The 72,089-nt window shown below is 43.7% G+C and overlaps 1 protein-coding gene and 1 pseudogene across 3 annotated transcripts; both read left to right on the forward strand.

Moving 5' to 3' along the window:
• Positions 1–2,194: 2,194 nt before the first annotated feature.
• Positions 2,195–52,825, forward strand: LOC125541703 (annotated as a pseudogene).
• An 8,864-nt stretch (positions 52,826–61,689) lies between these two features.
• LOC125538086 (protein DETOXIFICATION 16-like) lies at positions 61,690–65,640 on the forward strand. Of its 3 annotated transcripts, none has more exons than XM_048701386.1 (9): positions 61,690–61,890; positions 62,730–62,989; positions 63,100–63,644; positions 63,746–63,832; positions 63,910–63,966; positions 64,309–64,547; positions 64,726–64,844; positions 64,947–65,033; positions 65,155–65,640. In XM_048701386.1, the coding sequence occupies exons 2-9, from the start codon at positions 62,753–62,755 to the stop codon at positions 65,212–65,214; spliced, it is 1,431 nt and encodes a 476-aa protein (XP_048557343.1). In that variant the 5' UTR covers positions 61,690–61,890; positions 62,730–62,752; the 3' UTR covers positions 65,215–65,640. The 3 variants fall into 3 exon arrangements, with proteins under 3 accessions (XP_048557343.1, XP_048557344.1, XP_048557345.1); XM_048701387.1 differs by having other exon boundaries at positions 61,697–61,890; positions 62,726–62,989; XM_048701388.1 differs by lacking the exon at positions 61,690–61,890 and having other exon boundaries at positions 62,785–62,921.
• Positions 65,641–72,089: the final 6,449 nt, after the last annotated feature.

Raw genomic sequence — 72,089 nt, forward strand, 5'->3', positions numbered from 1 at the left:
CAGGCATGCCTATGACAGGTCTATGTTTATCTTTAGTGCCAGGTTTAGCAATTCTAGCAGTCTCATCACAGAAGTAAATAACCTGCCCATCAATATTATCAGCCAAGAGATCTTTAACCATAGCAACATTAGGTTCAACTTTAACTTGCTTAGGGGTTTTAAGTGTCTTAATATTGCTTTTGTTGACCACAGTTGAAGCTTTAGCATGAGTCTTTATTCTAACAGGGAAAGGTGGTTTCTCAACATAAGCAATAGGAACAATAGGATCATTATAAGTGATAGTATTTTCTTCAACTTTAATAGGTGCAACTACTTTTACTTCAATGGGAGGATTATATTTAAACCACTTCTCCTTAGGGAGATCAACATGAGTAGCAAAGGATTCACAAAAAGAAGCTACTATCTCAGAGTCAAGTCCATATTTAGTGCTAAATTTATGAAAAACATCGGTATCCATAAAAGATTTAACACAATCAAACTTAGGTGTTATACCTGAATCCTTACCTTCGTCGAGATCCCAATCCTTAGAGTTGCGTTTAATTCTCTCCAATAAATTCCATTTGTATTCAATAGTCTTTATCATAAAGGAACTAGTACAAGAATTATCGAGCATGGGGCTATTGTTGTCAGAAAGTCGAGCATAAAAATTTTGAATAATCATTTCGCTTGAGAGCTAATGATTGGGGAATGAATATAACATTGACTTAAGCCTCCCCCAAGCTTGAGAAATGCTTTCTCCTTCACGAGGCCAAAAATTATATATATAATTACGATCACGATGAACAAGATGCATAGGATAAAACTTCTGATGGAATTCCAATTTCAACCGCTTGTAGTCCCATGATCCCATATCATCACATAGCCTATACCACGTCAATGCATCTCCCTTCAAAGATAAAGGGAAGAACTTCTTCTTGATAACATCATCGGCATAGCTGCAAGCTTAAATAATCCACAAACTTCATCCACATAGATTAAGTGTAAGTCGGGATGCAATGTTCCATCTCCTGCAAAAGGATTAGCTAGCAGTTTCTCTATCATACCTGAAGGAATTTCAAAGTAAACATTTTCATTTTCAGTAGGTTGAGGAGCAACTATTTGCTCTACCGGTCGGGGTGAAGATACCCCGAACAAGCCCCTAAAAGGATTACTTTCCATAGTAACAAGTGACAGTAAATTTCAGCACACTATATAAATTTTTCCTTGCCAAATTACACCTACCAAAGGCACTTCACTCCCCGGCAAAGGCGCCAGAAAAGAGTCTTGATGACCCACAAGTGTAGGGGATCTATCATAGATTTTCCATAAGTAAGAGTGTCGAACCCAACGAGGAGCAGAAGGAAATGATAAGCAGTTTTCAGTAAGGTATTCTCTGCAGGCACTGAAATTATCGGTAACGGATAGTTTTGTGATAAGGTAATTTGTAACGGGTAGCAAGTAATAAAAGTAAATAAGGTGCAGAAAGATGGCCCAATCCTTTTTTTAGCAAAGGACAAGCCTAGACAAACTCTTATATGATGTAAAGCGCTCCCGAGGACACATGGGAATTATCGTCAAGCTAGTTTTCATCACGATCATATGATTCGTGTTCGGTACTTTGATAATCTGATATGTGGGTGGAACGGTGCTTGGGTGATGTCCTTACTTGGACAAGCACCCCACTTATGATTAACCCCTATTGCAAGCATCCGTAACTACAACAGAAGTATTAAGGTAAACCTAACCATAGCATGAAACATATGGATCCAAATCAGCCCCTTATGAAGCAACGCATAAACTAGGGTTTAAGCTTCTGTCACTCTAGCAACCCATCATCTACTTATTACTTCCCAATGCCTCCCTCTAGGCCCAAACAATGGTGAAGTGTCATGTAGTCGACGTTCACATGACACCACTAGAGGGATGACAACATACATCTCATCAAAATATCAAACGAATACCAAATTCACATGACTACTAATAGCAAGACTTCTCCCATGTCCTCAGGAACAAACGTAACTACTCACAAAGCATATTCATGTTCATAATCAGAGGGATATTAATATGCATAATGGATCTGAACATATGATCTTCCACCAAGTAAACCAACTAGCATCAACTAGGAGTAATCAACACTACTAGCAACCCACAGGTACTAATCTGAGGTTTGGATACAAAGATTGGATAGAAGAGATGAACTAGGGTTTGAGATGAGATGGTGCTAGTGAAGATGTTGATGGAGATTGACCCCATCCCGATGAGAGGCTCGTTGGTGATGACGATGGTGATGATTTCCCCCTACCAGAGGGAAATTTCCCCGGCAGAACAGCCCCGCCACAGCCCTAGATTGGTTCCGCCAAGGTTCCGCCTCGTGGCGGGGAAGTCTCGTCCCGAAAGCTTGCTTATGATTTTTTCCTCGACAAAAGATTCCATATAGAAAAAGATGGGCATCGGAGGGCCACCAGGGGGCCCACGAGGCAGGGGGCGCGCCCCCCACCCTCGTGGCCAGGGTGTGGCCCCCCTCTGGAACTTCTTGCGCTTAGTATTTTTTTTATATTCTGGAAATAGCTTCCGTGAAGTTTCAGGACTTTTGGGGCTGTGCAGAATAGGTCTCTAATATTTGCTCCTTTTCCAGCCCAGAATCCCAGCTGCCGGCATTCTCCCTCTTTATGTAAACCTTGTAAAATAAGAGAGAATAGGCATAAGTATTGTGACATAATGTGTAATAACAGCCCATAATGCAATAAATATCGATATAAAAGCATGATGCAAAATGGACGTATCATTTACCTACTGTTATTTATAGTGCTTTTATGCATAATAATGCTTTTTGGTGTAATTTTAATGCCTTTTCTCTCATAATATGCAAGGTACACACAAAGAGGGAGAATCCCAGGAGCTAGAAATATGGACCTGAAAAAGCTACGTCAAGCTACCTATTCCACACAACTCCAAATGAGCTAAAACTTCACGAGGATTTCTTATGAAATAAATAAGAAATACTGGAGCAAATAACCACCGGAGGGGGGCACCTGGTGAGCACAAGACACCAGGGCGTGCCTGGCCCCCAGGCGCGCCCTGGTAGGCTGTGCTCAGCCTGGCCCACCTCTGGTGCCCATCTTCTAGTATATAAGTCATTTTGACCTAGAAAAAACCAGGAGAGGTCTTTCGGGATAGAGCGCCGCCGTCTCGAGGTAGAACTTGGGCATGAGCAATTTTGCCCTCCAGTGGAGCGATTCCGCTGGAGGAACTTCCCTCCCGGAGGGGGAAATCATTGGCATCATCATCACCAACAACTCTCCCATCTTGGGGAGGGCAGTCTCCATCAACATCTTCAATAGCAACATCTCCTCTCAAACCCTAGTTCATCTCTTGTGTTCAATCTGTGTGCCGGAACTATAGATTGGTGCTTGTGCGTGACTAGTAGTGTTGATTACATCTTGTAGTTGATTACTATATGGTTTATTTGGTGGAAGATTATATGTTAAGATCCAATATGATATTTAATACCCCTCTGATCTTGAGCATGTTTATCACTTGTGAGTAGTTACTTTTGTTCTTGAGGTCACGGGAGAAATCTTGTTGCAAGTAATCATGTGAACTTGATATGTGTTCGATATTTTGATAATGTGTATGTTGTGATTCCCTTAGTGGTGTCATGTGAATGTCAACTACATGAAACTTCACTATATTTGGGCCTAAGGGAATGCATTGTGGAGTACTAATTAGATGATGGGTTGCGATAGTGACAGAAGCTTAAACCCTAGTTTATGCGTTATTCCGTAAGGGACCGATTGGATCCAAAATTTAATGCTATGGTTAGAATTTATTATTAATACTTTTCTCGTAGTTGCGGATGCTTGAGAGGGGGTTAATCATAAGTAGTAGGTTTGTTCAAGTAAGAAGAGCACCTAAGCACCGATCCACCCACATATCAAATTATCAAAGTAGCGAACACGAATCTAATCAACATGATGAAAGTGACTAGATGAAATTCCCGTGTACCCTCAAGAACGCTTTGCTTATTATAAGAGACCGTTTTGGCCTGTCATTTGCCTCAAAAGGATTGGGCTACCTTGCTGAACTTTTGCTACCATTATCGTTACTTGCTCATTACAAATTATCTTGCTATCAGACTACTCTGTTACTTACAATTTCAGCGGTTGCAGACATTACCTTGCTAAAAACCACTTGTCATGTCCTTCTACTCCTCGTTGGGTTCGACACTCTTACTTATCAAAAAGGCTACAATTGATCCCATATACTTGTGGATCATCACTAACTTAAGAGTGTTTATTTCTTTAGTTAGTCGCTCAATCTCCTTCTTAACATCGTCATTCGTTTCATTTTGATTAGCATGATTAATAGCAGTTTCATCTTAGCTTTCATCACTAGAGTTGTCAACAAGTAAATCATCATCACCTAGAAAATCATCTTCATCACTATTGAAATCAACATACTCGGGGTGTGAATCCCTGGGGCCTTTAGCCATGAAGCATCTTCCAATCCCTTCATTTGGTGAATCAAATATGTCTAGGAGTTGAATGACACAAGTGCCAGAGCAGTAACACCTTCATCTTGAGTATATTCGGAGTCAGAGTGATAGCTTCTCTCAGAGTAGTTGTCAGAGTCAGAACCGGATACCCATTCACCAATATGATCTTGATGTCTTCGTCTTGTGTAGCTCTTTGATGACTTGTACTTCCTTTCTGAATCCTTGCTTCTGCGAGAGGGTCTTCGTTCATAACGATCATCTCTGCTCCTTCTCTCTCTCTTGGTGGTGATTCCTCTCTTTTACTTCTCCTTTTAGGTGAGTCTTCTCTTCTTTTGTAGGGAGCCATACACTCACTAGAGTAGTGTTCGGGTCATCCACAATCATAGCAATTGCGATCACGACTAGAAGATCTTTTGTCATTGTAGGACCTTGACTTGGAACTTCTCTCTTTGCTTCTACATTTGTAGAACTTGTTGAAGTTCTTCACCATTAAGCTCAATTCTTCATTGAAGACTTGTTTCTCACTTGATGTTGTAGGAGCATCACAAGAAGCTTTGTAAGCACCACTAGACTTGTTGTGAAGCTCTTCTTTATCCTTAAGTGACATATCATGAGCAACAATTCTACCAATGACTTCTGTAGGCTTGAGATATTTCATCTTTGTAATTGGGCATCATTTGGATCAAAGTGCACACAGTATCATATTTTCCATCCAAGGCTCTTAGGATCTTCTTGATGATGAATCTATCGATCATCTCTTCACTTCCTAAGCCGGCAATCTCATTTGTGATGAGAGCAAGCCTAGAGTACATTTCAGCGACTCCTTCACCATCCTTCATTTTGAACTTGTCAAGTTGACTTTGAAGCACATCCAATTTGGATTCCTTGACGGACTCGGTACCTTCGTGCATATCAACCAAAGTATCCCAAATTTCCTTTGCATTCTCAAGGCCGCTAATTTTGTTGAATTCTTTGGGGCATAATCCGTTGAAGAGGATATCGCAAGCTTGAGCATTGTATTGCAACATCTTCAATTCTTCCACGGTTGCTTCATGATTCGGTTCTCTTCCATCTCCAAAGAATTCACCTTGCAAGCCAATACACACAATAGCCCAAATGGCGGGGTTATGTCCAAGAATATGCATTTTTATCTTATGCTTCCAGCTAGCAAAATTAGTACCATCAAAGTAAGGACCTCTACAGTGGTAATTCCCCTCGCTAGACGCCATACACTCCTAGGTTATGAAACTAAGGCTATGATCACCAAAGCTATGGAAATCAAGGCAAATGGAGACCAAAGCTCTGATACCACTTGTAGGATCGAAAGTAGGTCTAGAGGGGGTGATTAGACTACTTGACCAAATAAAAATCTAGCCTTTTCCAATTTTAAATCTTGGCAGATTTTAGCAACTTAGCACAAGTCAAGCAATCAACCTACACATGCAATTCTAAGAATATAGCAGTAGAAAGTAAGACATTGCATATGAAGGTAAAGGGAAGGGTTTGGAGAAGGCAAACGCAATGTAGACACAAAGATTTTTGGCATGGTCCTGATAGGTGGTGCTATCATAGTCCACGTTGATGGAGACTTCAACCCACGAAGGGTAATGGTTTCGCGAGTCCATGGAAGGCTCCACCCATGAAGGGTCCATGAAGTAGCAACCTTGTCTATCCCACCATGGCCATCGCCCACGAAGGACTTGCCTCACTTGGATAGATCTTCACGAAGTAGGCGATCTCCTTGCCCTTACAAACTCCTTGGTTCAACTCCACAATCTTGTTTGAGGCTCCCAAGTGACACCTAACCAATCTAGGAGACGCCACTCTCCAAAAGGTAATAGATGGTGTGATGATGATGACCTCCTTGCTCTTGTGCTTCAAATGATAGTCTCCCCAACACTCAACTCTCTCACACAAATTTGGCTATAGTGGAAAGATGATTTGAGTGGAAAGAAACTTGGGGAAGGCTAGAGATCAAGATTCTTGTGGTTGGATTGGAATGTCTTGGTCTCAACACATGAGTAGGTGGTTCTCTCTCAGAAAATGAGTAGTGGAAGTGTAGGCACATTCTGATGGCTCTCTCTTGAATAGAGAAGCGAGTGGAGGGGTATATATAGCCTTCACACAAAATCTAGCTGTTACACACATTTGACCCAACTCGGTCAGACCGAATAGGTGAACTTGGTGAGACAGATTCAGTTCAAAATGTGAATCTTAGGATTATCGGAATGATCGACATGATCAACTCGGTGGGACCGATGCGCTAGGGTTAGGGCAAAACCTTATCTCGGTGTGACCGATTGCACGAACTCGGTGGGACCGATTTCAACAATGAGCAAACAGAGAGTTGGTCAGGCAAACTCGGTGGGACCGATCGCTCATTTTGGTAAGACCGAAACGTTACGAAGCGAAACAAAGAGTTTGCATTGCGAACTCGGTGGGACCGATCACTCATTTCGGTAAGACTGAAATGTTACGAAGGGAAACAGAGAGTTTGTAATCCCATCTCAGTGAGACCGAAATCCCTATCGTTGAGACCGAACTAATTAGGGTTTCTGTCTATGGCTATGTCAAAGGAACTCGGTGGCGTCGGATAGATCAAATCAGTGGGGCCGAGTTTGACTTTAGGTTTAGGACATATTTGGATTTGAGAAAGTGGTTGAGGGCTTTGGAGCATATCACTAAGAATTTTGAGCAAGTAGACCATTAAGCAACACCTCATCCCCTTATAATAGTATTGGCTTTTCCTATGGACTCAATGTGATCTTGAATCACTAAAATAGAAATGAAGAGTCTTGAGCTTTTGCCAATATCTGTCCTTAGCATTTTGAGGGGTCGACATATCTAGTCCATGCCATGCCATCAATGAACTTTCCGAAATATTAAACTTGGATGGATACTAGTGCAATGAGCTATATGTTGTTATGAATTACCAAAACCACCTGGGGATTTGTTGCACATTCAAGGAGTAATCAACACTACTAGCAACCCACAGGTACCAATCTAAGGTTTGGAGGCAAAGATTGAATACAAGAGATGAACTAGGGTTTGAGAGGAGATGGTGCTGGTGAAGATGGCTTCGATTTCCCCCTTTGGGAGGGAAGTTCCCCGGCAGAACAGCCCCGCCGAAGCCTTAGATTGCTTCTGCCCAGGTTCCGCCTCGAGATGGTGGCGCTTCATCCCAAAAGCTCTCTCTATATTTTTCTAGGTCAAAATGCTTCATATAGCAGAAGATGGGCACCGGAGACCTGCCAGGGGGCCCACAAGCCTTGGGGCCGCGCCCCCAGGCTTGTGGCCACCTGGTGGGTCCCCTCTGGTAGTTTCTTCGCCCAATAATTTTTATATATTCTGAAATAATTCTCCGTAATTTTTCAAAACTTTTGGAGTTGTGCAGAATAGTTCTCTCAGATTTGCTCCTTCCCATTCCAGAATTCCAGCTGCCGACATTCTCCCTCTTCTTGTAAATATTTTAAATTAAGAGAGAAAAGGGATAAGTATTGTACCATAATGTGTAAGACGGAATCGATAATCATGCCACATGTTTAGAGATAGAGGTGTAGATAAAATAAAATACAGACATGATGGCATCATGATCATCTTTAGAATAGCAACATATATTGCCATATAATTTCTTATGTTAAAGTAACAATTCATTCACAAGGTAAAGTATGAATCAAAAACTTTATTGAAAACCAACAAACTATGGTCTTGGTCATTGGGACAATTGAAATTTATCATGACATCAAAAAGAGTCAATGTAAGAGCTTTTATTTAGCAAGTTCACATACTCAACCATCATTTAATCTTTCGTAATTGTGAACACTCATGTGATACTTATGAGATCAAAGTTTCAATCAAACACATAGGAAGATAGGGGCTTATAGTTTTGCCTCCCAACCATTTACCTCAAGGGTAACGTCAACAATAATAGTTTATGAACACCTAAATCCGAGTGGATATATATATATCTGGATCTTCCCCAACATATAGTGCTTGCCAAAATGAAAAAGTATAAAAAGGAGGGGTGAAGATCACCATGACTCTAGTATAAAGGGTAGAAGGTAAAAGTAAAAGATAGGCCCTTCGCAGAGGGGAGCAGAGGTTGTCATGCGCTTTCATGGTTGGATGCACAAAATCTTAATGCAAAAGAACGTCACTTTATATTGCCGCTTCTGATAAAGAACTTTATTATGAAGTCTGTCGCTTTTATTTCTTCCATATCACAAGTTCGTATAAAGCTTATTTTCCTCGCACTAAAAGATCATACATATTTAGAGAGCAATTGTTATTGCTTGCACCGATGACAACTTACTTGAAGGATCTTACTCAATCCATAGGTAGGTATGGTTGGCTCTCATGGCAAAACTAGGTTGAGGGATTTTGGATGCACAAGTAGTATCTCTACTTGGTGCAGAAAATTTGGCTAGCATAGGATGAGAAGAAAACTTAACATGTTGGAGGATCCATGACAATATAACTTCTATTCGGATATAAGGAAACATAACCCATTATGTTGTCTTCCTTGTCCAACATCAACCTTTTAACATATAATATTTTAATGAGTGCTCACAATCACAAAAGATGTCCAAGATAGTATATTTGTATGTGAGACCTCTCTTTCTTTATTACTTCCTATTAATTGCATCAATGACCAAAACTATGTTTGTCAACTCCCAACAAATTTTATACGACATACTTCTTATATGTGAAGTCATCACTCTCCATAAGATTATTATATAATCTTTTTACTTATTTTATTATTTTTCTTTTGTTTTCTAAGATCAAAGCAAGAAAACAAAGCCCTCAACTCAAAATTACTCTTTATTATATAACTCTCGGACTCGATTACATAGAGGGAACACAAAGTAAAACTCAAAACTAGATCATACTAAAGAAAAACTTTATTCTACTAAACCAAGATATAACAAAAAGGATCAAACTAAGAAAAATAATTAAGGTAAAGATGTGGTGGTGATACGATACTGGGGCACCTCCCCCAATCTTGGCACAAGCCAAGGGGAGTGCCCATACCCATGTACTCATGTCTCCTTCTTCAGAGGTGGCGATGATAACGTTTCTGTCAGCCTCATTAAACTACCCTTCAGGTCCTACAATTATTGGAGTACACATTGGAGCATATTTGCATTCTTCCAAATTTCCTCTAAAAGATGCTTATTTTCAGGCCACCAAGAGCTTTTCCCTGCATCACTTTCACTTGGACGGGATATATCCCAATTGGAGGGTATATGTGCATGAGGAGTATTCTCCACTCCATAGTTATGAACCAAATTATGAAAGTTTTTCTGATGTAAACTGTGTAAGGGCCTCCTAGGGGGAAGCCCTTCTCGTATCTCTTGGCCTCCATGGTTGCTTGTAGTCCCTATTGCTTGATGCGGATTTGGAACAATAGAGATGCCAGCTAGAGTGCCTCTTTCCGAAGCCGGAGACTGAACCTCAAGTGAATCCCCTTCATCCTCCTCCATCATGACTCCCTAGGCATCCTCCCTCCTAAGTTCCATATGCATCAACCAAGCATCATCTTCCACATTGTTGGAGGAGGAGGAAGACATGATGCCAGACCTTGAAAACTCTAGCAGAAAACAGCTCGAAACAAGAACAGAGGATATTGTCGTGGTACGGTGGTCAAAACCTTCGGGAGGTTATATAATGATTTTTTACCGTGCAAAACAAGTAATCTAGGAGAAAACAGAGTCCTGAGGGCACACGAGGTGGCCACAAGCCCAGGAGGTGCACCAAGGGGGGGTAGGGCGCACCCCCACGGCTTGTCGCCTCCTCGTGCGTTAGTCGGACTACTTCTTATTTTCCTAATTTTTTAAATAATCCAAAACGGAGTAAATTGCCATTGGAAAACTTTTGCAGTCGGTTTACTTACCGTATCACATACCTATTCCTTTTCGGGGGTCTAGAACGTTCTGGGAAGTTTCCCTTATGTACTCCTCCGGTGTTATGGTACGAATAATATTGGTTTCAACATTTATGGGAGTAATTGAGATATAATTTTTGATTCTTTGCCCATTTACCACCTTCGGGTCGGTACCCTCGGCATTGTTGATCTTGATGGCAGCGAAACAATAAACTTCCTCGATAATGTAAGGCCCTTCCCATTTTGAGAGAAGCTTTCCTGCAAAAAATCTTAAACGAGAGTTGTATAGCAAGATATGGTCACCTAGATTGAATTCACGCTTTTGTATCCTTCTGTCATGCCATCTTTTAACTTTTTCTTTAAACAACTTGGCATTTTCATAGGCTTGGGTTCTCCATTCATCAAGTGAGCTAATGTCAAATAGCCTCTTCTCACCGGCAAGTTTGAAATCATAGTTGAGCTCTTTAATTCCTCAATAAGTTCTATGTTCTAATTCAAGAGATAAGTGACATGTGATATGTCTCCAACGTATCTATAATTTTTGATAGCTCCATGCTATATTATCTACTGTTTCGGACTATATTGGGCTTTATTTTCCACTTTTATATTATTTTTGGGACTAACCTATAAACCGGAGGCCCAGCCCAGAATTGCTGTTTTTTGCCTATTTCAGTGTTTTGAAGAAACGAAATATCAAACGGAGTCCAAACGGAATAAAATCTTCGGGAACGTGATTTTCTCACCGAACGTGATCCGGGATACTTGGACCCTGCTCCAAGGAACAAAAGAGGCGGTCACGAGGGTGGGGGGCGCCCCCCTTAGGGCGCGCCCCCCTGCCTCGTGGGCCCCTCGTTGCTCCTCTGGCGTACTTCTTCCTCCTATATATACAACGTACCCCCAAACGATCAGAATAGGAGCCAAAACCTAATTCCACCACCGCAACTTTCTGTATCCACGAGATCCCATCTTGGGGCCTATTCCGGAGCTCCGCCGAAAGAGGGCTGTCATCACGGAGGGCTTCTACATCATCCTAGCCCCTCCGATGAAGTGTGAGTAGTTTACCTCAGACCTTCGGGTCCATAGTTAGTATCTAGATGGCTTCTTCTCTCTCTTTGAATCTCAATACAAAGTTCTCCCCCTCTCTTGTGGAGATCTATTCGATGTAATCTTCTTTTTGCGGTGTGTTTGTTGAGACCGATGAATTGTGGGTTTATGATCAAGTCTATCTATGAATAATATTTGAATCTTCTCTGAATCCTTTTATGTATGATTGGTTATCTTTGCAAGTCTCTTCGAATTATTAGTTTCATTTGGCCAACGAGATTGGTAGTTCTTTCCATGGGAGAAGTGCTTAGCTTTGGGTTCGATCTTGCGGTGTCCTTACCCAGTGACAGAAGGGGCAGCAAGGCACGTATTGTATCGTTGCCATCGAGGATAACAAGATGGGGTTTATTTCATATTGCATGAATTTATCTATCTACATCATGTCATCTTGCTTAAGGCGTTACTCTGTTTTTAAGTTAATACTCTAGATGCATGCTGGATAGCGGTCGATGAGTGGAGTAATAGTAGTAGATGCAGAATCGTTTCGATCTACTTGTCACGGACGTGATGCCTATATACATGATCATGCCTAGATATTCTCATAACTATGCTCAATTCTGCCAATTGCTCAACAGTAATTTGTTCACCCACCGTAGAATACTTATGCTCTTGAGAGAAGCCACTAGTGAAACCTATGGCCCCGGGTCTATTCTCATCATATCAATCTCCATCACTTTAATCTTGCTTTGCTTTTTACTTTGCTTTTACTTTTTACTTTGCATCTTTATACCAAAAATATTATATCTATCAGATCTCACTCTCGTAAGTGACCGTGAAGGGATTGACAACCCCTAATCGCGTTGGTTGCGAGTAGCTATCGCTTTGTGCAGGTACGAGGGACTTGAGCGTGGGCTCCTACTAGATTGATACCTTGGTTCTCAAAAACTGAGGGAAATACTTACGCTACTCTGCTGCATCATCCCTTCCTCTTCGGGGAAAACCAACACAAGCTCAAGACGTAGCAAGAAGGATTTCTGACGTCGTTGCCGGGGAGTCTACGCAAAAATTCAACATACCAAGTACCCATCACAATCCCTATCTCTCTCATTACATTATTCGCCATTTGCTACTCATTTTCCTCTCCCCCCAATTCACCCTTGCCGTTTTATTCGCCCTCTCTCTCTCTCTATCCTCCCTCTCTATTTGCCTCTTTTTGCTCGCTTGCCTTCTTATTTGCTTGTGTGCTAGTTTGCTTGTTTGTCGCGATGGCTCAACCGAGATTTGGTGATCTTAACCTTAAAAGGTTAGAGGAGATCGAAACCAACGTCAGGAAGTTTATGGTTTTGCAATTTGAGCATAATAATTTCTTTAGAAACGAGCTTAAGGAACAAAAAAGTTTTATGAGTTATATGAATAAAGATCTAGATGATATGTCTAAAGAATTTGATGGTATAAGATCCCAAATTGCTCGTCTAGAAAAAATGACTGCTGAAATTTCGGATATGCAAGCCACCTTAGTTAATAAGATGGCTGCTAAACCAGATTCCTATGAAAATCAAGATGAAGATCTAAAAGTTATTGATGTGTCCCCTATTAAATCTTTGTTTTCAATATGAATCTTGATGAAACTGAATATGATCTTCCTTTACCTAGAAGGCGTTCTAAAAATTCGAAGTATTTAGATCTTAATGATGAAATTGATGAAAGTGGGATTGAAAGAAATAAAAATCTAGATGTTGCTAAACCCACTATATTGGATTTCAAGGAATTTAATTATGAAAGTTGCTCTTTAATTGATTGTATTTCCTTGTTGCAATCCATGCTAAATTCTCCACATGCTTATAGTCAAAATAAAGCCTTCACCGAACATATTGTTGATGCCTTGATGCAATCTTATGAAGAAAAACTTGAGTTGAAGTTTCTATCCCTAGAAAACTCTATGATGAGTGGTAACCAGATATTAAAATTAAAATTAAATATCATGAGTTTTATGCTTTACGTGATTTGGTTGCTAGTGTCTCTACTATTCCCAAGACTTTGTGTGATTTGCTAGATTTCCGTAATTTTGATGATTGCTCTCTAAACTTGAATCTTGCGGGTTCCACTATTAAGAAACCTATGGGAATGATTAATGATGTTCTTATTGTTGCAAATAGGAATTATGTGCCCGTAGATTTCATTGTTCTTGATATAGATTGCAATCCTTCTTGCCCTATTATTCTTGGTAGACCTTTCCTTAGAACGGTTGGTGCGATTATTGATATGAAGGAAGGGAATATTAGATTTCAATTTCCATTAAAAAAGGGCATGGAACACTTTCCTAGAAAGAAAATAAAATTACCATATGAAACTATCATGAGAGCCACTTATGGATTGCCTACCAAAGATGGAAATACCTAGATCTATCCTCGCTTTTATGCCTAGCTAGGAGCGTTAAACGATAGCGCTTGTTGGGAGGCAACCCAATTTTATTTTTATTCCTTGCTTTTTGATCCTGATTAGTAATAAATAAATTATTTAGCCTCTGTTTTGGTTGTATTTTTTGTGTTTAATTAGTGTTTGTGCCAAGTAGAACCGTTGGGAAGACTTGGGGAAAGTCTTGTTGAACTTGCTGTAAAAAACAGAAACTTTAGCGCTCACGAGAACTGCTGTCATTTTTATTTGAAGAGTTATATTTAGTTAATTCTTTTTGAAGATGATTAATAGATAAATTCCTCAAGTCCAGAAATTTATTTTAGAATTTTTGGGGTTCCAGATCTTGCGCTAGCTACAGATTACTACAGACTGTTCTGTTTTTGATAGATTCTGTTTTTCGTGTGTTGTTTGCTTATCTTGATGAATCTATGGCTAGTAAAATAGTTTATAATCCATAGAGAAGTTGTAATACAGTATTTTTAACACCAATATAAATAAAGAATGAGTTCATTACAGTACCTTGAAGTGGTCTTTTGTTTTCTTTCGCTAACGGAGCTCACGAGTTTTCTATTTTGAGTTTTGTGTTGTGAAGTTTTCAAGTTTTGGGTGAATTCTTTTGATGGATCATGGAACAAGGAGTGGCAAGAGCCTAAGCTTGTGGATGCCCATGGCACCCCCAAGATAATCCAAGGACACCAAAAAGTCAAAGCTTGGGGATGGCCCTGAAGGCATCCCCTCTTTCGTCCACTTCCATCGGTAATTTACTTGGAGCTATATTTTTATTCACCAACATGATATGTGTTTTGCTTGGAGCGTCTTGTATTATTTGTGTCTTTGTGTCTTAGTATGCCACAATCATCCTTGCTGTACACACCTTTTGAGAGGGCCATACATGAATTAAAATTTTATAGAATACTCTATGTGCTTCACTTATATCTTTTGAGCTAAGTAGTTTTGCTCTATGTGCTTCACTTATATCTTTTGAGCTAGATAATTTTGCTCTATGTGCTTCACTTATATCTTTTGAGTGTTATAATTTTGCTCTATGTGCTTCACTTAGATCTTTTAGAGCACGGTGGTGGATTTGTTTTAAAGAAACTATTGATCTCTCATGCTTCACTTAAATTATTTTGAGAGTCTCTTAATAGCATGGTAATTTGCTTAATAATAATATGCTTGGTATTCAAGATTTGTGAAACTTTCTTTTGAGTGTGTTGAATACTAAGAAAATATTGAAGCATGATAATTGTTTTGAGATATGGAGGTGATAATATCAAAGTCATGCTAGTTGAGTAGTTGTGAATTTAAAGAATACTTGTGTTAAAGTTTGTGATTCCCGTAGCATGCACGTATGGTGAACCGTTATGTAACGAAGTCGGAGCATGATTTATTTATTGATTGTCTTCCTTATGAGTGGCGGTCGGGGACGAGCGATGGTCTTTTCCTACCAATCTACACCCCTAGGAGCATGCGCGTAATACTTTGCTTTGATAACTTCTAGATTTTTTGCAATAAGTATATGAGTTCTTTATGACTAATGTTGAGTCCATGGATTATACGCACTCTCACCCTTCCACCTTTGCTAGCCTCTCTAATACTGCGCACCTTTCGCCGGTATCATACACCTACCATATACCTTCCTCAAAACAGCCACCATACCTACCTATTATGGCATTTCCATAGCCATTCTGAGATATATAGCCATGCAACTTTCCATCATCTAGTTCATCATGACACATTCACCATTGTCATATTGCTTAGCATGATCATGTAGTTGACATAGTATTTGTGGCAAAGCCACCATTCATAATTTCTTCATACTTGTCACTCTTGATTCATTGCATATCCCGGTACACCGCCGGAGGCATCCATATAGAGTCATACTTTGTTTTAGAATCGAGTTGTAATCATTGAGTTGTAAATAAATAAAAGTGTGATGATCATCATTCAATAGAGCATTGTCCCAATAAAAAAAGAGAAAGGCCAAAGAAAAAAAAGAAGGCCCAAAAAAGGGGCAATGCTACTATCTTTTTTTCCACACTTGTGCTTCAAAGTAGCACCATGATATAGCGAGTCTCATATATTGTGCTTCAAAGTAGCATCATGTTCTTCATATAGAGAGTCTCATATGTTGTCACTTTCATATACTAGTGGGAATTTTTCATTATAGAACTTGGCTTGTATATTCCAATAATGGGCTTCCTCAAAATTGCCCTAGGTCTTCGTGAGCAAGCAAGTTGGATGCACACCCACTAGTTTCTTTTGTTGTGCTTTCATACATTTATAGCTCTAGTGCATCCGTTGCATGGCAATCCCTACTCACTCACATTGATATCTATTGATGGGCATCTCCATAGCCCGTTGATACGCCTAGTTGATGTGAGACTATCTTCCCCTCCTTTTTGTCTTCTCCACAACCACCATTCTATTCCACCTATAGTGTTATATCCATGGCTCACGCTCATGTATTGCGTGAAGATTGAGAAAGTTTTGAAAAAGTTAGAGTATGAAACAATTGCTTGGCTTGTCATCGGGGTTGTGCATGATTTAAATACTTTGTGTGGTGAAGATGGAGCATAGCCAGACTATATGATTTTGTAGGGATAACTTCCTTTGGCCATGTTATTTTGAGAAGACATAATTGCTTTGTTAGTATGCTTGAAGTATTATTATTTTTTATGTCAACATAAACTTTTGTCTTGAATCTTTATAATCTGAATATTCATACCACAATTAAGAAGATCTTCATTGAAATTATGCCAAGTAGCACTCCGCATCAAAAATTCTCTTTTTATCATTTACCTACTCGAGGACGAGCAGGAATTAAGCTTGGGGATGCCTGATACGTCTCCAATGTATCTATAATTTTTGATTGCTCCATGCTATATTATCTACTGTTTTGGACTATATGGGCTTTATTTTCCACTTTTATATTATTTTTGGGACTAATCTATTAACCGGAGGCCCAACCCAGAATTGCTGTTTTTTGCCTATTTTAGTGTTTTGAAGAAACGAAATATCAAACGGAATAAAATCTTCGGGAACGTGATTTTCTCACCGAACATGATCCAGGAGACTTGGACCCTGCTCCAAGGAACAAAAGAGGCGGTCACGAGGGTGGGGGCGCCCCCCTAGGGCGCGCCCCCTGCCTCGTGGGCCCCTCGTTGCTCCTCCAGCGTACTTCTTCCTCCTATATATACAACGTACCCCCAAACGATCAGAACAGGAGCCAAAAACCTAATTCCACCGCCGCAACTTTCTGTATCCACGAGATCCCATCTTGGGGCCTGTTCCGGAGCTCCGCCAGAAGAGGGTCGTCATCACGGAGGGCTTCTACATCATCCTAGCCCCTCCGATGAAGTGTGAGTAGTTTACCTCAGACCTTCGGGTCCATAGTTAGTAGCTAGATGGCTTCTTCTCTCTCTTTGAATCTCAATACAAAGTTCTCCCCCTCTCTTGTGGATATCTATTCGATGTAATCTTCTTTTTGCGGTGTGTTTGTTGAGACCGATGAATTGTGGGTTTATGATCAAGTCTATCTATGAATAATATTTGAATCTTCTCTGAATTCTTTTATGTATGATTGTTTATCTTTGCAAGTCTCTTCGAATTATCCGTTTGGTTTGGCCAACTAGATTGGTAGTACTTGCCATGGTTCGATCTTGCGGTGTCCTTTCCCAGTGGACAGAAGGGGCCAGCAAGGCACGTATTGTATCAGTTTGCCATCGAGGATAACAAGGATGGGGTTTATTTCATATTGCATGAATTTATCTCTCTACATTCATGGTCATCTTGCTTTTAAGGGCGTTACTCTGTTTTTAAACTTAATACTCTAGATGCATGCTTGGATAGCTGGTCGATGAGTGGAGTAAATATGTAGTAGATGCAAGAAATCGTTTCGGTCTACTTGTCACGGACATGAATGCCTATATACATGATCATGCCTAGATATTCTCATAACTATGCTCAATTCTGTCAATTGCTCAACCGTAGAATAAGTATGCTCTTGAGAGAAGCCACTAGTGAAACCTATGGCCCCCAGGTCTATTCTCATCATATCAATCTCCATCACTTTAATCTTGCTTTGCTTTTTACTTTGCTTTTACTTTTTACTTTGCATCTTTATACCAAAAATACCAAAAATATTATATGTATCAGATCTCACTCTCGTAAGTGACCGTGAAGGGATTGACAACCCCTAATCGCGTTGGTTGCGAGTAGCTATCGCTTTGTGCAGGTACGAGGGACTTGAGCGTGGGCTCCTACTAGATTGATACCTTGGTTCTCAAAAACTGAGGGAAATACTTACGCTACTCTGCTGCATCATCCCTTCCTCTTCGGGGAAAACCAATGCAAGCTCAAGACGTAGCAACATGCTTTTCCATAAACCATTTTATATGGAGACATTCCCATAGGATTCTTATAAGAAGTTCTGTAAGCCCATAATGCATCATCAAGTTTCTTAGACCAATTCTTCCTGGATCTATTAATAATCTTTTGCAAGATCAATTTTATTTCTCTATTACTCAATTCTACTTGACCACTAGACTGAGGGTGATAAGGAGATGCAATTCTATGGTTAACATCATACTTAGCAAGCAATTTACGAAAGGCACCGTGAATAAAGTGTGAACCACCATCAGTCATTAAATATCTAGGGACTCCAAACCTTGGAAAAGTAACTTCTTTAAGCATTTTAATGGAGGTGTTATGATCAGCACTACTGGTTGAAATAGCTTCTACCCACTTAGTAACATAATCAACAGCAACCAAAATATGTGTATACCCATTGGAGGAAGGAAAAGGTCCCATATAATCAAATCCCCAAACATCGAATGGTCCAATAACAAGTGAATAATTCATAGGTATTTCATGTCGTCTACTAATATTGCCAATCCTTTGACATGCATCACAAGACAAGACAAACTTATGGGCATCTTTGAAGAGAGTAGGCCAATAAAAACCAGATTGTAATACCTTGTGTGCAGTTCTGTCTCCAGCATGGTGTCCTCCGTAAGCCTCGGAGTGACACTTGCATAGGATTTGTTCATGTTCATGCTCAGGTACACAACGTATAATAACACCATCTACTCCTTATTTATAAAGGTGTGGATCATCCCAAAAATAATGTCTTAAATCATAGAATTTTTTTTCTTTTGTTGGTATGTGAAACTAGGTGGTATAAATTTAGCAACAATATAATTAGCATAGTCTTCATACCATGGAGTACTAAGAGAAGCATTTACGACAACTAATTGTTTATCAGGAAAGCTATCATCAATAGGTAGTGGGTCATCAAGAATATTTTCTAACCTAGACAAGTTGTCTGCTACAGGGTTTTCAGCCCCTTTCCTATCAGTCATATGTAAATCAAATTCTTGTAGCAAGAGAACCCACCTAATAAGTCTAGGTTTAGCATCTTTCTTTTCCATAAGATATTTAATAGAAACATGATAGATGTGAACAGTTACCTTAGAATCAACAATATAAGATCTGAACTTGTCACAAGCAAATACAACTGCTAAAAATTCTTTTTCAGTAGTAGCATAATTTCTTTGAGCACTGTCTAAGTTTTACTAGCATAATGGATAACATTTAATTTCTTATCAACTCTTTGCCCTAGAACAGCACCAACATCATAATCACTAGCATCACACATAATTTCAAAGGGTAGGTTCCAATCAGGTGGTTGAACAATAGGTGCAGAAATTAAGGCTTTCTTAAGTATTTCAAAGGCTTCTAAACAAACATCATAAAAAACGAATGGAACATCTTTTTGTAAAAGATTAGTGAGAGGTCTAGAAAGTTTAGAGAAGTCTTTAATGAATCTCCTATAAAAACCAGCATGACCAAGGAAACTTATTATACCTTTGATATTTTAGGACATGGCATCTTTTCAATTGCATCAACTTTAGCTTTATCAACTTCATTACCTCTTTCACAGATTTTATGCCCCAAGACAATACCTTCATTAACCATAAAGTGGCACTTCTCCCAATTCAAGACAAGATTAGTTTCTTCACATCTCTGCAAAACTCGACCAATGTTGCTTATGCAATCATCAAAAGAAGTCCTATAAATGGAGAAATCATCCATGAAAGCCTCAACAATCTTTTCACAAAAGTCAGAGAATATAGCCATCATATGATGTCTACTATGCAACCTTCTTCTTGTAGAGTCATGTTGGGCCTCCAAGCGCAGAGTTTTGTAGGACAGTAGCAAATTTCCCTCAAGTGGATGACATAAGGATTATCAATCCGTGGGAGGCATAGGATGAAGATGGTCTCTCTCAAACAACCCTGCAACCAAGTAACAAAGAGTCTCTTGTGTCCCCAACACACCCAATATAGTGGTAAATTGTATAGGTGCACTAGTTCGGTGAATAGATGGTGATACAAGTGTATAAAGAAATATATTTTTATAATCTGAATAAATAAAAACAATGAGGTAACAAGTGATAAAAGTGATCAAAAATGGTATTGCAATGCTTGGAAACAAGGCCTAGGGTTCATACTTTCACTAGTGCAAGTTCTCTCAATAATGATAACATAATTGGATCATATAACAACCCCTCTACGTGCAACGAAGAATCACTCCAAAGTTCCTATCACGGAGAACATAAGATGAAATTTCTTGTAGGGTACGAAACCGCCTCAAAGTTATTCTTTCCGATAAATCTATTGGGCTATTCCTATAAGTGTCACAAACAGCCCTAGAGTTCGTACTAAAATAACACCACATGACACACATCAATCAACCCTAATGTCACCTATATACTCCAATGTCACCACAAGTATCTGTGGGTCAATTATATGATATGCATCACATAATCTCAAATTCATAATATCCAATCCAACACAAAGAACTTCAAGGGTATCCCAAGATTTCTATAGGAGAAAGGAATATGAAAATGCATACCAACACCTATGCATAGATTACCCCAATGTCACCACTGGAATCCGCAAGTTGATAATCAAAACATACATCAAGTGGATCAATGGAACATCCCATTGTCACCACAGATATCCCATCGCAAGACATATATCAAGTGCTCTCACATCCAAAGATTCAATCCAACATAACAAAACCTCAAAAGAAAAGATTCAATTCATCACAAGGTAGAAAGGAAAGAACACCAAAAGATCCAACTATAATAACAAACCTTACGGTACATTAAGATTGTGCCAAATCAAGAACACGAGAGAGAGAGAGAGAGAGATCAAACACATAGCAACTGGTACATACCCTCAGCCCCGAGGGTGAACTACTCCCTCCTCGTCATGGAGACTATCGGGATGATGAAGATGGCCTCCGGTGATGATTCCCCCCTCCGGCAGGGTGCCGGAACAGGCTTAGATTGGTTTTTCGAGGACTCAGAGGCTTGCGGCGGCGGAACTCCCGATCTAGGTTTCTTTCTGGGGGTTTCATGATTTATAGGAATTTTTGGTGTCAGAAACAAGTCAGGGGGTCCATGAGGCAGCGGCAAGCCAGGGGGCGCGCCCTCCACCCTTGCCGCTTCCTCGTGAAGCTTCTGGTCCAACTCTTGTGCTTCGAGGGCTTCTTCTGGTCCATAAAAAATCATAGTAAATTTTCAGCTCCTTTGGACTCCGTTTGATATTCCTTTTCTGTGAAACTCAAAAACAAGGAAAAAACAGAAACTGGCACTGGGCTCTAGGTTAATAGGTTAGTCCCAAAAATAATAAAATAGCATATGAATATATATAAAATATCCAAAACAGATAATATAATAGCATGGAACAATCAAAAATTATAGATACGTTGGAGACGTATCATCATACATCTTTGAAAAGTAGCAGGTGCATTGCATATACCAAAAGGCATACGTCTATAAGCAAAGGTACCAAAAGGGCATGCATAAGTAGTTTTTTCTTGATCCTCTTGTGACACAAGTATTTGAGAAAAACCAGAATAACCATTTAGAAAGCAAAAGTGTGCATGTTTTGAAAGTCTTTCTAGCATTAGATCAATGAAAGGTAGAGGACAATGATCTTTTCTAGTTGCTTTTTTTAATTTTCTGAAATCAATTACCATTCTATAACTTGTAATAATTATTTGTGGAATCAATTCATTTTTATCATTAGGAATAATAGTAATACCTCCCTTCTTAGGGACACAGTGAACAGGACTTACCCATCTACTATCAGCAATAGGATAAATTATACCTGCTTCTAGAAGCTTTAATATTTCATTCCTTACCACTTCTTTCATCTTAGGATTTAACCGTCCTTGGTGATCAACAACTGGTTTAGCATCAGGTTCCATATTAATTTTGTGCTGACATAGAGTGGAACTAAAGCCCTTAAGATCATCCAGAGTATATCCAATAGCGGCACGGTGCTTCTTCAGAGTTTTCATTAATTTCTTTTCTTCATGCTCTAAAAGGTTAGCACTTATAATAACATGATATACTTGTTTTCATCTAAATAAGCATATTTCAAGGTATCAGGCAATTGTTTAAGATCGAACACAAGAACACTCTTTGGTGGTAGAGGATCTCCCAGAGTCTCAACGGGAAAATTGTGTTTCATAACAGGCATTTGTTGAAATAATATTTCATCTATTTCGTTCCTTTCATTCATAAACATATCATTTTCATGGTCTAGCAAATATTGTTTTAAAGGATCAATATGAGGCACGACAATAGAAGCAAGACCAATAATTTCATCTTTACTAGGCAATTCTTTATCATGGGGTTGTCTACGAAATTTGGAGAAATTAAACTCATGAGACACATCCCCGAAACTTACACTAATAGTTTCTTTCTCACAATCTATCTTAGCATTAACAGTGTTCAAGAAAGGTCTACCAAATATAATGGAACAAAAATTATATTGTGGGGGGCCAAGAACTAGGAAAGCGGTGGGATATTTTATTTCCCACACAAGACTTCAACGTCTCTAACAATCCCAATTGGTGAGACAGTAACTCCATTAGCAAGCTTAATAGTAACATCAATATCTTCTATTTCAGCAGGCGTGATATCATTCATAATTTCTTGATATAAAGTAAAGGGAATTGCACTCACACACACTAGCACCCAAATCACATAAATCATGATAACAATGATCTCCTATCTTAACAGAGACAATAGGCATGCCAACAATAGGTCTATGTTTATCTTTTTCATCAGGTTTAGCAATTCTAGCAGCTTCATCACAGAAATAAATAACATCCCCATTAATATTATCGACCAGGAGATCTTTAACCATAGAGATACTAGGTTCCACTTTAATTTTTTCGGGTGGTGTAGGTGTTCTAGTATAACTCTTACGGACTACAGCTGAAGCTTTAGCATGTTCTTTTATCCTAACAAGAAAAGGTGATTTCTCAATATAAGTAGTAGGAATTATAGGATCAACATTATAAGTAATGGTTTCTTCTTCATCTTTAATAGGTTCTACTATTTTTACTTCATTGGGAGGATGATATTTAAACCACTTCTCCTTAGGGAGATCAACATCAGTAGCAAATGATTCATAGAAAGAAGCTACTATCTCAGAGTCAAGTCCATATTTAGTGCTAAATTGACGAAAAGTATCGGTGTCCATGAAAGATTTAACACAATCAAACTTAAGGTTTATACCTGACTCCTTACCTTCGTCGAGCTCCCAATCTTCAGAGTTGCGTTTAATTCTTTCCAAGAGATCCCATTCTAATTCAATAGTCTTCTTCATAAAAGAGCCACTACAAGAAGTATCGAGCATGGATTGATCATTATGAAAAAGTTGAGCATAAAAATTCTGAATAATAATTTCTTTTGAGAGCTCATGATTGGGCATGAATATAACATTGACTTAAGCCTCCCCCAAGCTTGAGAAATGCTTTCTCCTTCACGAGGCCAAAAATTATATATATAATTACGATCACGATGAACAAGATGCATAGGATAAAACTTCTGATGGAATTCCAATTTCAACCGCTTGTAGTCCCATGATCCCATATCATCACATAGCCTATACCATGTCAATGCATTTCCCTTCAAACATAAGGGGAAGACCTTCTTCTTGACTTCATCCTCGGGCAACCCTGCAAGCTTAAATAATCCACAAACTTCATCCACATAGATTAGATGCATATCAGGATGTAGTGTTCCATCTCCTGCATAAGGATTAGCTAGCAGTTTCTCTATCATACCCAAAGGAATTTCATAATAAATATTTTCAGTAGGTGCAATAGGTTGAGGAGCAACTTCTTGTTCTTTCGGTTGAGGTGAAGATTGTGACGCCCCCGATTCAATCGTACACTAATCATACACGCAAACGTGTACGATCAAGATCAGGGACTCACGGGAAGATATCACAACACAACTGTACAAATAAAAAAAAGTCATACAAGCATCATATTACAAGCCAGGGGCCTCGGGGGCTCGAATACAAGAGCTCGATCATAGACGAGTCAGCGGAAGCAACAATATCTGAGTACAGACATAAGTTAAACAAGTTTGCCTTAAGAAGGCTAGCACAAACTGGGATACAGATCGAAAGAGGCGCAGGCCTCCTGCCTGGGATCCTCCTAACTACTCCTGGTCGTCGTCAGCGGGCATCACGTAGTAGTAGGCACCTCCGGTGTAGGGGTCGTCGTCGACGGTGGCGTCTGGCTCCTGGGCTCCAACATCTGGTTGCGACAACCAGGTAGAAGGGATAGAGGGAAAAGAAGGAGAAAGCAACCGTGAGTACTCATCCAAAGTACTCGCAAGCAAGAAGCTACACTACATATGCATGGGTATCAAATGGAGTAAGGGTATCATATGTGGACTGGACTGCAGAATGCTGGAATAAGAGGGGGATAGCTAGTCCTATCGAAGACTACGCTTCTGGCAGCCTCCGTCTTGCAGCATGTAGAAGAGAGTAGACTGAAGTCCTCCAAGTAGCATCGCATAGCATAATCCTAACCGATGATCCTCCCTCGTCGCCCTGTGAGAGAGCGACCACCGGTTGTATCTGGCACTTGGAAGGGTGTGTTTTATTAAGTATCCGGTTCTAGTTGTCATAAGGTCAAGGTACAACTCCAAGTCGTCCTGTTACCGAAGATCACGGCTATTCGAATAGATTAACTTCCCTGCAGGGGTGCACCACATACCCAACACGCTCGATCCCCCATTTGGCCGGACACACTTTCCTGGGTCATGCCCGGCCTCGGAAGATCAACACGTCGCAGCCCACCTAGGCACAACAGAGAGGTCAGCACGCCGGTCTAAACCTAAGCGCCAGGGGTCTGGGCCCATCGCCCTTAGCACACCTGCACGTTGCGTGGGCGGCCAGAAGCAGACCTAGCCTAGTGGCGTTCCAGTCCAATCCAGCGCGCGCCGCTCCGTCGCTGACGTCAACGAAGGCTTCGGCTGATACCACGACGCCGGATGCCCATAACTCCCGCGTAGATGGTTAGTGCGTATAGGCCAGTATGCCAGACTCAGATCAAATACCAAGATCTCGTTAAGCGTGTTAAGTATCCCGCGAACGCCGACCAGGGCCAGGCCCACCTCTCTCCTAGGTGGTCTCAACCTGCCCTGTCGCTCCGCCTCAAAGTAACAGTCGGGGGCCGTCGGGAACCCAGGCCCACTCTACCGGGATGGAGCCACCTGCCCTTCAGCCCCCATCTCCGAACAGTATCACACAGGTAATGTAAAGTGTAAAGTATATTAGTATATGCCCGTGATCACCTCCCGAAGTGATCACGGCCCAGTAGTATAGCATGGCAGACGGACAAGAGTGTAGGGCCACTGATGGAACACTAGCATCCTATACTAAGCAGTAGGATAGCAGGTAAAGGTAACAACAGTAGTAGCAAGGACAGGCTATGCATCAGATAGGATTAACTGAAGCAGTAACATGCTACACTACTCTAATGCAAGCAGTATAGAGAAGAGTAGGCGATATCTGGTGATCAAGGGGGGGCTTGCCTGGTTGCTCTGGCAAGAGAGAGGGGTCGTCAACACCGTAGTCGTACTGGGTAGCAGCGGCGTCGGTCTCGGTGTCTAGATCGAGAGAAGAGGGGGGAAAAACAAAAAATATATAAGCAAGCATAAGCATAGTGATGCATGACATGACAAGTAACGACGTTAGAGGTGCCCTAACGCGGTAGTAGGTGATACCGGTGAAGGGGGATGACATCCGGGAAAGTATCCCCGGTGTTTCGCGTTTTCGCACAGATGAAACAGAGGGGGAAAGTGGCGTGTTCGCTATGCTAGGGATGTGTGGCGGATAAACGGGCTGCGTATTCAAATTCGTCTCGTCGTTCTGAGCAACTTTCATGTACAAAGCTTTTCCATCCGAGCTACGGTTTATTTTATATAAATTTTAAAAGATTTAAATCATTTTTAGGATTTATTTATTTAATTTAATCAACATTATCCAGAATAGTGTCTGCTGACGTCATCATGACGTCAGCATGACGTCAGCAGTTGACCAGGTCAATCTGACGCATGGGTCCCACCTATCAGTGTAATATTTGATTAACCAATTTTAATTAACCTAAACATGATTAATTAGGGGGGTGGGCCCCACTGTCATTGACTATTTAATTAACTAACAGCTGTTAGTTTAATTAGTTATTTGGTTAATCTAATTGTGATTAATTAGTTTAATTAATTGTTTGGTTTAATTAACCCAAGTTTAGTTAAGTTAATTAATTCTTTAATTAATTAATTATTAATTCTATTTATTTAATTATTATTTTTCTTTGTTTTTAACATTTATATTTTTTTGTAAACGTTTTGGGGCCGCGGGGCCCGGCTGTCATAGGCCCATGGCCATTGCGGGCACGAGCGCTGGGGCGCTGCGGGGCGCCCGAACTGGTCGTAGCCAGTCGGGGCCACGGCGAGCGGAGGCGAGGCACGGGCCATGGGGCGTCGGCCGGGGAGCGGACTAGGCGGCGCGACGGAGCCGTGGCAGAAGACGGGGCTGCCACGGGGAAGGGCGGCAGCGGCTGCGACTGGCGCAAGCGCACGCCCGAGCCCACAGCGGGCAGCAGCGGCGAGCGGGGGGGGGAGGGAGGCGGACATGGGCAGTGGTAGCGGGCGCGCACGCGGTGGCGAACGACGGCGGCCTGAGGCAGCAGGAGGAGGAGGAGGCCAGGGGCGGAGCGCGGTGAGGGGAAGGAGGCCCCGCTAGGCGCGGGGCGTGCGCGCGCGGCAAGCTACGGGGCGGTGAGGGCGCGGGCGCCGCGGGTTGGTCGGGTGCGGCTGTCCACGAGCACCGTCGGGCGGCGGAGCCGAGCACGGGGGAGAGGGCGTGGCCACGGAAGAGCATGCGCGCGACACGGCAGCAGAGAGGAGGGCGGGGGAAGCTCACGGGGCCGGTAGGGATTCGGGCAGCGGGGGGCGAGGTGGAGGTCGGGGACGCGCGACGGAGACGGGGAGGCAGTTCCAGCGGGGAGGTGGAGGCGCGTCGAGCTCCGGGCGGCGACGGGTCGAGGCCGCGGCTTCCGGCGGGTGCCACGCGAGGGAGAGGATGGGCGCGAAGGAGGTCCGGTGACGGGGCGGGGCAGCGCCGGGGACGGGCGCCGACGTCGGGGGCGCGGGGAGCGGGCGTCTCGGGCGAGGTTGACGGGGATCGATCCCGATCCAGATCGGATCGGGAGGAGGAAGTGGGGCGACGGGGGGAATTAGGGTTTGGGTAGTGGGGGTCGTGGGGTTAAGGGGGGCGTGGATGGGTCGGTTGGGAGGGTTAGTAGGAGGGGAGGTGGGCTGGCCTGGTGGCCTAGTTAGGCCACTTGGCCCAGTGGGGTGGGGGTTTCTTTTGCCCTTTTTTTTTAGTTTTCTTTTCTGTTTTTGTGTTTTCTTTTCCTTTTATTTATTCTTTCCTGCTTTATTTTAGTTGCATTCTATTTTAGTAAAATATACACTTAGTATCTAAATTAGTATTACAACTTAGTCCATAGTCACAAAAAGTCTAGACCCCAAATAACTTAGTTTGACATTTTATTAATTATAAAAGTTATTCAAATAATCATTTTTGCTACTGTTTTATTCATCTCATAGTATTTAAACATTTTATAAATGTGTGGTTTTCCTCCCATAACTATCTATGCAATATTTGGTTCACCCGGAACATTTTAGTTTTGATATTTGAAAACTTTTATTGTTTGCCTATTTTTGAATTTGAATTTGAATCGGTTTCGAACTAACTCGAGATTAGCAACTATATACGAGGTGATGTGGCACCATTAGAAGAGGATCACTGTAGCTTAATTACCCGGGCGTCACAAAGATACCCCGAACAAACCTCTCAAATGATGATTTTCCATAGTGACAAGTGACAGTAAATTTCAGCACGTAATATAAATTTTTACTTACCAAATTACACTCACCAAAGGCGCTTCACTCCCTGGCAACGGCGCCAGAAAGGAGTATTAATAACCCACAAGTATAGGGGAACTATCATAGTCCTTTAGATAAGTAAGAGTGTCGAACCCAACGAGGAGCAGAATGAAATGACAAGCGGTTTTCAACAAGGTATTTTCTGCAAGCACTGAATTTATCGATAACAGATAGTTTTGTGATAAGATAATTCATAACGGGTAAAAGTAACAAGTGTAACAAAGGTGTATAAAGGTGGCCCAATCCTTTTTGTAGCAAAGGGTAAGCCTGGACAAACTCTTATATAAAGCAAAGAGCTCCCGAGGACACATGGGAATTACTGTCAAGTTAGTTTTCATCATGCTCATATGATTCGCATTCGTTACTTTGATAATTTGATATGTCGGTGCACCAGCGCTTGGGTGCCATCCTTAATTGGACAAGCCTCCAACTTATGATTAACCCCTCTCGCAAGCATCCGCAACTACGAAAGAAGAATTAAGATAAATCTAACCATAGCATGAAACATGTGGATCCAAATGAGCCCCTTATGAAGCAACACATAAACTAGGGTTTAAGCTTCTGTCACTCTAGCAACCCATCATCTACTTATTACGTCCCAATGCATTCCCTTAGACCCAAATCATGGTGAAGTGTCGTGTAGTCGACGTTCACATAACACCACTAGAGGAAAGACAACATACATCTCATCAAAATATCAAACGAATACCAAATTCACATGATTACTTATAACAAGACTTCTCCCATGTCCTCAGGAAAAAAAGTAACTACTCACAATGCATGTTCATGTTCAAGATCAGAGGGGTATTGAATATCATTAAGGATCTGAACATATGATCTTCCATCAAATAAACCAACTAGCATCAACTACAAGGAGTAATCAACACTACTAGCAACCCACGGGTACCAATCTGAGGTTTGGAGGCAAAGATTGAATAAAAGAGATGAACTAGGGTTTGAGAGGAGATGGTGCTGGTGAAGATGTTGATGAAGATTGACCCCCTCTCGATGAGAGGATCATTGGTGATGACGATGGCTTTGATTTCCCCCTCGGGGAGGGAAGTTTCCTTGGCAAAACAACTCCGTCGGAGCCCTAAATTGCTTCTGCCTAAGTTCCGCCTCGAGACGGTGGCACTTCGTCCGGAAAGCTCTCTCCGTTTCTCTAGGTCAAAACAATTCATAGAGCAGAAGATGGGCACTGGAGACCTGCCAGGGGGCCTGATACGTCTCCAACGTATCTATAATTTTTTATTGTTCCATGCTATTATATTATCTGTTTTGGATGTTTATGGGCTTTATTATGCACTTTTAAATTATTTTTGGGACTAACCTATTAACCCAGAGCCGAGTGCCAGTTTCTGTTTTTTCCTTGTTTTAGAGTATCACAGAAAAGGAAAATCAAACGGAGTCCAATTGACCTGAAACTTCACGGAACTTATTTTTGGACCGGAAGAAGCCCACGGAGTATCGGAGTTGGACCAGGAGAGTCCCGGGCTGCCCACGAGGGTGGGGGGCGCGCCCACCCCCTGGGCGCGCAACCTGCCTCGTGGGAAGCCCGGAGGTCCACCGACGTACTTCTTCCTCCCATATATACCCATATACCCTAAAAACTTCGGAAAACACAATAGATCGGGAGTTCCACCGCCAGAAGCCTCTGTAGCCACCGAAAACCAATCTAGACCCGTTCCAGCACCCTGCCGGAGGGGGAATTCCTCTTCGGTGGCCATCTTCATCATCCCGGCGCTCTCCATGACGAGGAGGGAGTAGTTCTCCCTCGGGGTTGAGGGTATGTACCAGTAGCTGTGTGTTTGATCTCTCTCTCTCTCTCGTGTTCTTTAAGCTGGTACGATCTTGATGTATCACGAGCTTCTCTATTATAGTTGGATCTTATGATGTTTCTCCCCCTCTACTCTCTTGTAATGGATTGAGTTTTCCCTTTGAAGTTATCTTATCGGATTGAGTCTTTAAGGATTTGAGAACACTTGATGTATGTCTTGCGTGGGATACCCGTGGTGACAATGGGGTATTCTATTGATCCACTTGATGTATGTTTTGGTGATCAACTTGCGGGTTCTGCCCATGAACCTATGCATAGGGGTTGGCACGCGTTTTCGTCTTGACTCTCCGGTAGAAACTTTGGGGCACTCTTTGAAGTTCTTTGTGTTGGTTGAATAGATGAATCTGAGATTGTGTGATGCATATCGTATAATCATACCCGCAGATACTTGTGGTGACATTGGAGTATCTAGGTGACATTAGGGTTTTGGTTGATTTGTGTCTTAATGTGTTATTCTAGTGCGAACTCTAGGATAGGTTGAACGGAAAGAATAGCTTCATGTTATTTTACTACGGACTCTTGAATAGATCGATCAGAAAGAATAACTTTGAGGTGGTTTCGTACCCTACCATAATCTCTTCGTTTGTTCTCCACTATTAGTGACTTTGGAGTGACTATTTGTTGCATGTTGAGGGATAGTTATGTGATCCAATTATGTTATTATTGTTGAGAGGACTTGCACTAGTGAAAGTATGAACCCTAGGCCTTGTTTCAACGCATTGCAATACCGTTTACGCTCACTTTTACCACTTGCTACCTTGCTGTTTTTATATTTTCAGATTACAAAAACCTATATCTACCATCCATATTGCACTTGTATCACCATCTCTTCGCCGAACTAGTGCACCTATACAATTTACAATTGTATTGGGTGTGTTGGGGACACAAGGGACTCTTTGTTATTTGGTTGCAGGGTTGCTTGAGAGAGACCATCTTCATCCTACGCCTCCTACGGATTGATAAACCTTAGGTCATCCACTTGAGGGAAATTTGCTACTGTCCTACAAACCTCTGCACTTGGAGGCCCAACAACGTCTACAAGAAGAAGGTTGTGTAGTAGACATCAAGGTCTTTTCTGGCGACGTTGCCGGGGAGGTTAGCGCTTGAAGGTATATCTTTAGATCTTGCAATCGGATCTTTTTGTTTCTTGTTTTAGCACTAGTTTAGTTTATAAAAGAAAACTATAAAAATGGAATTGAGGGTACCTCATATGCTTCATCTTTTTAATATCTTTCATGAAAATAAGGATTGCGATAATTGTGCTCAATTGCTAGAGGAAGAATGCATTAGAATGTTTGGCACTAAATATTTGAATGATGATCATGATTGCAATGTTGTTAGTATGAATTCCTTGAATATCCATGATGCTAATGATATGCAAAGCCACAAGCTTGGGGATGCTATGTTTAATGAAGATGATATTTTTAGTCTCCCAAGTTTTGATATGCAAATTTATAATGATGATAGCATGCCTCCTACTTATGATGATTATATTTATGAAAGTGGATTTGGAGAGGTCATGACTTTATTTAGTAATGATTCCACTATCTTGGAAGAGGTTTCAATTGATTATGATGAGAACAAAGTTGCTACTTATGATGATTATTGTGATGAAACTTATGCTATAAAAAGTAGTGATGATTATATTTATAAAACTTTTCATGATTATTATTACCCTTTTTCTGAACATTACTCTTTTAATGTGGAAACAATTTATAGTATTCGAGTCTCTTATGATACTCTAACTATTCCGATTGAGAAGAATTTTGCTTATGTAGAGAGTAGTAAATTTTCTATGCTTGTAGATCATGAAAAGAATGATTTAGGTGCTGGTTATATTTTTGAATTCACTCATGATGATACTGAAAATTATTATGAGGGAGGAACATATGCTTGTAGGAATTGCAATAATATCAAGTTTACTCTCTATGTGCTTAAAGTTTTGAAGTTATGCTTGTTTTACCTTCCTATGCAAGTTGATTCTTATTCCCATAAGTTGTTTGCTCACAAAATCCCTATGCATAGTAAATGGGTTAGACTTAAATGTGCTAGTTATATTCTTCATGATGCTCTCTTTATGTTTCAATTCTTATCTTTATGTGAGCATCATTGAAATCATCATGCCTAGCTAGGGGCGTCAAACGATAGCGCTTGTTGGGAGGCAACTCAACTTTATTTTTGTTCCTTGATTTTTGTTCCTGTTTAGTAATAAATAATTCATATAGCCTCTGTTTAGATGTGTTTTTTTGTTTTAATTAGTGTTTGTGCCAAGTAGAACCTTTGGGAAGACTTGGGGGAAGTCTTATTGATCATGCTGTAAAAAACAAAAACTTTAGCGCTCACGAGAATTGCTGCCATTTTTTATTGGAGAGTTCTATTTAGTTAATTATTTTTTCAGATGATTAATATAAAAAATACTCAGGTCCACCAATTTATTTGATAATTTTATGAGTTACATAAGTATACGTTTGATACAGATTACTACAGGCTGTTCTGTTTTTGACAGATTCTGCTTTTTATGTGTTGTTTGCTTATTTTGATAAATCTATGAGTAGTATCGGAGGGTATGAACCATAGAGAAGTTGGAATACAGTAGATATTACACCAATATAAATTTAGAATGAGTTCAAAACATGTGACGTCCGGATAATTAAGCTACAGTAATTCTCTATTAATGATGCCACGTCACTTCGATTACTATCGCTAATCTCGTGTTAGTTCGAAACCGATTCAAATTCAAATTTAAAGTATAGGCAAACAACAAAAGTTTTTAAACAATAAAACTAAAATGTTCTAGAGGTACCAGATGATGCATAAATAATTATTGTGGAGAAACCAAACTTTGATATAAAGTTTAAAGGCTCTAAATTAATTAAAAAATGGTAAAAACAAATATTTAAATGCCTTCTAAATTTATAGAAGTGCAAAATATTTCATTTAGGTACCAAACTTTTTATGACCGTGTCTCATTTTGCCACTCTAAATATGGAGCCAGTTTAATATTTTGTAAAACTATTTTACTAACAAAAATAAAAGAAAACAGTACAGGAAAAATAAATAAAAAGAAGAGGTATAAACAAAAACAAAACAACAAAAAAAGAAGAAAGACCCCCCCATGCTGGGCCTCAGCCCAGCTGGCCATCCAACGGGGCCGGCCCACCTAACCCCTCCATAACCCCCCCCCACCGACGGAAACCCTAGCCCGGTCCACCCCCACTGCTCCCGCACGATCCCCACTCCTCCCCCATGTCTCTCTCCCCCTCGTCTCGATCTAGATCGGGGCCGCGCCCATCCCCGATCCCGACGCAGGCGCCCATCCCCGACTGCGCCCTCGCCGCTCGGAGCACGCGCCGCCGCCTAGACCTCGCCGGCCTCCCCGCCGGACCGCATGCCTTCCTCGTCCTCCTCCCCGACGCGCATCACCAAGCCTCACCGCCCCGTTCCCCTGCACCGCAAGTGAGGCCCAGCCTCTCCTCCGCTCTTCCCCTGCTCCGTGCCCGCCCCCGGCCTCCTCTCCCCTGCTTCTCCTCCTGCATCACCGAACACGTCGCACCGCGCACGTGCCCCGCCCACGCCTCGGGGCCGCGCTCTGGCCGTGCCCACGCCGCAGCTCGACGTGCTCCGCCTCCCCCCCGTTGTGGCCTCGCCTCCTATCGCTCGTGCCCGTGTCCGTGCCTCTGGCCCATGCTCACCCTACCCTCGCGCGCTCGTCAGCTCGCACCTGCCGCGGCCCGCACCGCTGTAGCCTCCTCTGCTGCCTCCGCCGCCCGCCGGCGCCCGCGGATAGCTGCACCCGGCCAACCCCGTGGTGCCCCGCCCGCGCGTTCTCGTCCTCTTGCAGCCTGCCGCTGCCTGTGCCCCGCCTCTGCCTCTGGCCCCGCGGGCCATCGACGCGCCGGCGGCCAACTCCAGCGCCCACCCCGGGCTCTCCCCTTCCCGCTCACCGCTGGCGCTGTCGCGCCGCGCCCATCGCGCCTTGGTGGCCTCGCCTTGCCTCGCCTCCCCGGTCGGGTTCGGCCCCGCATGGGTGCGCCCGTAACCGCGCCACTGGCACCCGCACACCCGCAATGGCCCTGGGCCACTGACCGAATGGGCCCAGCCCCAAAATGATTTTTTAGAAGGATTAAAAAGATTAATTAAATAATTAATGAATTAATTAAATTAACTTAATTAATTTAACTTAATTAACCAGTGTTAGAATAATCTAATTAGCTAACTAATCTAAGTAATCTGTTAGTTAGATAGGCAGTCAATGATGAACGGGTCCCACCTGCCAAGTTTGACCCAGTCAACCTTTGGTCCTGCTGACATCATGTTGACGTCACGCTGACATCATAATTGCAATTTCTAAATTAATTTAATTATGCTAATTTCTAGAAAATGATTTAAAATCTTTAAAAATTAATATAAAATAATCCGTAGCTTGGATGAAAATACTTTCTACATGAAAGTTGCTCATAACGACGAGACGAACCCGGATACGCAGCTCGTTCGTCTGCCACGCATCCCTAGCATAGCGAACATGCAACTTTCCCCTCCGGTTCACCGGTCCGAAAACGCAAACACCGGGGATACTTCCCCGGATGTTTCCCCCCTTCGCCGGTATCACCTATCCCTGCGTTAGAATCACCTCTAGCATCGCGTTGTCATGTTATGTTTTGATTGCTCTGTTATTTATTGTGTTCCCCCTCCCTTACTTTTCTGGTAGACCCCGACGCCGCTGCTACTCAGTACAACTACGGAGTTGATGACCCCTCTCTCTTGCCAGAGCAACCAGGCAAGCCCCCCCTTTGATCACCAGATATCGCCTACTCTTCTCTATACTGCTTGTATTAGAGTAGTGTAGCATGTTACCGCTTTCCGTTAATCCTATCCTGATGCATAGCCTGTCATTGTTGCTACAACTATTGATACCTTACCTGCAATCCTAAATGCTTAGTATAGGATGCTAGATTATCATCGGTGGCCCTACACTCTTGTCCGTCTGCCATGCTATACTACTGGGCCGTGATCACCTCGGGAGGTGATCACGGGCATATACTATATACTTTACACTGTTACATTACCGGTGATACTGTTTGGAGATGGGGGCTGAAGGGGCAGGTGGCTCCATCCAGGTAGTGGTGGGCCTGAGTTCCCGACGGCCCCTGACTGTTACTTTGAGGCAGAGCGGCAGGGCAGGTTGAGACCACCTAGGAGAGAGGTGGGCTTGGCCCTGGTCGGCGTTCGTGGATACTTAACACGCTTAACGAGATCTTGGTATTTGATCTGAGTCTGGCTATTGGCCTATACACACTAACCATCTACGCGGGGACAGTTATGGGCACTCGACGTCATGGTATCAGCCGAAGCCTTTGTGACGTCAGCGACCGAGCGGCACGCGCCGGGTTGGACCGCGTAACGCAACTTCCTTTGTAATGGAGGTTGCTAGGTCTGCTCACCGGCCGCGTACGCAACGTGCAGGTGTGCAATGGGCGATGGGCCCAGATCCCTGCGCCATAGGATTTAGACCGGCGTGCTGACCTCTCTGTTGTGCCTAGGTAGGGCTGCGACGTGTTGATCTTCCGAGGCCGGGCATGACCCAGGAAAGTGTGTCCGGCCAAATGGGATCGAGTGTGTTGGGTTGTCTGGTGCACCCCTGCAGGGAAGTTAATCTATTCGAATAGCCGTGATCTTCGGTAACAGGACGACTTGGAGTTGTACCTTGACCTTATGACAACTAGAACCGGATACTTAATAAAACACACCCTTCCAAGTGCCAGATACAACCGGTGATCGCTCTCTCACAGGGCAACGAGGGGAGGATCATCGGTTAGGATTATGCTATGCGATGTTACTTGTTGAACTTACCATCTACTCTATTCTTCTGCTGCAAGATGGAGGTTGCCAGAAGCGTAGTCTTCGAAAGGACTAGCTATCCCCCTCTTATTTCGGCATTCTGCAGTTCAGTCCACACATGATACCCTTTTTCCATTTGATACTAATGCATACATATGTAGTGTAGCTCCTTGCTTGCGGGTACTTTGGATGAGTACTCACGGTTGCTTTGCTCCCCCTTTTCCCCCTTTCTGTACCCGGTTATTGCAACCAGATGATGGAGTCCGGGAGCCAGAGGATCCCGAGGATGATTCTACGTGGAGTTTGACTTCGAGGAGTAGTTAGGAGGTCCCAGGCAGGAGGCCTCGCCTTTTCGATCATTCCTACTTTTGTGCTAGCCTTCTTAAGGCAAACTTGTTTAACTTATGTCTGAACTCAGATATTGTTGCTTTCGCTGACTCGTCTAAGATCGAGCTCTTGTATTCGAGCCTTTGAGGCCCCTGGCTTGTAATATCATGCTTGTATGACTTATTTTATTTGTAGAGTTGTGTTGTGATATCTTCCCGTGAGTCCCTGATCTTGATCGTACACGTTTGCGTGTTTGATTAGTGTAGAATTGAATCGGGGGCATCACAAGTTGGTATCAGAGCCGACTGCCTGTAGGAATCCCCCTTCCACACTCCTTGGCCGAAGTCGAGTCTAGACTTTACAAAACTTTTACTAACATGGTTGTGTGGCCCACGGGCCCACGTCGCCATTGGGTGGTATTAGGATCTTTTATTTCTCGTCTATACTCTGGGACTCTAATCTCTCTTCTACTCGGGTTAAATGGTTTTGCTAACTCCAACTCTAGGTTCTCGTAAATACTTTCTCCCGGAGAGCCCCTTCATTCCAGATGATGGCCTACTTCACCAGATGATTCCGAAGATACTCTTTGATATTCTCTCGAGACTTTGTGCCCACCACTCTTGCTATTCCCGACCACCGATAAATCCTTATGGATAACTACTTACACTGGCCACTCATATAATCATTCACAGTCGATCTTGTTATTACAAGGTACTCCGAGAATCCTTTGAGCTTACTGCCTTGCTGTTCTTTGTCACCTGAATACCCCTACAGATAATTCTCGCACTTATCGAGTATCCGCTCATTCCCCGTTGTTCATGTGTTTCGCCAAAGACTTCAAAATATCATTCGATCTTCCGAAAATCCCGAGCAGCCTACTGCTCTTGAAATTCTTGCTTGCTTGCATTATGGTTAATCCCATAAGTATAGTAATCTTATTGGCAGCCTTTGTCACTATCATTTTGGGTACATTGATTCAATATGTTGTGAATGCTCGCAATCCTCCATCAGATCCTAGAGTTCATCATTTCGGCTCATACATGGTCTTAAACATGAGCTGGATCTCGACCAATCATTTTTTTGTCGATTTTGCCCCTAAGTATATTGAACTTATCCATCCTTGATCGGAGCGTCTTCTTCTGATCCTTCGCTTTGAAAATCATAATTCCTTTGCAATTGAGCTCTAAGTTACTCAGTTGTTTCTATAATCCAATGTCTTTGCATTGATTCTTCCTCTGGTTGTGAGCCGATACTCACATCAGATCCTTTATGGATCATCAGCACCTTGTTGGATTTTATCCGACAACGTCCTTCATATTCAATCACTTTGGAAGTTCTTCCCCTGATACGTAATGCCTTTGGTAAATTGTATCCTCTGCTTTGTGAACCATGCTCTACTTTCGAGCTTGTGTTAATTACTTCTAAAATTTTGTGGTATATGTTCCTAAGATGCCTCGATGGGTTGAACCAATGCCTTAACTAATCTATGTGAGCCTGAAAGATTTCACGGGCCATACTCATCTGGTATTTCACCAGGTAAAACTTTCAACACTAATACCATTATCAAAATGAGAAGTGAATGTTAGGTTCTGCTTTGGAGAAGTGGGAGTCGACCTTGAACCTTGCGTTCATGCCCATGGACCCGATGTGGAATCTATCATGAAAGCTTCTTGTATTAATAATGGCCCGCTTGTTATAAGTTCATCTTGTATCTATGTTGGTCCTTTGCGACCGTGGTTCCGACCATGATTGATCATCTTTGATCCTTTTCTCGGACAAGTTGGACCACTTGTCCTCTGCAGATCAATGCACCCGTCCAATCTCTATTATGATCTACCTTCGAGTATTACCCCGTGGTATCTCGATAATAGCACAGAACCATATTACTTCTTATGAGTTCTTCAAGTATTATTTCTCATCGATTCCAATTTTCCCCGGGTTATGAGTTGTTAGACACTCAAGGACACTAATAAGTGAATCAATTTTGCACTCCGATTCAATAGCTCTAAGTAATCTCCGTTGCTTATGAATTTATTAACCCTTCAAGTCATTCCTAGCCTGATCAGCTATATCATTAATGTGCTAAATTTTAACTGTGCTACCTGGTCCTTATTCCCAGAGCACAACTTTCGGTGATGAGCTAAGCTTACGTCGATCTTCCTTGTCTTTTGATTCGATCTGCAGGCATGCAAGCTTGAATTCGAGTTTGTGTCCTACTCATGGTCCCAAGATCATTTCGCTTCATCATTCCTTTGACTTGATGTCATCGCCGATCGATTACATCTCCAGGAAACCTCTCGACATAATTTGTCATGATCATCATCAACATTCTGAGCTCTACTAGGATATCAATTGAATTCATGATGAGAAATACCATCCTTTCCCTCGATCAATGGTATTATCATCGACCACTTTATTGCCTTCTGTTCAACACAAACTTGTCCGTGTTTTGTGTTATACCTTGACTTCCTTGCTATCCAACATTTGTTCTTCTTTAGCTTGGAGTGTTACCATCTTGTATCTCAAGAATGTTGTTAGAATTACACCACCTCTTAAGGATTCTTGTTATAGTATTACTTCTCGCCATCTTTGTTCATTCTTGGTCCCCGTGTTGATTCTAATCGGAATACCGGCAATTGAACCTTGAGGTGTGAATTCAAAACTTCTAGCAACCCTATTGCTTGTAGTGAATGATCGATAGTTTCATTCTAATTCTTTTGTTCATTAAGTCACCATTCTAACATTGTTCGTGCGACCCAGCCCATATTTTGGGTGCACCTTTCAACCAATGTTTAAACGGGTATGTTTCCTTGAGCATACCTCATTGTATCATTTTATCTGACAGTTGTCATCCCCTTGTTCACCTAATTGTGGAGATCCATCTTTTGGAAATCTCAATGAATTGTTGCTGAGTTCATCAGCCACCCCTTCTTCCTCTCCTTGGTTAAATGGTGAACTCATGATTTGGAACTTGCCTTCATAGTTCATTTCCCGAGAATCTTGCAACGCCATCCCGTCAATGTGTTGCACCTCTTCTTCTCATCCCGAGTCTGAGGTATCCTCACACCAACCAGATCTGAAACTCGGTCAGATATGATGGTTGGAACATTTTCCAAGAGTCATAGCATTGGTCTTTCTATAACCCAATAAGGTGATGTCATGTCTAGCACACTTGGTTGGAGGACCTATTGCAAGACTTATTCTATGAGTTGTTCCTGATGGATCCTTTGTGTATCCAAAGTTTGACCTTTGCTTGAAGAACATGTCAGTGCTATCTCGAAGCATGTCTGTGGTACTCTGATCATCAATAATAACATCTGAAACACAATGATAAATTTTCTTTATCAAACTTATCCAAACACCGCTGTATGGGTAATGTCATGAAATTTCTCTCCCCTTACCTAAAGAGATTTCTACTTTAAATACTGTCATGGATATCATGCCCTACTTGTCCGTGGGAAGGATATACCCCGGGAATATGTGTTTTAACACATTTTCCTTTCCATTGTTCTGTCAATGTGGTAATCATATTTTCCTTTCCATTGTTTGGTTTAACCTTCTTGTGATCTATATGATCTAAGTAGTAACATTCTCCTGCTTGTGTAAACACCTCGTTGTACAATTCTGACAGCAAGACCATGTTACTATTGTTGATGACATTCCGGTAGCCATCGATGGACGAGAACTTTGCCTATTGGTCCGCCTCGTTTCAACGAGCAGGAAAATGGTTCTCTTCGTTCCTCGCCCTTGGTACCAATGTTGTTGCCGACATAACTGACAGGCTATCCTTTGACATGCCTGGCCACCCTGACCGTGCGAGATGTCAGCACCCTTCCTACTTTTAACCCACATGGTGGGCCCATAACCCACAGTTCCACAGGATCGAAACCTGACTCTCATGTACAACCCTATTTCTAATGGTTATTCTCCATGCTTGGCTTCGTATTTAATTCATGGGCCACCTTCCTAGTGCTCTATTCTGGTATCAGACGCAATACTTACTCTCGCTACTCTGAACCCCTTTCTCACTCTGGTTCAGACTTCGAGGAACTCTCTATCCGCTTGGAACCTCTTATTATACCTTCGTACCTTACTCTTGATGTATTTCATATGTTCAACTCGAGAGATAATCTTATACTCATTCATGGGTTAACCCCAGATTGTTTCCCTCAAAAGCATTCTGTCGTAGCTGAGCTGCCCCTTATCCTTTCGTAAGTACGATGGAGTTCCCGAAGAAATGATGACAAGCTTATCATGATGCATTGGAATAAAGAATTGAAGACATCAACGAAAGGGATTAACTTCTTCGAGAAGATCTGTTAGAATATCGTAACCAGAACTTTCCCCCTTACTCCCCTCTTAAATCTCGGGACGAGATTTCTTGTAGTGGAGGAGAATTGTGACGTCTGCATAATTAAGCTACAGTAATTCTCTGTTAATGATGCCACATCACTTCGATTACTATCGCTAATCTCGTGTTAGTTCGAAACCGATTCAAATTCAAATTTAAAGTATAGGCAAACAACAAAAGTTTTTAAACAATAAAACTAAAATGTTCTAGAAGTACCAGATGATGCATAAATAATTATGGTGGAGAAACCAAACTTTGATATAAAGTTTAAAGGCTCTAAATTAATTAAAAAAATGGCTAAAACAAATATTTAAATGCCTTCTAAATTTATAGATGTGCAAAATATTTCATTTAGGTACCAAACTTTTTGTGACCGTGTCTCATTTTGCCACTCTAAATATGGAGCCAGTTTAATATTTTGTAAAACTATTTTACTAAAAAAATAAAAGAAAATAGTACAAGAAAAATAAATAAAAAGAAGAGGTATAAACAAAAACAAAACAACAAAAAAAGGAAGAAAGACCCCCCCACGCTGGGCCTCAGCCCAGCTAGCCATCCAACCGGGCCGGCCCACCTAACCCCTCCATAACCCCCCCACCGACGGAAACCCTAGCCTGGTCCACCCCCACTGCTCCCACACGATCCCCACTCCTCCCCCACGTCTCTCTCCCCCTCGTCTCGATCTAGATCGGGGCCGCGCCCGATCCCGACGCAGGCGCCCATCCCCGACTGCACCCTCGCCGCCCGGATCACGCGCCGCCGCCTGGACCTCGCCGGCCTCCCCGCCGGACCGCACGCCTTCCTCGTCCTCCTCCCCGACGCGCATCACCAAGCCTCGCCGCCCCGTTCCCCTGCACTGCAAGTGAGGCCCAGCCTCTCCTCCGCTCTTCCCCTGCTCTGTGCCCGCCCCCGGCCTCCTCTCCCCTGCTTCTGCTCCCGCATCGCCGAACGCGCCGCACTGCGCACGCGCCCCGCCCACGCCTCGGGGCCGCGCTCTGGCCGTGCCACGCCGCAGCTCGACGTGATCCGCCCCCCCCCCCCCCCGCTGTGGCCTCGCCTCCTATCGCTCTCGCCCGCGTCCGTGCCTCTGGCCCGTGCTTACCCTACCCTCACACGCTCGTCAGCTCGCACCTGCCGCGGCCCGCACCGTTGCAGCCTCCCCTGCTGCCTCCGCCGCCCGTCGGCGCCCGCGGACAGCCGCACCCAGCCAACCCCGTGGTGCCCCGCCCGCGCGTGCTCGTCCCCTTGCAGCCTGCCGCTGCATGTGCCCCGCCTCTGCCTCTGGCCCCGCGGGCCATCGACGCGCCGGCGGCCAACTCCGGCGCCCACCCCGGGCTCTCCCCTTCCCGCTCACCGCTAGCGCTGTCGCGCCGCGCCCACCGCGCCTTGGTGGCCTCGCCTTGCCTCGCCTTGCCTCGCCTCCCCGGTCGGGTTCGGCCCCGCATGGGTGCGCCCGTAACCGCGCCACTAGCGCCCGCACACCCGCAATGGCCCTGGGCCACTGACCGGATGGGCCCACCCCCAAAACGATTTTTTAGAAGGATTAAAAAGATTAATTAAATAATTAACGAATTAACGAATTAATTAAATTAACTTAATTAATTTAACTTAATTAACTAGTGTTAGAATAATCTAATTGGCTAACTAATCTAACTAATCTGTTAGTTAGATAGGCAGTCAATGACGAACGGGTCCCACCTGCCAAGTTTGACCAGTCAACCTTTGGTCCTGCTGACATCATGCTGATGTCACGCTGACATCATGCTGACGTCACGCTGACATCATAATTGCAATTTCTAAATTAATTTAATTATGCTAATTTCTAGAAAATGATTTAAAATCTTTAAAACTTAATATAAAATAATCCGTAGCTCGGATGAAAATACTTTCTACATGAAAGTTGCTCAGAACGACGAGACGAACCCAGATACGCAGCCCGTTCGTCCGCCACGCATCCCTAGCATAGAGAACATGCAAATTTCCCCTTCGGTTCACCGGTCCGAAAACGCGAAACACCGGGGATACTTCCCCGGATGTTTCCCCCCTTCACCGGTATCACCTATCCCTGCATTAGAATCACCTATAGCATCACGTTGTCATGTTATGTTTTGATTGCTCTGTTATTTATTGTGTTCCCCCTCCGTTTCTTTTCCGGTAGACCCCGACGCCGCTGCTAGCCAATACGACTACGGAGTTGACGACCCCTCTCTCTTGCCAGAGCAACCAGGCAAGCCCCCCCTTTGATCACTAGATATTGCCTACTCTTCTCTATACTGCTTGCATTAGAGTAGTGTAGCATGTTACCGCTTTCGTTAATCCTATCCTGATGCATAGCCTGTCAGTGTTGCTACAACTATTGATACCTTACCTGCAATCCTAAATGCTTAGTATAGGATGCTAGATTATCATCAGTGGCCCTACACTCTTGTCCGTCTGCCATGCTATACTACTGGGCCGTGATCACCTCGGGAGGTGATCATGGGCATATACTATATACTTTACACTGTTACATTACCGGTGATACTGTTTGGAGATGGGGGCTGAAGGGGCAGGTGGCTCCATCCAGGTAGTGGTGGGCCTGAGTTCCCAACGGCCCCCGACTGTTACTTTGAGGCGGAGCGGCAGGGCAGGTTGAGACCACCTAGGAGAGAGGTGGGCTTGGCCCTGGTCGGCGTTCGTGGATACTTAACACGCTTAACGAGATCTTGGTATTTGATCTGAGTCTGGCTACTGGCCTATACGCACTAACCATCTACGCGGGGACAGTTATGGGCACTCGATGTCGTGGTATCAGCCGAAGCCTTCATGACGTCAGCGACCGAGCGGCGCGCGCCAGGTTGGACCGCGTAACGCAACTTCCTTTGTAATGGAGGTTGCTAGGTCTGCTCACCGGCCGCGTACGCAACATGCAGGTGTGCAATGGGCCCAGACCCCTGCGCCATAGGATTTAGACCGGCATGCTGACCTCTCTGTTGTGCCTAGGTAGGGCTGCGACGTGTTGATCTTCCGAGGCCGGGCATGACCCAGGAAAGTGTGTCCGGCCAAATGGGATCGAGCGTGTTGGGTTATGTGGTGCACCCCTGCAGGGAAGTTAATCTATTCGAATAGCCGTGATCTTCAGTAACAAGACGACTTGGAGTTGTACCATGACCTTATGACAACTAGAACCGAATACTTAATAAAACACACCCTTCCAAGTGCCAGATACAACCGGTGATCGCTCTCTCACAGGGCAACGAGGGGAGGATCATCGGTTAGGATTATGCTATGCGATGTTACTTGGTGAACTTACCATCTACTCTATTCTTCTGCTGCAAGATGGAGGTTGCCAGAAGCGTAGTCTTCGAAAGGACTAGCTATCCCCCTCTTATTCCGGCATTCTGCAGTTCAGTCCACACATGATACCCTTTTTCCATTTGATACCAATGCATACATATGTAGTGTAGCTCCTTGCTTGCGAGTACTTTGGATGAGTACTCACGGTTGCTTTGCTCCCCCTTTTCCCCCTTTCTGTACCCGGTTATTGCAACCAGATGATGGAGTCCGGGAGCCAGAGGATCCCGAGGATGATTCTACATGGAGTTTGACTTCGAGGAGTAGTTAGGAGGTCCCAGGCAGGAGGCCTCGCCTTTTCGATCATTCCTACTTTTGTGCTAGCCTTCTTAAGGCAAAGTTGTTTAACTTATGTCTGAACTCAGATATTGTTGCTTTCGCTGACTCGTCTAAGATCGAGCTCTTGTATTCGAGCCTTCAAGGCCCCTGGCTTGTAATATGATGCTTGTATGACTTATTTTATTTGTAGAGTTGTGTTGTGATATCTTCCCGTGAGTCCCTGATCTTGATCGTACTCGTTTCCGTGTTTGATTAGTGTACGATTGAATCGGGGGCGTCACAAAACAGTACCTAAGTGGTGATTTATTTTCTTATACTAATGGAGCTTACGAGTTTTCTGTTAAGTTTTGTGTTGTGAAGTTTTCAAGTTTTGGGTAAGGATTCGATGGACTATGGAATAAGGAGTGGCAAGAGGCTAAGCTTGGGGATGCCCAAGGCACCCCAAGGTAATATTCAAGGACAACCAAAAGCCTAAGCTTGGGGATGCCCCGGAAGGCATCCCCTCTTTCGTCTTCGTTCATCGGTAACTTTACTTGGAGCTATATTTTTTTCGTCACATGATATGTGTTTTGCTTGAAGCGTCATTTTCTTTTCTTTTGTTTTGCTTGATGTTTGAATAAAATATCAAGATCTGAAATTATTAAATTTTAGATAGTCTTCACATAGTTTCATAATTATTCGACTACTCATTGATCTTCACTTATATGTTTCGAGTAGTTTGTTGTTGCTCTAGTGCTTCACTTATATCTTTTAGAGCACGGTGGTGGTTTTATTTTGAAGAAATAGATGAACTCTCGTGATTCACTTATATTATTTTGAGAGTCCTAAGCAGCATGGTAATTTGCTTTGGTTATGAATTTAGTCCTAATATGATGGGCATCCAAGAGGGATATAATAAAAACTTTCATATAAAGTGCATTGAATACTATGAGAAGTTTGATACTTGATAATTGTTTTGAGATATGGAGATGGTGATATTAGAGTCATGCTAGTTGAGTAGTTGTGAATTTGAGAAATACTTGTGTTGAAGTTTGTGATTCCCGTAGCATGCACGTATGGTGAACCGTTATGTGAAGAAGTCAGAGCATGATTTATTTATTGATTGTCTTCCTTATGAGTGGCGGTCGGGGACAAGCGATGGTCTTTTCCTACCAATCTATCCCCCTAGGAGCATGTGCGTAGTACTTTGTTTCGATAACTAATAGATTTTTTCAATAAGTATGTGAGTTCTTTATGACTAATGTTGAGTCCATGGATTATACGCACTCTCACCCTTCCACCATTGCTAGCATCTCTAGTACCGCGCAACTTTCATCGGTACCATAAACCCATCATATACCTTCCTCAAAACAGCCACCATACCTACCTATTATGGTGTTTCCATAGCCATTCCGAGATATATTGCCAGGCAACTTTCCACCGTTTCGCTTATTATGACACGCTCCATCATTGTCATACTGCTTGCATGATCATGTAGTTGACATCGTATTTGTGGCAAAGCCACCATTCATAATTCTTTCATACATGTCACTCATGAGTCATTGCACATCCTGGTACACCGCCGGAGGCATTCATATAGAGTCATATCTTATCCTAAGTATCGAGTTGTAATTCTTGAGTTGTAAGAAAATAAAAGTGTGATGATCATCATTATTAGAGCATTGTCCCAGTGAGGAAAGGATGATGGAGACTATGATTTCCCCACAAGTCAGGATGAGACTCCGGACAAAAAAAGAGGCCAAAGAAGCCCAAATAAAAAAATAGGCCATAAAAAAGAGAAGGCCCAAATAAAAAAGTATTAAAAAATAAAAAGAATGAGAGAAAAAGAGAGAAGGGGCAACGCTACTATCCTTTTATCACACTTGTGCTTCAAAGTAGCACCATGATCTTCATGATAGAGAGTCTCTTATGTTGTCACTTTCATATACTAGTGGGAATCTTTCATTATAGAACTTGGCTTGTATATTCCAATGATGGGCTTCCTCAAAATGCCCTAGGTTTTCGTGAGCAAGCAAGTTGGATGCATAGCCACTAGTTTCTTTTGTTGAGCTTTCATACATTTATAGATCTAGTGCATCCGTTGCATGGAAATCCCTACTCACTCACATTGATATCTATTGATGGGCATCTCCATAGCCCGTTGATACGCCTAGTTGATGTGAGACTATCTTCTCCTTTTTGTCTTCTCCACAACCACCATTCTATTCCACCTATAGTGCTAGATCCATGGCTCACTCTCATGTATTGCGTGAAGATTGAAAAAGTTTGAGAACATCAAAAGTATGAAACAATTGCTTGGCTTGTCATCGGGGTTGTGCATGATTTAAATATTTTGTATGGTGAAGATAGAGCATAGCCAGACTATATGATTTTGTAGGGATAGCTTTCTTTGGCCATGTTATTTTGAGAAGACATAATTGCTTTGTTAGTATGCTTGAAGTATTATTATTTTTATGTCAATATTAAACTTTTGTCTTGAATCTTATGGATCTGAATATTCTTGCCACAATAAAGAAGATTACTTAGAGAAATATGTTAGGTAGCATTCCACATCAAAAATTCTGTTTTTATCATTTACCTACTCGAGGACGAGCAGGAATTAAGCTTGGGGATGCTGATACGTCTCCAACATATCAATAATTTTTTATTGTTCCATGCTATTATATTATCTGTTTTGGATGTTTATGGGCTTTATTATGCACTTTTATATTATTTTTGGGACTAACATATTAACCCAGAGCCCAGTGTCAGTTTTTGTTTTTTCCTTGTTTTAGAGTATTGTAGAAAAGGAAAATCAAACAGAGTCCAATTGACCTGAAACTTCACGGAACTTATTTTTGGACCAGAAGAAGCCCACGGAGTATTGGAGTTGGACCAGAAGAGTCCCGGGCTGCCCATGAGGGTGGGGCGCGCCCCCTGCCTCATGGATAGCCCGGAGGTCCACCTACGTACTTCTTCCTCCCATATATACACATTTACCCTAAAAACTTCGAAAAACACAATAGATCGGGAGTTCCGCCGCCAGAAGCCTCCGTAGCCACCGAAAACCAATCTAGACCCGTTCCGGCACCCTGCCGAAGGGGGGAATCCCTCTCCGGTGGCCATCTTCATCATCCCGGCGCTCTCCATGACGAGGAGGGAGTAGTTCTCCCTCGGGGCTGAGGGTATGTACCAGTAGCTATGTGTTTGATCTCTCTCTCTCTCTCGTGTTCTTGAGGTGGTACGATCTTGATGTATCGCGAGCTTTGCTATTATAGTTGGATATTATGATGTTTCTCCCCCTCTACTCTCTTGTAATGGATTGAGTTTTCCCTTTGAAGTTATCTTATCGGATTGAGTCTTTAAGGATTTGAGAACACTTGATGTATGTCTTGCGTGGGATACCCGTGGTGACAATGGTGTATTCTATTGATCCACTTGATGTATGTTTTGGTGATCAACTTGCAGGTTCCGCCCATGAACCTATGCATAGGGGTTGGCACACGTTTTCATCTTGACTCTCCGGTAGAAACTTTGGGGCACTCTTTGAAGTTCTTTGTGTTGGTTGAATAGATGAATATGAGATTGTGTGATGCATACCGTATAATCATACCCGCGGATACTTGAGGTGACATTGGAGTATCTAGGTGACATTAGGATTTTGGTTGATTTGTGTCTTAAGGTGTTATTCTAGTACGAACTCTAGGATAGATTGAACAAAAAGAATATCTTCATGTTATTTTACTACGGACTCTTGAATAGATTGATCAGAAAGAATAACTTTGAGGTGGTTTCGTACCCTACCATAATTTTTTCGTTTGTTCTCGGCCATTACTGACTTTGAAGTGACTCTTTGTTGCATGTTGAAGGATAGTTATGTGATCCAATTATGTTATTATTGTTGAGAGGACTTGCACTAGTGAAAGTATGAACCCTAGGCCTTGTTTCAACGCATTGCAATACCGTTTACGCTCACTTTTACCACTTGCTACCTTGCTGTTTTTATATTTTCAGATTACAAAAACCTATATCTACCATCCATATTGCACTTGTATCACCATCTCTTCGCCGAACTAGTGCACCTATACAATTTACCATTGTATTGGGTGTGTTGGGGACACAAGAGACTCTTTATTATTTGGTTGCAGGTTGCTTGAGAGAGACCATCTTCATCCTACGCCTCCTATGGATTGATAAACCTTAGGTCATCCACTTGAGCAAATTTGCTACTGTCCTACAAATCTCTGCACTTGGAGGCCCAACAACGTCTACAAGATGAAGGTTGTGTAGTAGACATCGGGGCCCACAAGCGTGGCAGGGCGCGCCCCCAGGCTTGTGGCCACCTGGTGGGCCCCCTCTGGTAGTTTCTCTGCCCAATAATTTTTATATATTCCAAAATAATTCTCCGTAAATTTTCAGGACTTTTGGAATTGTGCAGAATAGGTCTCTCAGATTTGCTCCTTTCCGGTTTAGAATTCCAGCTGCCGGCATTCTCCCTCTTCATGTAAATCTTGTAAATTAAGAGAGAAAAGGCATAAGTATTGTACCATAATATGTAATAACTGCCCATAATGCAATAAATATCAATATAAAAACATGATGCAAAATGGACGTATCAGGTCCCTTGTCGTGCACCCATCAGGTCCGACAAGTGCCGACGTGGGAAGTGAGGGCGACAAGACTCCTACCGGCACGTCCGTCCTCTCCTTCGGCGCCGCAACCAAGCGCACGTTAGCATGTGTCGGTGAAGGCGGAGCCTGCCTAGGCTCCGAACGGCGAAGAGAGAGAGGGGGCAAGGGGGTCAAGGGCCTCCTGCCCGCAACTCCCCCTCCCCTCAACACCGGAGAGGCACCGGGCAGACCCAACTGGCCTCTCGGAGACCTCTGGTCTCGGGCCCTCTGCCTGCTCGGCAACCGTCTCCAAGACCTCCTGTCCCGGGGCGTCGCCCGTCGCCGTCGTAGCGGGCACCATCAACATGGCGCCGGTCCCAAATATCTCTTGTCTCGGGGCGCCGTCCGTCACAGGCAGACAAGCCTTAGTCGGTACCGGCGGCAACACTCGCTCCGACGGATCATTCGGCTCTACCCTGTTATTCCATAGGGCATTATTGAATAATATAATAATATGGTTGTGTGCATCGCTTGATGCGTATCGGGTTCAACCTTCTTTTTAAAAGAACTATATGTGGTGTGAGAGTGTGACATGCATCACTCATTTTCTCTGTAGCCGCCCTGCTCGCGGCCCCATCGCCCTTGTGTGAGGAGGACTTGTTCTGCCGCTTCCTCGCCGTGGCCACCCGGGCCGCCGACGTCTAGCCCCCGCGGTGCTCTCCCTCTCCGCGGAATCTTCAACACGCCCTCTACCTGCCTGCGGTGCTGTTCTTATCCCCTTTCTCGCCTTTTATCGGTATTGCTCCATTGGAGAGGTTCACCACTTCTCTGGAATTTGACTCCGTGCTTTGGTTGTAGCATCTAAGAGCGACAGAGTTTGCTCTTGCCTCATTTTGAAGTACATCTTAGGAGGTTCTGTTTTGCGCGTAGAGGAGGGATGTCTTGAATTTTCTTGGATGGATTCAAGAAGCCATTCTGAATTTTTACTTTTGCGGTTCCTAATCACAGGAGTCGTCAGTTGATTCGCTAGTGGCCCTGGATCTTGGAAAATGCCCTTCCGTTTATATGTACTCCCTCCGTTTCAAATTACTCTGTAGGTGGTAGCACGTGAGTGGTCAGACACAACAGAACAAAAAAGGAATAAATTTTAAGATATGCGCGCTTAGAAACGATTGGCCTTAAACTGTTTACATTATTGATGATATGTTCAAAAGGTGTGACAGTGACAACGAGTGGGAAAAGGGAATCCATGTTTGATTTCATTATTACTACCTTGGTACTATATTCCTCTGATTAGTATTGCAGATCTAAGTGCACTCAAGAAGGGATAGAAATGGCAATCTTGTTGTGGTCAAGCATGTATTCTTTATTATCCCATCCACTGCAGATTGCCGGATAGTTATTCTCTCAGTTGTGTTGAACCTTGTTGCCAAGCTGCCTCCTTAGTCTCCCATGGAGTTTTTGTCCACTTGACTTCTGTACTCTGAATCGTCTCAATCATGCTCAAATTTTCTTGTTGACACATGCTGAACTTGGCTGCCAAGCTAATGCCCTCTGTTTCCTCTCGATTTCCTGTCGGAATTTGGCTATATAATATTGGTGAAATCCATCGGTATCTTCTTCCACGTTCGTGTTAAATATCCCTTCATTTCACTTGTGAACACCTACCTTCTTCAGAATTAGAGTGTGAAGTTCCAAGCATGCTGCCAAACATGGAGGAGCCCCTTGTTGGAGGCAAGAGTGAGAAGACAGGAGGGCCAGGAGAGAGCCTCCTAGTGATTGAGGTCAAGAAGCAGCTGTACCTTGCCGGGCCTCTCGTCGTTGGAAGCCTCCTGCAGAACGTCGTCCAGATGATATCAGTCATGTTTGTCGGTCACCTCGGTGAGCTCGATCTCTCGAGTGCCTCCATCACCACCTCCTTCGCCGGTGTCACCGGCTTCAGCTTGTTGGTATATATATATTATGTCGACTTTGTCTCTTACATATGTTGGACCTCCTGAACAACTAACATCAGCTTTCTTTGTTCATGATCATTTGAGGCCGGCATGTCCAGCAGCTTGGACACACTGTGTGGGCAAGCCTTCGGAGCAAAGCAGTACCATCTTCTTGGCATCTACAAGCAGAGGGCAATCCTTGTGCTCACTCCTCTGAGCGTCGTGGTTGCTGTGATATGGGCATACACTGGCCAGATCCTCCTCTTCTTCGGCCAGGACCCTGAGATTGCCATGGGAGCAGGGAGCTACATCCATTGGATGATCCCGGCGCTGTTCGTCTACGGCCCGCTGCAGTGCCATGTCCGGTTCCTACAAACGCAAAACATTGTCCTCCCGGTGATGCTGAGCTCAGGTGTCACAGCACTGAACCATATCTTGGTGTGCTGGTTGCTGGTTTACAAGCTTGGCCTGGGCAACAAGGGTGCTGCCTTGGCCAATACAATCTCTTACCTGACCAATCTGCTCATCCTGGCTCTCTACATCAGGCTCTCTCCATCCTATAAGAGGACTTGGACAGGGTTGTCAATGGAGGCGTTTCGCGACATCCTTAGCTTTTTGAGGCTTGCCGTTCCATCTGCTCTCATGGTTTGGTGAGTTTGAGTTTATCCTTCTCTAATTGCAGGTATAATTTTCCGTCGTCCATCTCCAATTGAATTTCATCCTACATTTATTTTACACAGTTTGGAGTGGTGGTCATTTGAGCTGCTTGTACTTTTTTCTGGATTTTTTCCAAATCCTAAGCTCGAGGCGTCGGTGTTGTCTATCAGGTGAGGTGTCATATGCATGGCTTATTTCACATCTAGATCGCCTTCGCCTTCTCTGATAGTAACAGCTCAACTTGCTGCAGTTTAAATACTCTTTCATTAGTATTCAGAATCCCATCTGGGCTTGGTGCAGCTATAAGGTCAGACTGAACAACTTGAATTCATAAACCTGATTTTTGATCATATAGAGTACTTCAATGATACTCCTTCCGTAAAGAAATATAAGACATTTGAGATCACTGAAGTAGTGACCGAAAACGGCTTACATTTGTTTACAGAGGGAGTATTATCTATCTTACCATACGGAAAACCTGATATTCATTATTATCTCGCCTCTGTAGCACCCGTGTATCAAACGAGCTTGGTGCTGGGCGACTTGATGCTGCCCGTCTAGCGACCCATGTGATCATGGTTCTGGGTCTTGTATCGAGCGTATCGGTCGGTCTTGCTATCATTCTGGTGCGCAATTTATGGGGGTACGCATACAGCAACGAAAAGGAAGTGGTGGAATACATTGCCAGAATGATGCCAATTCTTGCCGTGACATTCTTGTTTGATGACCTGCAGTGTGTCCTTTCAGGTAAGTGCAGTGTAGGTGCTTTAGAGAAAATAAATTTGGAAATTATAAGGAGCCTGCATATAGATATAGGATGAACAATATCTGTGATCGGCGTTTTTCAGGTATCGTTAGGGGCTGTGGCTTCCAGAAGATTGGCGCGTATGTCAATCTCAGCGCGTACTACCTTGTCGGCATCCCCGCAGCTTTATATTTTGCCTTTGTGTACCACCTTGGTGGAATGGTACTTATTTTACTTATGTTATTATACAAAAAGCTCTAAGTTGACCTATATTCCTCATTTGACTTGAGGAAACCTCTGAAAAATGTCGTCATGAACTGTTAGGGGCTGTGGTTCGGATTAACCTGCGGACTTGTCGTGCAGACAGTGTTGCTCCTGTCCATCACCCTGCGAACCAACTAGGACAAAGAAGTAAGCGTGCGGTCATATTGTTTTGTGAGTTTTGTTATGTTGGCTTCTCAGTGATCATACTGCATTGTTGCTTTGGTAGGCTTTGAAGGCAAAGGACAGGGTTTTCAGTTCTTCCCTACCTTTAGACTTGGCAACATGAGACACACAAGACAAGATGCACAATTTTCTCGGGAAATTAGCCAGGGAGATGTGCATGGGGATAAGGAACCAACGAGGAATTGGTTGCTAAAATGGTGCTTCACTGGCATGTGCAATTCTTCACAGAAACATCTGGAAATAGGCGATTCGCTTTGGTAAAAACAATTTGGATACGGAAAAATAAAAATGTTAGGATGAGTAGAGGCGCAGTACTACCCTTGATAATGTAAGTAAGGGCAGGGAATAAAGTGTTTCTTCACTAGAATCCATAGTGTGGATCCAGGATTTCCTGAGAGGATTGATGAGATTATTCTCTTCACGGAAAGGAGGTTCCTCGTCAGCATTGCATATGCTTGGCTTTTGTGCTTGGTAGTGCATTTCTGAGGCATGAGGACGCTAGTGATTACGATTGAGGACCACTACGTATCTATAAAAGGCTAAAAGTAATGTTCGCCAGGACAAATAAAACAAGGAGACGACATTGAGACTTTGCAGAAATGTGCTTCATGGGCAAACAGCGGTGACAAAAGTGTTTATCATCTTGGCTGGATGATTTTGAGCTTTCGAGATCGTAGTAGTAGCGTGGACGCCCCCACGTGAGTCGGCAAAACTTGGTGTTGGTGCGGAGGTGCCCACCATGTATTGGACGGAGAACGCTCCTGGCCCGTTGTGTCCCTGATCTAGTGCTTTCTTTCTCTTTTGACATCATTCCTGATCTAGTGTTAGTGGCATCGCTGCGCACTACGGTTAATGGGGAGAAGACTAGAATAGAAACACAGGGTGTGCAAAAATGGAGTAAATAGCATAAAACTACTAGTTTACATGCTAGGGTTCCAAAAAACTATCACTTTTTAATTTTTCTCAGAAAGCTACCAGTCGCGCGGTTCGCTGTTTCAAAAAACCCAAAACGCCCGTGACTAGCGATTGAACCATTTTTCTAACCGCCCGGACCCACATGTCAGGCCACCTGGCCACGCGCGCTCACGGCGCGGCCGTTGACGGCCGTTAGCCCGTGCGGCCCGGTCGGAACTGGGGTAAATAAACCCCCTCGGTCGGTCGGGCGCTCCTGCTCACTCACTCTCTCCCTGCTCGCTCACTCCCCTGCTCCAGTACGAGCTTGCCGCCGCTCGCCGTCTTTGAGGTGGCTCGCCGTTGACCTCCTCGCCACCATGCCTTCCTAGAACGACGAGGAAACTAGCTCGGAGGAGGAGTGCGAGGTCGTCAGCATGGACATGGGACTTATGGTAAGTTCTTTGCCACCTAGGGTTAGGGTTAGGTGCTAGTAGGCCTAGGCTACCGCCATGGATCTTGCTAAGTGTAGTGTTGCTGTTGTAGGATTCTTGTTCAATTGTGAGGCTGGGGTTTGATTGTAGGATTGATGTAAGCTAGGGTTCATCTCAGTACAGTGTTAGGGTTCATGTTGAGTTGGGGATTTTTTTAGTGTTCATGTTTAATGAAGCGTGCAAGTATATTCTGGTGTTGAGTGCAGATTGAAACTAGTGTTTGCTGGTTATTTTGGTTGCTGGAGGAACCAGACACCACTGTGGAGCCCCTTTTCTGTGGCCAACTTGGGCTTGCTCATCCCAAGTGCATTCTGCATCAAATGAGGCCTATTAAGCGTGTTGCTTTTGAAGGGCCTTTAACAGGAAGGCGTTTCTATGGCTGCCCAGTCCAGGTTAGATGGCAATAAACTTTTCTGCTATGTATGGTCACTGATGATTGATATGATGCAGCACTTTGTTTGATATGATGCCAATAAACATTTTTCTGCTATGTATTTTTGTTACTTTGGAAACTTAATCATGGCATTATAATAACTTATCATATCTCATTTATATTATTCATTGTTAGAAATTATCAAGTATATACAAGTTAATCATGGAACTGAAATAAGCTCCTAATCCATTTGTAATAACTTATCACATTTATAAATGCAGGAAAATGGTGTGAATTGTGGTGTTGTAGAGTGGGTTGATGGGCCTTGGCCGACTATTCTTCAGAGATGTTTGTGCAAGCTATGGGAGATGTTCCATGAGAAGAACTTTGGAAGGGTACAGGACAAGGAGAAGTTTGAGAAGGAGTTGGCCAGGCTTAAGAGTGAACATGAAAGGGAGTTGGCCAAGCTTAGGACTGAAAATGACAAGCTTTGCATTGAGTACACCAAGCTTGTTGATGATGTATCCAAGATGTTTGATTGGCATGATGGTAGGGTGGACAAGAAGGTGCACCAGAAACAAGTGGAGGAGGAAGAACTTGAGAAGAAGAAGAAGAAGGAGCTAGAGGAGAAAGCTATGTTGGAGGTGCAGATGGAAAAGCTCAAACTTGCAAAAGAACAGAGGTGCATTTTGCAGAGCCAAGCTGATATCATCAAGAACACCAGGAAGGCTATGAAGGATGTTCAAGTTGACAGAGATGTTCTTAAGAAGGAGAAGGCAAAGCTTGAGCTTGTTGTTGCTGAGCTGCTGAAAGAAGGGTATGGCAGCAAGGAGAAGTTAGAGCAAATCAAGGCCATCCTTGAGTCTTGAAGTGGCTTTGATATGTTGGTGAAGTAAGTACATCCAAAGGCCTTTATATAAGGATGTGGCCTGGCATGACTGCAAGTGATTATGGTGTACATTTTGGGGGAATGTGAAGTTTAACCTAGTGTAAGAACCTTATTTACTATGTTGTTAAGTTGTAATGGATCACCTATGCTATTAAGTGTTGTAATGGATCTCCTATGCTATTATGTAGTGGAAAATGGATCTCTTATGCTACTAAGTTGTGAAAATGGATCTTGTATGCTATTAAGTGTTCAACTTGATCTTGTATCTTTTAGATGTTATTTGTTAGCCTACATATATTATTTCTGTGGGTAATTGGGCTTAGTGGCCCACTATTCTCTGACCAAATGCAACCCTAGGCCTACTAAACCCAACCCCATCCATCTGTCAATATAAACCCCTCCCCACCCCCACCCTTTCCCAGTCACTCCACCAGCCGCCACCCAAAAGAAACCCTACAGATGGATCCTGACATAGGAGATGTCACAGAGGAGGAGGGGAAGGCTGTGGATGAGGACAGCAGCAGCAGCACAGAGGAGGAGGAGGCGCAGGCAGAGGGCACTAGAGGCGGCCCAGGATGAGCAGCAAGAGGAGTTCAACCGCCGACTCTCCGACAAGGTACTGGAGAAGTGCAATGACGAAGAACTGGAGCTGGTTTTCACTGGTGGCAGGGGAAGGTCATTCATGGAGATCATTAGGTGGGCAAGGATGAGGGCAGTCATGGATCCTCATCCAGCAACTAGGGCCAAGTGGGTCCGTTTCTTCGAGCGATATGACTGATATGTCAATCTCATCTCATCCATCTATATACCTATCTATCTATTTTTCTATGTTGGTGTACTATGTAAGATCTATTCTGTACTGACTGATTCAACAAAGGAATCTTTGTCTGAATGAACAAACTGCACAATAGTTATTACAAACCATGGTAGTTCAACTGACTGAGTATCTCTGAAACAAAATAAAGTTACAAACCATAGTAGTTATTACAGACCATAGTAGACCCAAATCCATCCAAGAGCTCAAGTTACAAACCATGGTAGTTCAACAAACAGAACCATGCCAAATGAACTCAAGTTACCCAAATCCAAGAGCTAGTTACCACTTGCATAAAAATAGTCTTTCAGCCTCCCACTTGGCTTCCTGATCCTCTTTGACCCCTCCTGGACAACAGTTGAATTTGGTTGCCTTGGTGCAATGAAAGTTCTTCTCTGGACACTTGAAGATCTGGTGTTCTTTGCTGGAGAAGATGTAGATGATCTGGTGTTCTTAGCAGGAGAAGAAGTGTTAGTCCTGCTCCTCTTAGCTGGTTGTGCTTGTGCTGTAGCTGCTGGAATAGTTGAAGCAGCCCTTTTTCTTGCCCTAGGCCTAGAATTAGCAACTGGAGCTGGTGAAGGTGCAGAAGGTGTAGCTCTTGCTGTAGCTGGTCTTGCTTCAGGTGTAGTAGCAGCAGGTACTCTTGGAGGCCTTTGAGCATTTGTAGCCATAGAAGAACCAGCTTGAGAGTAATTTGCTCTATTTTCCTACACAATAAAGAAACATTGTAAGAAAATGAACAATGAAAAGAGACAATGAAATGAGACATGGCCTCAAATGACCTGGTGCTTGTTCATCCTCATCTGAAACTGGGAAAATTATATGCTTGTATGTTTCACAGTACATGGGCTTTCTGAAGAAGTCATTGACAAAGTCTTCAGGATGTAGCTTCACTTTCTACATTGCAGCAATGGAATGACTGTAAGGAACAGCAGTCATGTCCCACCTCCTACAGTCACATGTATGGTTGTTCAAGTTAACACAATATGTGTTCTCAGATCTACTAGTCACCTGCCAGATGCCTGGACCTGCCATGTATGCATCACAATACTTAGCCCACTTCTTGCCTTCTTCTAAAATTTCTGAGTAGGTTGGTGTAATCTCCCATCTACATGACTCTGTTTTCTCTCTGGTTTTCTGAAACTTGATCATCAACTTTGTTCTTATGCCCTCTAGCATAGTCCTGATTGGCTTGTTCCTAACATCCAATATCATTCTGTTGAAGACTTCACTGAGGTTGTTAACAACCAGGTCAGTTTTGCAAACAGTATCCATTTTATATCTTGCCCATGTATGGTCTGGTATCTGTGACAACCACTGCCAAGCTTCAAAACTTTCTTTCTTCAAATTTTCCATCCCTTTTTCATGACCACTCTTAGTGAAGGAATAGGCAGCCTTATCTAAGTGTTTCTTGAGTTCCTCCCCTCTAAAACCACCAGATTGAAAGTTGGCATATATATGTCTAAGACAGAACCTCTGTGGGGAGTCAGGGAATACATCATTGATTGCATTCAACAATCCCTGTTAATTATGAATTAATGATGGCTTAGAATGATGGATAAGTATGATAGTCAGGGAATACATCATTGATTGTATTCAACATACCTTTTGCCTGTCAGACATAATTGTGTACTTGCCAAACTTGTTCCCACTTCCAATAACAATTCTCAGCTGTGTGAGAAACCATGTCCAGTTGTCTGTGTCTTCCTTGTCAACAACACCAAATGCAATGGGGAAGATGTTGTTGTTCCCATCCCTGCCAGTAGCTGCCAATATTTGCTGTCCAGTGCTGAGCTTGATGAAGCAACCATCTAAACCTGAAAATATGATCACATTAGTTGTAAATAACATGAATGCAACCATCTTAGATATATGTGTAAGGATCAGGTACCTATAAATGGCCTGCATCCATTGAGAAAGCCCTCTTTGCATGCAAAAAGGCAGTAGAACATGTAGTTGAACCTAGGGGTAGGAGCTGGATTTTCTAGGTCCTCTTTGGTTGTCACTATGCATCTACTGTCTGGATTAGTATCTAACACACACTGTAGATAGTCCCTTAGTCTGTGATATTGGAGTCTGTGATCTCCTTGCACAACTTCAACTGCTTGCCTCCTTGCCCTATATGCCAAGCTTTTAGGCACATGAACACCAAATGTTTTCTTTGTGTATGACATAATTGTCTCAACACCAGCTCCAGGGTTTGATCTAATGGTATCCTCACAAACCTTGGCAACCCAGTTTACTGTAACTTTGGTGCTCTCTCCACTTGCTCCACAAGTGTGATCCAAATTCATCTTCTTGATGCTGAAAGTAGACTCATTTGCTATTCTAGAGGCCACTATATAAAACTGACAACCTTGCTTTCTATCAGAGCACCAAGCAATAACCCTAGTTGGTTCATTTTTGTGATACTCAAAATTCCTAAGTGTCCTGACATGGAAATTTCTTAGTGCTTCTCTGAACTCCACAACATTTAGGAAGCACAAATGCAATGCAAACTGCTCATGTGCATCAGGGACTGATGGATCATACCACCTCCTCTCCTTCCTCTTCTTAAACCTTCTCTTCCTACCAGAAGGCAACCTTAGAACTTCTTCTTCATCACTAAGACTAAAATCATCTGGAAAGCAGTATTCATCAGGTTCAGGCACCCAATCTTCAAACTTGATGTGTTCAGGCTCACTGTGTGACTTGCTAGTTGGGCCTGGATTTCTGACAGGATTAAGCTTCTTTGCTCCTTTCTCTAGTACAACTGAGGGTTCTTCATGTTCAGAAAGGATTTGGTTTTCCTCCCAAAACTCATAAGGTTCTGAGTTTGCTCCACAATAGTGATCTGCAGGTTCTTCCTCTCCCCTAGTCTTATGGCTTGTCCTTGTGCCTGCCTCATCTTCACCCCTACACCAAGCCTTGTATGATATATTCTGCCCTTTGTAATCACCCCTAAAAAACTCAAAATCTAAAGAGGATTTGTCCATCTCATCTTCATCTTCATCTTCATCTTCATCATGTTCTACTTCTACATCTTCTTCTTCTTCCACAACATTTTTCCCCTTGTTGAAATTACAACTCTGTTGTGTGTTAAGATAGGGCTCCTTAGGGATTGCTGCTGCCAAAGTTGCATTAGAGAGTGGATACAAGACCCCTTGTTGGGAAACACTATAAACAACAGGTTCACCAACATGATCAATGGGGATCTGCTCCTCAAGCATGATGTGATCCATGTTAACATCTGCTGGGCTTGGATCAGTAGGCTTTCTGACAGTGATGTTCAGGATCTTCTTATCAACAAACCAGTCAAGCATGTCCTCTAATGCCTCCTCACTATCCAGGACCTCCACCCCTCCAAGCCCTTTCCCTCTTCCTTTACATAAGTCAGACAAGCATCCATTCCATAACCCTCCAACTCAGCCAATGCTAATATGGTCAGATAACTAATGTCTGAAGAAACTGAATACTTTCTCTCCATGTTATCTGTTCCTTGAAAATGTAGCCTCATGTCCCAAATCTCATCATCTAAGCTGTAGGATTAAATTGACAAACAATTAATTTTTAACTCACTAAAACTTTAAACAATGACCAAATGTACTGAACATTACTGAACTTTCTTCTAATTACAGTGAATGCACTGACCAAATGAACTAACCAAATGCACTTTCTTCTGAACTGACTTAACCAATAAAACAATGTACCATGCCATGAACAAACAATTACTAACCCTAGTTCTAAATTGATCTAAAGGACCCAGAAATTTGTAATTTGAACTAAAGGTATGAAGTGCCAGAAATTTCTTACCTCACTCCACCAAAGGATGAAGCCCAAGTGTGGCCGCCTTCTGGATCCGCGTGGATGGACTTCGCCACTGCCCTAGCCGCGCGGACTGCCAGATCTGAGCACGCCGGATCGACCTCAGCCGCGGGTGGTGATGGCTGCTGCAACCGCTGCGCTGGGAAGCTCGAGCTGCCTCGCCCTGGGGCCACCTCTGGATGTCCACCGCCCTCCTGGTCGGTGACGCCTTGGCTCAATAGCTCGCCGCCGACGGCATTTGGCTGCGCCGCCGCCATCGCCAACCTAGGTCACTGCGGGGGAGAGGGGAGAGGAGGGGGAGACTGAGAGAGAGTGTGGCCCGACCAGCTCCTTTCGTTCCGACCGGACCGCACGGGCTAACGGCCGTCAATGGCCGCGCCGTGAGCGCGCGTGGCCAGGTGGCCTGACATGTGGGTCCGGGCGGTCAGAAAAACGGTCCAATCGCTAGTCACGGGCGTTTTGGGTTTTTTGAAACAGCGAACCGCGCGACTGGTAGCTTTCTGAGAAAAAATAAAAAGTGGTAGTTTTTTGGAACCCTAGCCTGTAAACTAGTAGTTTTATGCTATTTACTCGCAAAAATGAGATGCCTGTCCCTTAAAGTCCGCCACATTGGTCCAGCAGGCGGAAATGATGCTATCAAGACAGCTCAACGTGGACAAAAATGTAATTGACCCTTTTAGTATCGGTTGCATGTGTTCTACTCCCTCCGTCCCATAATAAGAGTGTTTTTGACATTACACTAGTGTCAAAAACACTCTTATATTATGGGACGGAGGGAGTATTTAGTACTAGTAGTTTATTGAACACTTCCGGTGTTTTGGTTGTTTTCTCTACTATCTTTACGCTAATGTGGAAGGCACATTCTACACTAGTTTCTATGGCATTTTTTTCTACTGTGTTTTTGCACTAATGTGTACTCACTTCTTTTAATATTGCATTTTACATGAGTTGATCTTTTTTTTCACTAGACTACACCCATGCTTATTGATTGCAGCTCTGGTATGTTTTTTAGTGTGGTGAGTCAAGTTGCTAGTTCACCTTACCGAGGCTAACAAGCACAATTAACTCATTACCGTAGTTAAATGTGTATGTTTTCATTAGGGCATCTCCAATGCTAATCCTCAAACCACCCACAACCATCCGGACTGCGCGACTCGAACGTGTTTTCCATCCAACGTGAAAATATATCAATCTGCCGATTGGTCCGGACGCGCATTTTCTCGCAAAATGGAAACAAACCGAGGGGCTTTGCGGGAGTCCAGAGAGCTGTCACGCCCGCTTCTGACTACCCCACCAAAAAACCCTCTCCCGCGCACGCACGCATTCCCGCCCGATGTCAGCTGCCCGCATTCATGCCGGCCCAGAGCGAACGCGACCGCTCACTGAAACCGACATTAAAGTGGCTCATCGGCTGAGAGCGCCTCCCGCTGCTCGCCCGCTACGCACGCCTTCTCTCTGCATTTAAACGTCATCCGTCTACCCGCCTACCTTCATTAAACTGACGTGTGTGCCGAGAAACCTACTCCGGTGCCCCGAGTGCCACGCGCCCATCCCTGTGCCGGCCGACATTAAACATCTCTTAGGCTGTTGTTAATACAAAATGTGCCGAGGAACCTACTCCGGTGCCCCGAGTGCCACGCGTCCATTCCTGTGCCGGCCGACATTTATCATCTTGTTGTTTAAAGTGTCTGCGCTAGGATGTTGTTAACCTCACCGACAAAAAGAACCAACACGTGATTCGATGGTTACCAGAGTAGTTATACCATAATCTCAAGGATCAAACCCTACGTATGATGTCCATGTGTCTTGTTTAAACGGAATGTTCCGGTGAGAGACAACATTCAGTCCAGGCGTGGAAACTTCATCAATCTTGAAACTCCACAACCGATATTTAGCGGGCATTTCGTGAGGTTATTCGTGACTCTTGAAACTCAGGCTGCGGACGGGCCCGAGGCGTACAAAAGTCTTGGAGTAGCGATGCGCCCCGCTCCGTAATGGGCCAATAGGACACCACTCCATCATCCCCGTAGCCGCCTCCGTCGTGCGCGGTGGCCGCCGCCTCGGCCGGGGACAACTTCTTCTTGGGGCCTTCGTCCCCGGGGCCGCCTGAGCCGCTGCCCTGCAGCGCCTGCGGTACGGTTCTTGTCCACACCCTTTCCTGATCTTTTTGCTCCATCGCAGAGGTTTGCCAGAATTTCTCTTGGATGTCTCATGAGTTGGCTCTTTGCGTGGATTTCCTTTCTCACAAACTCCAAATTCGCTGTTGCCCATGCCTGATTCAGGAGGTTATGAGAGCGAGAGAGGGGGGCGTCCCAAAACCTGCTCCGCTTAACTCGAATTCAAGAACCCATTCTGAATCTCGTATGAATAAACCACGGGGTGGGTGGTTAACCGATACTGATGACACTGCATGTCTGCATCTTAGGAAATTCCCTTTTATGTGTGCGTCTGCGTCGTGAAGCAGGCCGTAGCACGTCAGGGGTCGGATATGACACATGACCCTGACGACGAGAGCGGCTCCAGCTCCGGCCGTGATTGCTTTCTTTACCTATGGCTATGAGATCATCTACGCGTGTAGCTTTCCAACCTTTTGACTATAATAGTGCAGACGCGCCGATCAAGCATGTGCCGTTAACTGTTCCATTCGATTCAATCTTGCCTGTCAGATAGTTTATTGTGTCAGATGTCTTGAGCTTGGCTGCCAAGCTGCCTCCTTTCTCTCACAAAGATTCTTTACTCCACTTGACTCGAGCACGCTGAAATTGACTGGTTCAGGGGCACCTTCAGCTTGGCTGCCAAGCCAGTGCCTCTGTTTCCCCTTGGTTTCCTTCCTGAATTTGTCATCGACTGCAGGCCTATACTATACTGATAAGGTTGATTAGTACTACGTGCTATGTATAATATATTCTTCCCCAAACATGATAAATATACCCTCACTTCACTTGCTAAAACCTACCTTCTTCACAAGTCAGAACAAGAGCGTGAGATTTCAAGTATGTCGCCAACCATGGAGGAGTCCCTTGTTGACAAGACTGGAGGGCCAAAGGAGAGCTTGGTGGTGACTGAGGTCAAGAAGCAGCTGTACCTGGCCGGGCCTCTCATCGCCGGATGCCTGCTGCAGAACGTCGTGCAGATGATCTCGGTCATGTTCGTCGGCCATCTCGGTGAGCTCGCTCTCTCGAGTGCCTCCATCGCCACCTCCTTTGCCGGTGTCACCGGCTTCAGCTTGTTGGTATATATGTTATGTCCATTCATCTCCTGCATATTTTTGATCCTCCTGAATGGACAACTAACATCAACCTGAATATTCTTTCTCGTATCTGTTCATGATCATCTTATTAGGCTGGCATGGCGAGCAGCTTGGACACACTGTGCGGGCAAGCCTTCGGGGCAAAGCAGTACTACCTGCTCGGCATCTACAAGCAGAGGGCCATCCTTGTGCTCACTCTGGTGAGCGTTGTGGTTGCGGTGGTCTGGGCCTACACCGGGCAGATCCTCCTGCTCTTCGGCCAGGACCCGGAGATCGCCATGGGGGCGGGGAGCTACATCCGATGGATGATTCCGGCATTGTTCGTCTATGGGCCGCTGCAGTGCCACGTCCGGTTCCTCCAGACGCAGAACATCGTCCTCCCGGTGATGGCGAGCTCGGGCATCACGGCGCTCAGCCACGTGCTCGTGTGCTGGTTGCTGGTGTACAAGATTGGGCTGGGCAACAAGGGCGCTGCCCTGGCCAACGCCATCTCGTACCTGGCCAATGTGTCAATCCTGGCTCTCTACATCAGGCTCTCTCCATCCTGCAAGAGCACTTGGACAGGGGTCTCAAAGGAGGCGTTCCGCGGCATCGTTAGCTTCATGAAGCTCGCCGTGCCATCTGCGCTCATGGTTTGGTGAGTTTTAGCTTGTGCCCCTCCCCTCAGATTATTTGCATTGCAGGTAGATTTTTTTCATGGTCCATCTTCTGACTTAATCTGATCCTGCATGTACACAGCTTAGAGTGGTGGTCGTTTGAGCTGCTGGTGCTTCTCTCCGGACTTCTCCCAAATCCTAAGCTCGAGGCATCCGTGCTGTCCATCAGGTGAGTTGCAGCATTTTCATGGAGTGTTTCACATTCTGTGTGCCCTTTTCTGACAGGAAATGTCGAACCCCTTGCAGCTTAAACACAGGTTCGTTGGCATTCATGATCCCCTTCGGGCTTGGGGCAGCCATAAGGTACTACAACTGAACAACACAGACTCGTAACCATTTGCCAATTGCCATGCCTGTAGGGTGTGTTTGGATTGTGGCCAAAGGGCACCTTACCAAAATTTTGGTCATGACCCAAAGATTGGTTTTTGTTTGAATGGTTGCCAATTTTTTGGCATGCCAATGAACTCCAGCCAACTCTAGTTTATTTTTCTTGTCAATGTTGGCCAAATCATGGGCAACCAAAACCTCAACCAAAATTTTGGCTAGCCAATGCTTTGGTGGGGCAACCTTGGCACAAACCAAACACACCCACAACTTTATCGTATAGCAATTGTGGCAATGAAATCGTGTATCTTGTGATTGTAGCACCCGTGTCTCGAACGAGCTTGGTGCTCGGCGACCTGAAGCCGCACGTCTGGCTACTCGCGTGATCATGGTTCTGGGTCTCGCGACGGGTGTGTCGCTAGGACTTATTATGATTTCGGTGCGCAATCTATGGGGATATGCATACAGCAACGAGAAGAAAGTGGTGGAGTACATTGCGAGGATGATGCCTATTCTCTCCGTGTCCATCATTTTCGACGATCTGCAATGTGTTCTTTCAGGTAACTAATATAGACCACGCAAATTCCAAGTAGTTGCAGACAGTTCCTGAATTTCATTCTACTTTAGTCCATCTTCTTGTGTGGTATCATTTCGATGAACATCAATATGCAGTGTCTCGGTGAATGTTACACTCAAGATGTACTGATTGCAACGTGGGGTACTTGATATACATTCCAGGTGTTGTTAGGGGCTGTGGCTTGCAGAAGATCGGTGCTTGTGTCAACCTCAGTGCATACTACCTTGTCGGTATCCCGGCGGCGCTATGCTTTGCCTTTGTCTACCATCTTGGCGGAATGGTACTGATTTTATCACCCATGCCTTACAGAAAGTTCCAGCTTCACTGGTAGTATTTCTCATTTAAAGAAACCTCTCAAAACCTATGTGTGCCTGAAATTCAGGGGCTGTGGTTCGGAATAATCTGCGGACTAGTCGTGCAGATGCTGCTGCTGCTTGCCATTACCATGTGCACCAACTGGGATAAAGAGGTGGGCAAATTTCAAACCAAAACTTCTACCACGCACACGCATTGTTTCGTCCGCTTCTCGGCGTCTCAACTCTCGAGTTCTTATAATGTGTGGCTCATCATCTTGCATTTCTCTTGTGTAGGCTCTCAAGGCAAAGGACAGAGTCTTCAGTTCGTCCCTACCTCTAGACATGACGACATGAGCATGGAACAAAGATGCAGAATTGCTCTTGGCCAGGACCAGGACGCTAGCTGGGCAAATGAGATAAGAAACTCGTCAGGAATTTGGTTACCGCTTTGTCTCCATGTCACCAGCATGGCCGTGCCGCTTCCTCGAAGGAAACGTCACCCAACGAGTGATCTGTATTGGTGATTTTTGTAGAAGACGTGAGACGATCGGGATGTTTTCACAGGCAAAGGCTGATACGATGATAAGGGAATAAAGTAAAATGTGGTGTGTACTAGAAAATTCGCAGTATGGATGCAACATTTTCTTTTTGAGAATTTAGTAGATTATTAATTTCTTGGTTACAAATACTATTAGATAGTTTTGTCTGGGTTGCTGATGTGGAAAAACTGAAATACAAGGATGCAGTCACTGTTTGTCATTTACAGTGATTACGTGTGTACTTCGGTGTGTGTACCAAGGTAAAATTGTTTTCTTTTTGTCTAGAATAGGTAAAATCGGTTGCTGACAGCAAAACATTGTAGAACGGACAACTAACCAATGTACGCCTTGCTCTAGCAGTCGGCTGACCATCCCTTGAACCCCGGACCTTCTCCGGCGAGTCTCCGCATCCTGCACCCTAAGGCCAACTCCATCTTATGACCCCAAATAAACGTCTGTTTTGTTCGAATTCTATTCATTTGGGTAGGGATTTAGGGTCGTGACCGGACGTGTCCTGAGATGCGGTGACCGTGCGCCTAGCCGCGGACGCATCCCGGCTGCATCCTGTCCACGTGCATTTTTTCTTTGCAAGTCATTAACTTTTTTTTTCATTTATTTTTGGTACATGACAATACATCATCACATTTTGACTAGTAAAGTAAGGCCAAAGAAAATAAGAATAAGAATACATTTTAGAAGATAGCCAACTTCCATAACTGCCCCCTTGAGTTGGGTTAGGGCCTTCTCGATGCACTCATTGTTGATCTGTGGAGGAGCCTCAATCTAGCATCCTCCTTTCTTCTTCAAGCCAGAAGTAGATGTTGCTTTCTCAGACCTAGTCTCATGTCTAGCCTCTAATCTAGCAACAAATGCACTTGTCTCATTTACAACCTCTATGCTAGCTAAAAGTGCACGAACATGTACTAAATTTCGCTCTATCAATATATCGATGTACTCTTCTTCCCAATACCAAAACTTGCATCCATTCTACACAACAAAATTTGAAGTTAGCACAACTAGTCAAATCTAGAGTACAAACCGAAGCTAAGAAAAGCGCATACCCCATCGTTTAAGCACTTGATGAACACCCATCCGGGATGTTCCGGCATTGTAGACACGCGGCGCACGACCATCCTTGGGCAGTGGTCGCACTTAATGAGTGGCAACGGTGCGCCGACGAGCTTTTGGGCAAGCACCGAGTCCGGCCGACCGCCATTCGTGTATCTGTCGGCGGACCATCGACGATGCAGATTCGAGCGGCTAGTGGCCTTGCGGCCCTGCCAGGGCCTTCCGGCGAGGTGCCCGGCCAGTCCATGGCGCGGCCCGGCCTCCCACAGCCGGCCGAGCTCAAGACCGACCGGATCCGCCCCAAAACCGGCCGGCGGGTGCGCAAACCAGGTGGCCGTGGTTGGGTAGCTCGGCGGCGCCGAGGGGAAGGGGTTGGGCGAGCTCGCGTCGGCGGCGGCAGAGTGAAGGGGGTGCGGCAGCGGCGGCGGCAGCGAGGGGAAGAGTGGGGAAGAGTGGAGGGGGTGCGGCCGAAGGGAGGGAGGGGGCGGATAGAAAAAGGCCCGCCTTGTGCCACCGACGGGCGGGCCAGGGGAGGACACGCGCAGACGACCGGCGCGTCTGCGTGATGTCCGTTTCACCCCAAAAGCGGCGCAAACTTGAGCCGCGGATGGGTCGAAAGCGGACACAAAACGGACAAAAGTCCGTTTGCTCCCGCGCGCTGAGCTGCCTCTTTTGTCCCTTTTACTCCAAACGGACGAGGCCGGACAGGATAGAGTCGCGCGGTGGAGTTGGCCTAACATACTCAGGACTCGGGGTTCCTATATAGCACGTACTGCGCCGTCGCTCGCTGCTGTTTCTATGGGCCGGCCCATTTCGGGGGTTTCACGCCCAACCGGTTTTGGGAAGGTTCTAGAACCTTCCCTGAACGGTTTTTTCTATTTTCTTTTGTTTTTTCTTTTCCTTTCTTCGTTTTTATTTTTCGTTTTCTATTTTCTTTAATTTTATGTTTTCATTTTTATTCTTGTTTTTCAATTTCTGAAAATATATTAATTCACGATTTGTTTTCCGGAATGATGAAAATTATTTTCAAAATCATGGTTTAATTTTTACTAATTCGTTACTCTTAAATCATGAAAAAAAATTGAAACTGCGAACATTTTTAAAACTCACGGATATTTTTTCAAAATCGTGAACATTTTTTACTAAATTTCTGAACAATTTTTTTAAAAAAATTGAACATTCTCGTAAGTCATGAACATCTTTTTCAAATTCTTGAACATTTTAATAAATATTTTAAATATTTTCGATATCATGATTTTTTTTCAAATTCGTGAACATTTTTAGAATTAGTGAACATTCTTTTGAATCGTGAACATTTTTTTCCAAATTCGTGAACAATTTTCTAATTAGTGAACACTTTTTTGGATCGTGAACATTTTTTCCAAATCTGTGAACATTTTTCAAATTAGCAAACTTTTTTTTTGAACCATGATTTTTTAAAACAAACTGAACATTTTTTAAGTTTCTGAACATTTTTTACAAATTCGTGAACAGCTTTTGAACTCCAGAGCATTTTCTGTAATCATGAATATTGTTTTTTAAAATCATGATAGTTTGATAAAATTAGCAACTTTTTTGATATCCCAAATTATTGAAAAAAGAAAAAAAGAGAAACAAGTAGCGTCCCGGCCGGGCTGCCTCTTGATCTTTTTCCTTTTTGAGGGGCCGAAAGCCTCTTGATCTGGCGCGTTGCTGCCGCAGAAGCTAAATGGGCCGGGACAGTTGTCGCGACAAGCAAGGTGCGTGAGTAGGTTCATTGTGGCTAGTTCACGTGTTAAATCTGAAACTACAACATCACTAGTTGAGGAGTATTCGTTGCAAAGATCATTCCAAGTTTCCAGGTTGTAATAAACGCGCCACTTATCGTAATCTTGGAGTTTTTTCTTTTTTCATAGATTCGTTTATTCAAAGCGTTTTATCTCTCAAACCATGCGTTCAAATCTCAAATCGCTTTCACCGTTGGATTTCTCGTGTTGAGATCTTTAAAATTAGATCCCATGTTGATAGATTTTGACGAACTTTTTTTAACAAAAAAAACCAACCAAAAAAATCAGACGAAAAAACCAAACCGGAAGCACGCGTTTTTCCCTTTCCGAAAGAGGCACACACGTGCCTCTCATGAAATCACAACCGTGCCTCTTGCGGAAGCAAAACCGTGACTCTCGCGGAAGGAAAAAAAGAGAAAACACGTTTTTTTCGTTTCCGAGGAGGCACGGCCGTGACTCCCGCGAAAGCACACCCATGCCTCTTGCGGAAGCAAAACCGTGACTCTCGCGAAAGGAAAAAAAACAGAAACGTGTTTTTTTCGTTTTCGAGGGGCACGACCGTGACTCTCGCGAAAGCACAACCGTATCTCTCGCGAAAGCAAAACCGTGACTCTCATGAAAGAAAAAAAAACAGAAAACATGTTTTTTTCATTTCTGAGAGGCACGACCGTGACTCCCGAAAGCACAACCATGCCTCTTGCAGAAGCAAAACCGTGACTCTTACGAAAGGAAAAAAACAAAAAACGCGTTTTTTTCATTTCTGAGACGCACGGTTGTGACTCTCGCGAAAGCAAAACCATGCCTCTCGCGAAAGGAAAACCGTGACTCTCGCGAAAGGGGAAAAAAGAAAACGCGTTTTTGCATGCAAAAGAATGTTTTTTTGAAAAAAAATTGGTCAAAAAATTAAGGAAGATAGGTGGAAAACCAAAACGTCGAAAAAAACCTGGAAAAAACCGTTTAAATAGCCAAAAATGCATGCGAAAAAAAACAAAATCCGGAGGCAGCGCCGAGAGCGTGACACGTGACGAATGGCTGAGAGCGCGCCAAGTGGCGCTGATCATTGCGAGGCTCCCAAAGAAGCGCTCGTTAACTAGTGGCTCCCCTAAAACTATCCCGTGATGATCCCAAAAGTCAACATCCCTAAATTTAGTTGAATAGAAATAATGAGTATCATCAAGCAGACGAATGCAGGACCATCACACGTAGCAGCAAAGGCACCCAAGCACATATATGCTTGTTTGGTTGCCTGCATAGCTCCAGCTCCACCTTGCATCATATCGAGGATCTTGAGTGAGGTTGGCCTAGTTGAACAGATGTAAAGATTTCTAGATGAAAGGCACATACCGAGCTTGATAAAAGGCTTGAACCTCGCCCGACTTTGAATTATCAAAGCCAGCAACCGGCCATGATTACATCAAAGTACAACAAACAACAACAAAATGAAAAGGAAACAAGGATGCAACCCATAGCAGCAGATGCATGGTGCTAAAGGAGGCTAAAAAGCTACGGCTAAAGAAAAAAGGCTACAACTTGGGACCTAAGAGGGGGCTTGATGGGGTCATTGAGGGAGTCCTGGACTAAGGGGTCCTCGGGCATCCGACCAATTGAATATGAGCCAGACTGATGGGCCTTGAAGATACGAAGACCGAAGACTCTGCTCGTGTCCGGATAGGACTCTCCTTAGCGTGGAAGGCAAGCTTGGCGTCGACTATGAAGATTCCTTTCTCTCTAACCGACCTCGTGTAACCCTAGATCCCTCCTGTGTCTATATAAACCGGACTAGGTCCGTAGATACTTTCGAATAATCATAGCCATGCTAGACTTTTAGGGTTTAGCCATTACGATCTTGTGGTAGATCAACTCTTGTAATACTCGTATTCATCAAGATCAATCAAGCAGGAAGTAGGGTATTACCTCCATAGAGAGGGCCCGAACCTGGGTAAACATTGTGTCCCCCGTCTCCTGTTACCATCGATCCTAGATGCACAATTCGAGACCCCCTACCTGAGATCCGTCGCTTTTGACACCGATATTGGTGCTTTCATTGAGAGTTCCACTGTGCCGTCGAAAGATAGGATCGATGGCTCGCCTTGTTCTCAAGGATAACGTCACCTCCGGAGGAACACTGGCCCCAGGCCAAACCCTCCGGCTAGGCGGCTTCATTATGACCACCCGTTCGGCCACTAAGTCGACGATGGCTTCTCGGGTCATCAAAAATCCCCTTCATGTTGACTCTAAGTACTCCAAGCAGATGGATCCGGCGGAGCTGTCGTATTTAAAGAGCTCCTAGATCGCATCGCCGCCTTGAGGGTTGCTACCTCTTGAGCACTGCGTTGGATTTCCCCGAAGAGGAGAGGATGATGCAGCAAAGTAGCGTAAGTATTTCCCTCAGTTTTTGAGAACCAAGGTATCAATCCAGTAGGAGGCTACGCGTGAGTCCCTCGTACCTACACAAAAACAATAGTTCAACGCAACCAACGCACTTAGGGGTTGTCAATCCCTTCACGGTCACTTACGAAAGTGAGATCTGATAGAGATGATAAATAATATTTTTGGTATTTTTGGTATAGAGATGCAAAGTGAAAAGTAAAAGGCAAAGTAAAAAAGCAAATCAATAATAAAGTGATGGAGGTTGATATGATGAGAAAGAGACCCGGGGGCCATAGGTTTCACTAGTGGCTTCTCTCAAGAGCATAAGTATTCTACGGTGGGTGAACAAATTACTGTTGAGCAATTGACAGAATTGAGCATAGTTATGAGAATATGTAGGTATGATCATGTATATAGGCATCACGTCCGAGACAAGTAGACCGACACCTTCCTGCATCTACTACTATTACTCCACTCATCGACCGCTATCCAGCATGCATCTAGAGTATTAAGTTAAAAATAGAGTAAGGCCTTAAGCAAGATGACAGATGTAGAGGGATAGTTTCATGCAATATGATAAAAACCCCATCTTGTTATCCTCGATGGCAACAATACAATATGTGCCTTGCTGCCCCTTCTGTCACTGGGAAAGGACACCGCGAGATCGAACCCAAAGCTAAGCACTTCTCCCATGGCAAGAACAACCAATCTAGTAGGCCAAACCAAACTGATAATTCGAAGAGACTTGCAAAGATAACCAATCATACATAAAAGAATTCAGAGAAGATTCAAATATTATTCATAGATAGACTTGATCATAAACCCACAATTCATCGGTCTCAACAAACACACCGCAAAAATAAGATTACATCGAATAGATCTCCACAAGAGAGGGGGAGAACATTGTATTGAGATCCAAAAAGAGAGAAGAAGCCATCTAGCTACTAACTATGGACCCGTAGGTCTGAAGTAAACTACTCACACTTCATCGGAGGGGCTTGGATGATGATGTAGAAGCCCTCCGTGATCGATGCCCCTTCCGGCGGAGCTCCGGAACAGGCCCCAAGATGGGATCTCATGGATACAGAAAGTTGCGGCGGTGGAATTAGGTTTTTGGCTCTGTCCCTGATCGTTTGGGGGTACGTAGGTATATATAGGAGGAAGGAGTATGTTGGTGGAGCTTCGAGGGGCCCACGAGGCAGGGGGCGCGCCCTCCACCCTCATGACCGCCTCGTGGCTTTCTTGATGGAGGGTCCAAGTCTCCTGGATCTTATCTGATGAAAAAATCACGTTTCCGAATGTTTCATTCCGTTTGGACTCCGTTTGATATTCTGTTTCTCCGAAACACTGAAATAGGCAAAAAACATCAATTCTGGGTTGGGCCTCCGGTTAATAGGTTAGTCCCAAAAATAATATAAAAGTGGAAAATAAAGCCCGATATAGTCCAAAACAGTAGATAATATAGCATGGAGCAATCAAAAATTAT

Source organism: Triticum urartu, chromosome 2 (assembly GCF_003073215.2).
Source record: "Triticum urartu cultivar G1812 chromosome 2, Tu2.1, whole genome shotgun sequence".
Classification (NCBI taxonomy): domain Eukaryota; kingdom Viridiplantae; phylum Streptophyta; class Magnoliopsida; order Poales; family Poaceae; genus Triticum; species Triticum urartu.

What these genes read in the sequence shown, in the direction of transcription:
- LOC125538086 (XM_048701386.1), top strand. Translation starts at nt 62,753, where the DNA reads ATGTCGCCAACCATGGAGGAGTCCCTTGTTGACAAGACTGGAGGGCCA. An exon ending in GCATCCGTGCTGTCCATCAG is followed by an intron (nt 63,833 to 63,909) that starts GTGAGTTGCAGC and finishes AACCCCTTGCAG; the next exon opens with CTTAAACACAGGTTCGTTGG. An exon ending in TCTACCATCTTGGCGGAATG is followed by an intron (nt 64,845 to 64,946) that starts GTACTGATTTTA and finishes CCTGAAATTCAG; the next exon opens with GGGCTGTGGTTCGGAATAAT.